This window comes from Rosa rugosa, chromosome 6, assembly GCF_958449725.1.
Source record: "Rosa rugosa chromosome 6, drRosRugo1.1, whole genome shotgun sequence".
NCBI classification, from domain to species: domain Eukaryota; kingdom Viridiplantae; phylum Streptophyta; class Magnoliopsida; order Rosales; family Rosaceae; genus Rosa; species Rosa rugosa.
Genome location: NC_084825.1, coordinates 47,264,051 through 47,321,650, shown reverse-complemented (window position 1 = coordinate 47,321,650; position 57,600 = coordinate 47,264,051). Strand labels below are relative to the sequence as shown.

Below are 57,600 nucleotides of genomic sequence, written 5' to 3'. Positions count from 1 at the left end.
TGAAAGTCAAATACCGAAAATGACCCTAGCCAACCAGACATGGAAAAATCCAAAATAAATCCCAAATTTTGAGGTTTGGGAGATTCGAACCCACACCACCATGCATGCATAGCAAAGCCCCAACCACCATGCCACTTGTACAACATTGATATATGTCAAACAACATAATATATATATCTGTATACCCAACAAAATCTGGGAAAATCCAAAATAAACCCCAAATTAAGGGGTTAGGGAGATTCGAACCCAGACCACTATGCATGCAAAGCAAAGCCCCAACCACCATGCCACTTACACAACACTAATATATGTCGAACAATATAATATATATATATCTGTATATGTCAACAAAATCTGGGATTTATTTTATATATTATGTCAACATATATATATATATATATATATATATATATATATATATATATATATATATATATATAATATTATATTATAAAACCGAGCGGATTACCGCCTAGGTGAGGTATTTGAGTTGATATCATTTATTCTACTTTTATGCTAAGTGATTATCTGTCTGGTTCCAATTCTTAAGTTTGTGAATCCCTATTTTATCTTTTCTTTTCCACCTTTAGCCTATACCTTTCTCCAACCAAACAGTAAGTCCAGGTCCAAACAATGAGTCCCGGGTGAGGCATGAGCGGATGCGGCATGAGCGGAGAAGAGAGATGCCTAGTTTAAGGTAGAATTTTAAGGTATTTTAGTCTTCCAAACTTAACTTTTTGTCCCAGCCTTTCTAATCAATTCTCCTAATGAGTAGACTATTTAGATCCAACTCAGTTACCTCCAGTTCGTCCAGATCCTCCCTAAATAGGATCCCTGACATAGTTAATGAAGAACAAATTGAATATCAGTCAAATGATAATATAGACATGAATGATTGGAATATACCCAGAGTCCCTAGTAACGAAATTTATAAGAAAAAATGGTCTCTTTCTTCATTCAAAAGTGAACATCATATTAAAACGGTAGAACAAGTCTATGCCCTTAGTAAACAACATGAAACTTGTCAATTATTTAGCCTTGAGTCAATTAAAAAACACAAAAAAGATGGTCACAATTTCTTACATATAGGTTTAGTCCAAATCGGTGTTAAGCCATTAACCCGAAAGGGTCTAAATGCCTCTATACTCCTATGCCTCAGAGATGCAAGATTCACCGACTTTAATGATAGTACCTTAGGTATAATTGAGTCCAGCCTATTTAACGGTCCAATCCATTTCGATTGTTACCCAGATTTTACAATTAGTCTTAGTGATCCTCACATCTTAAAATCCTTAACCTTAAATATTAAAACTTCAGGTTACAATGTCCTAGAAGGAACCCAACCATTAGCCTTAATTTATAGAATCCACTATAAAGTCACTGGTACAAACATGAATTTTCAAGCCATCAGTAAAAGCCCAAAAGATCAAACTCGTTTAATTCAAAGTAGTCAAGAAAATGCTAATATTAGAGTTCCACACACAATCAGATGGTCAGATGTTCATCTACCTTCTGAATGGTCTCTTACTAGTGAAAATCAACCCATCAACATACAACATAATTTATCTGACTTAAACTGTATCCAACAATATAATGATGGTACAGTACGAATCAACTTCCATAACCCTAGAATAAGTCAAAATCTTAGGATTCAAGAATTAGGTCAATCTTCAAGACATTCAGAATTAGGTCAATCGTCAAGACATTCTTTCACAGCTCCAAGGCATTCTTTTGCAGGATCCACATCTGCTGAAACTATGTCTAGACAAGACTGTGAATTAGATAAAGAAATAAAAAATATTAGAATAAAAGAATTAGAGGAAGAATTACAAAAACTAAAAATTAAAAACATTCGGACTGCCTCACAAGTCAATTACCCCAGTTATGCAGAAACTCAACCTGCCTTAGATGAGGAACAAACATCTCCCACAGCTACTGATTTTGAAGTCGTCCCTCCCATAAATCCTCAATTAAGTACACTCAGTAGACCTTTTAAAATTGATTATCCCAAATTAGATAAAGATCTTGAATCTGAAGAAAATATTCATAGAAGAAACCTTTATAGAAAACAATACCCCTTAGTCGAACAACGAAAACAATTATTTAAAAATTGGCAAGCTTTTATGCTTGAGACCCAATCTGAAATATTTTTCCTTGATTTCATTGATCAACAAAGCCAAAAAAATATTAAAACCCTCACAAAAGCAAAATGGAAAACACCCACTAACTCAGTTATTTCTTCCAGTCATCCCCCTGTTGAAACTATAGTCATTGATCACCTACAAACACTCATAACTGCATCACCTTTTAAAGTTTCTGGAGATAATCCAGAAAGTAAAAAAACAATTGAACAAAATAATTACACAAATCAAAGCCTAGTCACTATAGGAAGCCAATTAGACAAAATAGAAACAAAAGTAGATAACATCTTTTCAAAAGTAAGCGTTATACCCCAACCACGATCAGAAACACCTTTAATCCACTTTAGTGAAATAAATAAACCTAATCTCAAGCCCATCTCCACTGCACAAAAAATTGAACAAATGCTCAAAGAACTCAAAGCTGAACCCAGTAGAATTGCAGTCATCCACACCCACGAATCCTCCTCAGACTCCTCCTCTGATAATGATTCTGATACCATTTCTCAGATAAATCAAACATTTCAAGAACTCCAATTACATAGGATAGTTCACCCAAAGAAACGGCATTTTAAAAATTGGACAGAACGCCCTTTACCATTAGACATTCAACCCACTAATTATCCCAGTAATCAGTTTTCAGTCTCTTCCGATAAAACGTACGAATGGAATATTGATAATTTATCAGAACAAGAAATATTAAACAAATTACATCACATGTCCATGGCAGCCAATAGTTATGTCACCAATCATAATTTCAGCCAGCCTGAAATTATTGATATCCTCTCCACAGGATTCACAGGAATGCTTCATTCCTGGTGGGAGAAACATCTCACTCCTGATTCCAGAGCAGCCATTAAACAAGCAGTTAAACATGACGAAGATGGAATTCCAATCTTTGATGAACACATAGGAATGGGAGTCTCTGATGCTGTTAATACTCTATTTTATACAATTATTCAACATTTCATAGGCACACCTAGTCACATTACCTCTAGAATCCATGATCAACTTAGTAATCTTAGATGCCCCACCTTAAGCGATTTTAAATGGTATAAAGATGTTTTTATTTCTAGAGTTATGCTTAGAGATGATAGTAACCAACCCTTTTGGAAAGAAAAATTCATAAATGGTTTACCTAAACTTTTTGCCCACAAAATTAGACAAGTCTTAAGTAATGAAACAGGACACATTAATTATGATACTCTTACATACGGAAACATTATTACCGTTATCCAAAAAGAAGGGTTAAAAATGTGTATAGATATGAAACTAAACTCTCAAGTCAAATCCGATAAGAAAACAGCCAAATATGAATTAGGCAATTTTTGTGAACAATATGGTCTCCCATCTTTACCTCCTTCCCGACGACATAAAAAGAAAAATAATGAATTTGACTACCATCATACAACAAGAAAATTTAACCGCAATAAATTTTACTCAAGAAACAAAAATGATTTTGAACCAAATAAATTTTACTCTAAAAACAAATTTCGAAAACCTTGGCCCAGAAAAACAAATCATCATTCAAAAAAGCCTTTTGACAAAAGTAAAACCAAATGCTATAAATGCAACAAACCTGGTCACTTTGCAAATGCCTGCCCAGTAAAAAATACTATTAAACAATTAAAAATCAGTAAAGAAGAACAGGAAAATCTTATTCGCCTTTTAGAATTAAGAAACACTGACTCAGAAAATGAACATAGTGAAAATGATTTTATGCCAATAGAGTCTTCCACCTCAACTGATTCTGATGAACACTCTTCACCAGATATCTGTTTCGGGTGCAACGATACTTGTTGCAAAACTATAAATGTTCTTTCCAAACAAGAAGAACAGGAGGAATTATTAATTGATCTAATAGGAAAAATCGATAACCAAGAATTAAAATCAGAATATCTTAAGAAATTGAAAAAATTAATCACACAAGAAAACGTTGTTAATATCCCTCAGGAAAAAATTTGTCTTACCTCAACCTTTGACAAATTTAAAACTAGTAAAAAAGAAATAACAATCCAAGACCTACAACAAGAAATAAAGACAATTAAAACACAAATACAGTCTTTACAAAAAACAAATTTAGAAATCAGTCATGACAACAAAGAAATCAAACATGACTTAACTATTCTCAAAATAGAACATGAATTCCTTAAACTACAGCATTCTAATGACAACCCTCTTAATAACGATCCACCTGGGCAAAATGATGTGGAAACATCAGAACAAAACACTATCAGCATCATTCGTCAAATCAAACTCAAAAAATGGTATACCACAGTACAAATTAAAATTAATGATTTCCAGTTAGTAACAACAGCGCTTATTGATTCTGGTGCAGATCTCAACTGTATCCAAGAAGGCTTAATACCTTCTAAATACTTTGAAAAAACAAAAGAGTCATTAAGATCAGCTAACGGAACCAAGATGGATATAAAATATGAAATCCCTAAAGCTCATGTTTGTCAAAATAATGTATGCTTCAAAACACCATTTGTTTTAGTCAAAAACTTAACCGACAAAGTAATTTTAGGACTTCCTTTCATTACTATAATTTATCCTTTTACCACAGAATATGATGGGGTTACCACCTATCCATTTGGTGAACCAGTAAAATTTACCTTTCTATCCAATCCCGAAATACACACCCTAAAGGCTTTCCAAGAAAATTCTATCTCAAAAACACTAAATTGTATTCAGGCAAAATATAAGCAGATCACATTTCTTAAAGAAGAAATCAATTTTAAACGAATCGATACTCAACTCCAAGAACCTTTTCTCCAACAAAAAGTCAAAACATTCGAAGAAAAAATTATTAACGAATTATGTTCGGATATTCCTACTGCCTTTTGGCATAGAAAAAAACATATTGTCACTCTCCCTTACATTAAAGGATTCCATGAGAAAAATATTCCTACCAAAGCCCGTCCAATTCAAATGAATCAAGAAGTCATGGAATTCTGCAAAAAGGAAATTAAAGATTTACTTCACAAAAGAATCATCAGACAAAGTAAATCCCCGTGGTCATGTCCTGCCTTCTATGTGCAGAAAAGTGCCGAATTAGAAAGAGGAACTCCACGCTTAGTCATCAATTATAAACCTCTCAATACAGTTCTAGAGTGGATTCGATATCCTATCCCCAATAAACGAGATCTCATTAACAGATTAAATAATGCTGTCATTTTCTCCAAATTTGATATGAAATCTGGTTTCTGGCAAATACAAATTAGTGAGGAAGACAAATACAAAACTGCTTTTGTCACCCCTTTCGGTCATTATGAATGGAATGTCATGCCATTCGGTCTTAAAAATGCCCCCAGTGAATTCCAAAATATTATGAATGACATTTTCAACCCATATAGTCATTTTTCCATAGTCTATATTGATGATGTCCTTATCTTCTCACAATCAATCGATCAACATTGGAAACATTTGCACCAATTCTTCACCATCATAAAAAACAATGGTCTCGTAGTCTCTGCTTCAAAAATTAAACTCTTTCAAACTAATATTAGATTCTTAGGATTCAATATCCATCATCTCCAAATTAGTCCAATAGATCGAGTAATCCAGTTTGCTGACAAATTCCCTGATGTCATCCTAGACAAAAATCAATTGCAAAGGTTCTTAGGATCATTAAATTATGTGGCAGACTTCTACCAAAATCTAAGGAAGAAATGCAAACCTTTATTTGATAGATTACAAGCTAATCCCCCTCCTTGGTCACCAGTTCATACTTCTTTAGTTAAAGAAATCAAGAGTTATGTCAAAACCCTTCCATGTCTTGGCATTCCCCTCGCCAATTCCTTCAAAATTGTCGAAACTGATGCTTCTGAAGTTGGTTATGGAGGTGTCTTAAAACAACAGATCTCTCCTACTCATCCTGAGCAAATCGTTAGATATTATTCCGGAGTCTGGAATCAATCACAAAGCAATTACAGTACTATTAAAAAAGAAATTTTATCTATTGTTTTATGTATTAGTAAATTTCAAGATGATTTATTAAATCAAAAATTTTTAGTTCGAGTCGATTGCAAAAGTGCAAAGGATGTCCTAGAAAAAGATGTTCAAAATATTGCTAGTAAACAGATCTTTGCCAGATGGCAGGCAATTTTAAGTATTTTTGATTTTGAAATTGCATTCATTAAAGGCAGTGACAATCACATTCCAGACTTTCTAACCCGAGAATTTCTACAGGGTTCCAAAACATGAAGACCCGATCATCCTCTGGGAGAAATCCCTCAAATCCAGTAAATGAAGACCCTTTTTGCCCAACTGCTCCCAAAAACACAGTCAAACCAGAATCATCAACACCAGTCAAACAAGAGTCATCTTCCAGTTTAGTTCCTTATGCTGGACATCCACCCCTACCATTACCACCCAGTAATAGATTCAATACCATTGGTAGCACCCTTGGTACTAATCGTCCCAATTACCAGTCAGCTCTAGTCAACCAATATGACCCATTCAAATCTGACTCACAAACAAATTACAAAAAAACCTCTCCTTACATTCAGCGAACTGTTCACCATCTTTTTTATGTTGAACCAACCATGAGTCATCTAAAAAATCCAATGTCTTTAGTCAAATCTTATTACCCTCCTGGTTTTCATTTTTTACCTAGTCACCCTAGCAAGTCATTAAAGTTTTATAGAGATATTCTTTTTGAAACTAAGTCAATCACCATTAAACCTATTCCTGACAAAAAAGACCCAACCAAAATCCTGTACCATTCTCTCTACATAGTTCGCATCATTTCTCTTTCTCAATGGGGTGATCCTCCTTTCACCTACCACAAATGCGGAGATCTCTCATTCAATTATTATGATTATGAAGAAGCATGGAATACCATCTTCCTTCATCAAACTGATGATTCCAGTCATTCATGGTTCTTAAATTTCGATTTCAAATTCAACAGACAATTTCCAATGTGGTTCCTTGGATGGTGGAGGGCTCATGGTTGCCCCTTCGATATCCTCCCACAAGAAATCAAGAATGCAGTCACCTGTTTCTCAACAGTCATGAATTTCACAAATTATGACCTGAATTTTCCAGTCGCATTACATTTTATGGCCAAATACAAGCTCCCCTGGATCTTTAAATGGCATTACGAAGTCAAAGATCATGTAGTCTCCAGACACTTCCTAGTCAAATGGTGGGATAATTTCAAAATTGAAAGAATTATCTCCCAATTCAATGAAGAATTTCCAGTCACTCCAGCACAACCTTCTCAGTCAAGATCTCCAGTCACTCCAATGCCAACCCAACTGGCATCCACTTCTCAGTCAAAGCCACAATCCCACAAGTTACCTTCCTCTTCAAAATCCAAGGGGAAAGCAAAATCCGATTCATCATCCAAGTCAGAAGAATTGAAAGAGTTAGCCAAGAAACTCCTAGAACAAGCTGCTAACCTCAGTAACGATGAAGATGAAGAAGAAGAAGAAGAAGAAGCCTCTTCCCGCTCCTCATCCTCTTCTCACAGTCATCCAGACACTCCTGGTAAAACAGCCAGATGGGCTGATTACCAAGATAGTCAAGATCCATATGAAGATTTCGAGTAAAGCCAATACCAGACAAGTCACTATTCATGAACAGTAACTTTTTACTATTCACTCACTCACGAGACAGACAATTCACTATTCATAAACAGTAACTTTTTACTATTCACTCACGAGGCAAAAACACAGCTAATCGTGCTGCTTCCTGTTTTTGGCCTTTTCCGAGTAAAAGCAGATGGTCTGACCCAATTGTCGGAGCGTCAAGTCCTATATAAGGAGCATCCCTCCTTCAGTTATCACAGGCTTCATTTTTCACAAGTTCATTTCTTTCTTTCGTTTTCTCCCTAGTCTTAGCGGAGCAACTCATGTGTTGAGTAGCCTCCGCTTTAGTCATTCCCTTTCCCTTCTGTACTCACTGTAAACCCTTCATGCATTCAAACTAGTAAGTTTATGTTTTGTAATTTAATTTTCAATCTCAGTCAATTCAATAACCAGTTTTAATATCAGTAATTTTATTATATTTATGTATTAATTTTATGCTCTGTTTTATTTTCCACTTCCGCTCGGTTTCTGGTATCAAAGCCAGAAAAGTCCTGTCTAATATAATATATATATATATATATATATGTTTCCATAATATATAATATATTAATTATATAATATATTATATATATATATATATTAATTATATATATATATATTATGTCAATATATATATATATATAATATATTATATATAAAAAATATATGTATTATATTCTATATATATATGTTGACATAATATATAAAATAAATCCCTGATTTTGTTGACATATACAGATATATATATATTATATTGTTCGACATATATTAGTGTCTTGGAAGTGGCATGGTGGTTGGGGCTTGGCTTTGCATGCATAGTGGTCTGGGTTCAAATCTCCCTAACCCCTTAATTTGGGGTTTATTTTGGATTTTCCCAGATTTTGTTGGGTATACAGATATATATATTATGTTGTTTGACATATATAAATGTCGTACAAGTGGCATGGTGGTTGGGGTTTTGCTATGCATGCATGGTGGTGTGGGTTCGAATCTCCCAAACCTCAAAATTTGAGATTTATTTTGGATTTTTCCATATCTGGTTGGCTAAGGTCATTTTCGGTATTTGACTTTCATGTGGGTCCCACTTTTGCTGCGTTGGACTGCCACGTCAGCAATTAACGGTTGAAATTGACGGAATCCCGACGGAGGGACCTATTGGACGAGAAAATGATATTGCAGGGGTGTTTTTGATGAAATTGAAAGTCGAGAGACTGAATTGATGTTGGACTAAAACGACAGGGTACTAAACAGTAATTAGCCCTAAATAATTAGAGCTGTTACCTTCCCTTGTTGATGCTTGAGGAACAAGGTATGGTCTGAGTTGCTCTGTCTGTAACCAACCTTCCGCATGAACTGTGAAAATCTTCCAAACCAAGCACGAGGTGACTGTTTGAGACCATACAGAGACTTTCTCAATTTGCATACAAAATCACCAGGAGAAGCAACTACATACCCAGGTGGAAGGCTCATGTACACTTCCTCGGCTAACTCTCCATGAAGAAATGCATTCTTGACATCAAACTGTTGGAGTGGCCAGTTTAAACTAGCAGCAAATGAGAGCAGGACCTGAATAGTGTTCATCTTGGCAACAGGAGCAAAAGTCTCATCGTAGTCTATCCCATACGTCTAAGTAAACCCTTTCGCTACAAGGCGTGCTTTATATCGATTCACTGATCCATCTGCATTATGTTTGACGATGAACAACCAACGACAACCTACAGCCTTCTTGCCTTGTGGTGAAGGCACAAGCTGCCAAGTATCGTTCTTCTGTAACGCCTCCATCTCTTCTTCCATTGCCTTCCTCCACTTCGGATCTCCCAACGCATCCTGTACTTTGTTAGGTACTGATACAGCAGATATTTGATTCACATGCAAATGATGCATATGACTTAGACAATCTCCTAGTGGACATGTAATCAGCTACTGGGTACTTTGATTTTGCATGAACAGTGGGTTCATATCTTTTGGGTGGTTGACCTCGAGTAGACCTATTTGGCAACACATACTGTTCAACATTAGACTCACTACTATTAGTACCAGTAGGTGAACATACCTCAGATGAGTGATTTTCAATACCAGGAAGTTGTGGGTCAGGGGTAGAAGTGATGGTAGGAGCTTCTGCTTCTGGAGCTTCTGCTTCTGGAGGTGGTGATGAACTGTTGCTTTCAATTGGATTCGTCAAAATACCTCCTGCCTGAGCGACTTCTTCTCCGCTTCCTGATTCCTCCCCCTCTCCATGATACAGCTCTTCAAAATATGAATTCTCCCCCTGAAGAGCTGTATCCGAGGAGGAAAAATAACTCATGTCCTCAAAGAAAGTAACATCCATAGTGACATAGTATTTTCTGGTTGGTGGATGATAGCACTTATACCCTTTTTGATAACCTCCGTAGCCCACAAACACACACTTAAGCGCTCGGGCATCCAACTTAGACCGCTGGTTTTTAGGAATATGGACAAACGCAACACAACCGAAGACACGAGCTGGAAGGTTATGAAATGAAGGTAAGGAGACATGAGATGCAAGAGCCTCAAATGGAATTTGTCCCTGAAGGACACTAGATGGGAGACGATTGATAAGATGGGAGGAAGCATGTATAGCATCGCCCCAAAGATACTTAGGCATATGAGCACTAAAGAGAAGGGCACGAGCCATATCAAGTAAATGACGATTTTTCCTTTCAGACACTCCATTTTGTTCTGGTGTTTGTGGACATGTGGTTTGGTGAACAATCCCATGGGTTTTAAAAAACTCTTGGAAAACATGATTAACATATTCCCCCCCATTGTCAGAACGAACGACTTTAATGGTGTTATGGTATTGTGTTTGAACAAGAGTACGAAAAGTTTGAAAAGCTGGAAAGACTTCATCTTTGGTTTTAAGAAGAGCAACCCAGGACAATCTCGTACAATCATCAATAAATAACACAAAATATCTCATGCCGAACACAGTGGGTTCTCGAGAAGGTCCCCAAACATCAGAGTGAATCAACTCAAAAGGAATAACACTTTTATTAGAAACACTAGGAGAATAAGTTGCACGATGACTCTTGGCCAAAACGCATGTTTCACAATGTAAAACAGACTCATCCACACCAATAAACAGAGTAGGCATGGTTTTTCTCATAAGACTAAAAGATGGATGCCCTAAACGGCGATGCCACAACCAAATTTCACTTAGCTTATCAGAATTCGAAGTCAAAGCGGCGCGGGACTATGCTCCTGGTTTCTCCCCTGCGTATGTCTGATCCAGATGGAACAACCTGCCCCTCAGATACCCCCGACCGATTAACTCCCTGGTGAGAAGATCCTGAAAAATCACATACATAGGATAAAAGGTTACGGAACATTTAGACTCAGTATTCAACTGTGGAACAGATATCAAGTGATGAGACAAGTCAGGCACGTATAACACATTATGAAGTTCTAAAGTGGGAGTAATACGCACTCTCCCTGACCCTAACACAGGAAAAGCCTCACCATTGGCATTGGTGACATAGGACACTGAAGGGGAAGACAATTCAGTAAAATATGATTTATCATAAGTCATATGATCGGAGGCACCAGAATCAATAATCCATGTATCAGAACCAACAAAGTTAGAAACCTTTAAAGCCATACCAATCTTACCCCGACCAGCTATAGAAGCTGTAGGAGTAGCCCCACCTGCTGCATGATGATCCTGTCCAGCCACTCCATAGAAATCTGGTTCTTGGACCAACTGAACAGCAGCTGCTTTTGCCTTAGGATGATAACCTTGCTTTTTAGGTTTGAGGTGCGGGTTCAGTTTCCAGCAAGTCTCTCGAACATGCCCAACATCATTGCAATAAGTGCATTGTGGACGAGGGCGATTAGGAAAGCCTGGTGGAGGTCCTTGCTGATAAAGTGGGACTGATCTCTGTTGTTGGAGAAATGGTGCTGGTGGTTTTGCTTGAATGGCTAGGCTAGACACTTCAACCCGTGCATGTTTGATACTGTCCTGTTGAGACTCATCCTTGCGGATGTATGTAAAAGCTGTGTTTAGACTAGGAGGGTCTGTCATTCTGAGCAATTCTCCTTTGGCATTGCTATGCTTATCATCAAGCCCTCTCAAGAATACATGAACTCTTTCAAGTTCTTTCTCCTTCTGGTACCACACAAGATCTTCCTGATTCTTGATCTTGCAAGGACGCTTTTGATCAATTTCAACCCATACATTCTTCAGCTTGGTGAAATACACAGCTATTGATTGCCTATTCTGTTGCATACTGCCAGCTTTGCACATTAATTCATGAACCTGTATAAAATCAGGCTCATTTGTATATAGATCCTCCAATGTCTTCCATATTGCTTCAGCAGTCTCACACCCTTCCACCAATTGTAGCACATCATCAGTCATGGCTTTGAATAAGATTGCCATCACAGATCCATCATCATCCTCCCACTTATTATAGCTATCCAAATCCTCCTCACTAGGAGCTTTGGTTATTCCAGTCACATGCCCCATCTTGTGTATGCCACGAAGCTGGACAGACATAATATTCTTCCACGTTCAAAAGTTGGTACCATTGAGTTTCGGACCCCCAAAAGAACCACTGTCTGAACTTCGGACAGAAACTTCAACTTTCTGGACCTCATTGATCTTAGAACTCTGACCTTCTCTTTCATCACCACCCATTGCAATAATGAATATCACACAATCACAGAGTATGCAGCGGAACAGATCGTGCAATAATAATAATTTAATATATATATATATATATATATTTTTTTTTTTCTTATTTGCACGGGTTGATAAAGGCAGAGAGAGTTGAGCAGACAAAGTGATTGCAATGCCTCTCCTAAGTAAAGCTGGGAGTATACTCAGGCAGACGAGTTGACTCACTAATCAAGTGAACCGAGATGACCAACTGAACTGAAGAGATCGGAGATCGATCTCTGATGTAAGAGGCAAACGAAGGCGGTCCGGACACGAGACGAGACCGGTCTGGTCTAGGGAACTGACGGCGGAGCGAGGAGTGATGATCGCCTGTTCTGGGCAACTTAGTCACGCTGAGATCGTCGGTGATCTGGAGAGTAGCTGTCGGACTGAGCTTGCCGGACTGACGCCTATGGAGTGGGTCGAGTCTGGGCACAGGTTGAGACAGACCGAACTGGGGAGAGAGAGACCGACGGGGCTGGTGACGGGGAAGTGAGCGACCGGTCGGGAGACGGCGATCTGGTCTGTGCCCACGACGGATCTGGGCGGGCGGAGCGCACGCGACGTTGCCTTGAGTCTGGGGCTGAGGGATTCGACGACGGCGAAGAAGTGTTTGACGACGGCAAATGAGTCGATCTGGTCTGGGCTGCGCGGTGATGCAGCCGGGAACTGTGATCTGGGTGACGCCGGAGCTGAGGAACCCGACGAACAGGAAGTCGCGGGTCTGATGTGAACCCAATCAGATGATGACGACGCCGGACTGATGGATGGAGAGGAAACCCGAGCTGAGGATCTGATCTGATGCCGGATTTGATCTGTAAGTCGACTGGAGCGAGGATTTCGCAGCTGACGTCGACTGGAGCTGGGCTGACGTCGACTGAAAGTGACAGGTTGAACTGTGATATGAAAGGCGCAACTGGAATCGATCTTGATGTCGATTTAATGTGGAATGTGAGTTGATGGGCTGAATTTCAAACCAAATGCTGATTGATAATTGTCGAAGTCCAAGAAGAAGATGGTCAGATCGTTCTTGAACGGACAAGAGACAAAGTCCTCTCGGATCTTTGCTCTGATACCAAGTCAAAGATAACAAGATTGAGAGAATAATTTGTATTGATGTTTAACAGAAGATGATTGAATTCCTATATTTCTCTTACAAGCTCTTACTCAGAAGAGGTAAATATATACAAGGTGTATACTATTCTAATAGTGGAGGTAATAGACACAGATCCGGAAATTAGGCAGGTAAGTCACTTTTTTCAGCTTCTTTTGGGAAGTTACAAAAGCTGCAATTATTATCTTTAAGTTCCAATAGATTATCAGGCTGGATCCCATCTTCCTTAGGAAATCTCACCCAATTGTTTAAACTCTACTTATCAGAAAATGAATTAGAAGGAAGCATTCCTCCAAATATTGGTAACTGCAAAAATCTGCAGCTGATGGATATATCAGACAATAAGCTTGGTGGAGATATACCATCACAGGTCATCGGTCTGTCCTCCTTCTCTCTCTTGCTCAACTTATCGCAAAACTCGCTAACTGGCATTCTGCCTGTGGAAGTGGGTAAGCTGAAGAATATCAATACACTGGACATCTCTGATAATAATTTGACCGGAGGAATTCCAGAAATTATTGGAGGCTGTTTGAGCCTTGAATTTCTTTACCTACAAGGGAACCACTTTCAAGGAATCATGCCTTCTTCTTTGGCTGCTTTGAGAGGTCTTCAGTATCTAGATCTTTCACGAAACAACTTGTCAGGACATATTCCAAAAGACCTATAGAGGCTTCCATTCTTGAATTATTTGAATCTTTCGTCCAACAATCTGGAGGGTGAGGCACCGAAAGGAGGAGTTTTTCTAAACACAAGTGCAATATCATTGAATGGAAATACCAAACTTTGTGGTGGTGTTTCGGAATTGCAACTACCAGCATGCCCCGTAAAAGTCGTAAAGCAGAGAAAGTTGCACGGCTTCAAACTAAAGTTCACAATTTCTTTAGTCGCTGGATGCTCTCTTCTGTTTGCAGTGATCATAGCTCTTTATTGGAGGAGAAAAACTCAAAAGAATAAACCGCTATCTGCAGTGTCATCAATCAAATTCCTTCCAAAGGTTTCATACCAGACACTTCATCAAGCTACTGGCGGATTCTCTCTGAGCAATCAAATTGGATCAGGCGGTTTTGGCTCTGTATACAAAGGGATTATTGATCAAGAAGAAAACAATGTTGTTGCCATAAAGGTCCTCAACCTTCAAGAGAAAGGAGCTTCCAAGAGTTTTGTGGCAGAATGCAATATATGCACTGAGAAATATCCGGCACAGGAACCTTGTGAAGATCTTAACATGTTGCTCCAGCACAGATTACAATGGTAATGACTTCAAAGCTTTGGTTTTTGAGAATATGTCAAATGGAAGTTTAGAGGAGTGGCTACACAGAGAAAACCAATCAAGGAGTTTGAACCTTCTTCAAAGACTGAATATTGCTGTTGATGTGGCTTCTGCGTTGTGTTATCTTCATGACTATTGTGAACCACAAGTCATTCACTGTGATATGAAGCCGAGCAACGTTCTTCTTGATGATGACATGGTTGCTCGTGTTGGTGATTTTGGGTTAGCAAGACTCATCTCAACGACCACAGACTCCTCTCAAAATCAATGTAGCACTGTTGGAATAAAGGGAACCATTGGCTATGCTGCTCCTGGTAATAATCTTCCACTACGTTATAATTTCTTAAATTTTTGTCTACATGTTTTTTGAAGATAAATAGAAATATGGACAAAAGAATAGAGAAATAGGAGCATGGTAGCTTATGCTCAATGTGGCACAGTGGCAATGACAACCAACCTAAATTTTAAGCCCTAACAAATGAATAAGTATATGTTGGCAAGTAAGATAAGATACGTTATCTCAAATATTGTAATATTAATACATGACATAAATGATATTTTTTGTAAAGAGAGAAAAGATACCGATTATATAGTTTATCTTATTTTCTGTCTCAACCCAAAAATGGAATCCATTTGTATAATACATTCATACATCAATAATCATTGATGATGAAAAAGTTTTCATACGAGTCTGATCAATAGAGAGACTATTCATACTATAGAAGTTAGGTTTCAAATTGTACAACCAAATTATACAAAGAGAACTAATATATGTACTTGATTATTTTGTGAGTCACAGAGTATGCGAGTGGTGTTGAGCCATCAAGACGAGGGGATGTATATAGTTATGGGGTGCTTGTTTTGCAAATGTTCACAGGAAGAAGACCTATCGCTGAAATGTTTAAAGAGGGTTTGAACCTGCATAACTTTGTCAAGATGGCCATACCAGAAAGAGTGATGCAGATTGTAGATCCTAGTCTTCTGGCCACTTTAGAAGAGACAGCACCTGCAACATCTCAAAATATAGTGAACTACATTAGTAGTTACAATAATGAAATCGAAGCCGTATATTGAAGAAAACATTGACAATGAGAATTTAAGCAAGATGAACACTTATGTGTGGAAGTGCATACTTCCAACCCTTAAGATTGGACTTGCATGCTCGGAAGAATCACCAAGGAATAGAATGTCTATGGATGAGGTCCACAGGAAGCTACACCATATAAAATATGCTTACACTGGTGTTGATATCTGTCAAGAAAGGCCAAGAAGAAGCTGAACAATAGGTGGATTAGGTGTTGTTATTTTCTTCTTTATGTTGTGTGCAACAAAACTGTATATTTTTTTTTCACTCTTTTTCATTTCTTATTTATTTATTTATTTATTCTTCCTTACTTCTTTGTAATTGTATAATCATGTTTTGGTGCAAAAATACTTACACAGTATGGCATGGAAAGCGAGGTGTCAATATTATGTGAATTATACTATTGACGAAGACGTCTAAAGGCCGAATGATAGTCTTAAAGTGTGGAAGAAATAAGTTGTAGCTATTAATAAGTGAGTACTTGATTTTGATCTTTAGGTTATGAGTTTCTTATTTTATATGTAGACTTCCCCTAAGATCCAATGGAGACTAGCAATGTTGTATCTTAATTATGTGTAATAAGTGATGTAATCGAATTGAGTTTGTGAGAATTATCAGAAAAGACAAAGGGGTCCAATTCCTAGCTATAATTTTGTTTTGTTTTGTGTAAATGGAAACTAACAAGTCCAGGAGTACCTTTCATTGGGGTTAGTGGAAAATCATCACTTCCGACTCAACCCGGCACCTTTTCTTGTAAAGAACATTTCTTCAAACACCTTACCTTCATCTAATTGAGTCAGCCACCCACATTTTCTGCAAAATTGAATAATGTAGCATTAAATAAAGAGTCATTGTGAGAAAGAAGAAAAAAAAAGATTAGTATAATCACTGAAATGTCAAGTTCTAGTTTACAACAGTACTAGAATATGGTGGGATCGACTGTATTCACCTTCTACTCTATTATGGTGCTCGAGCTAAACTTAACAGGTCATAAATAAAGAACTTGCTTAGAGAACCCATTGTATAATCACCAAGTTGTGAGAGCCCAGCCCAACAATGAAGCTTCATGTACCCTGCTTATGTCCATACTCCTTCTTTCCTACTAGTGTTGCAAACTCGCAAATGATACGGATCGTGTGGCTTAACTCAGATTCAAAGAACCCATAACCACTGATCTACATGGCTTCTTGAAACCATTAGATTAATCTTTTCAATTGGCATGGAATTACTTGCGGCAAAAAGCATCAAATAGTAGTAGCCTTGAATCTACAATTCAAGGCCATGATTTGCATGGCACTATATCACCTTTCATGAAGCCTCTCCTTTCTTAGGTACATCAACCTTCAAATCACCAGCCTCTCTCGCAACATTCCACACCAAGTTTATCACTTGTCCTGACTGCAATATATCAGTGTCAGTGAGAACAAATTGGAGGGGGAGATTCCGGTTAACTTGACCTATTGCTCTGAAGTGAGCATCCTCAACTTCCAAATCATCGATCTAAAGGGAAAATTCTGAATGAGCTTGGCTCATTGTTGAAGCTAATGATCAGGCTTGATCTGACAAGAAGCATCCCAAGCTTCCTGGGAAACTTGCAGGAGACCAAGAAGAGCTTAAGAATTGGTGGTCCATTTACTACTTAATTCCTGTTATTAACAAGGACCTTTTTTTTTTTTTTTAAACAAGTGAGGTGTGAATCTCCCCAAGGCGGATTCAAGTGAGGTGAAATCTCCTTAAGGAGGATCCAAGTGAGGTAAAATCTCCTCAAGACAGATCCAAGTGAGTTGAAATTCTCTCAAGGCGAATCTTAGTGAGTGATATTAATCTCTTAAAAGAGGTGAAATCCTCTCAAGGCAGATCAAAGTGAGGTGAAATCTCCTCAAGACATATCGAAGTGAGGTGAAATCCTCTCAAAGCAGATCAAAGTGAGGTGGAATCTCCTCAAAGCAGATCGAAATGAAGTGAAATCCCCTCAACGTGGATCTAGATGAGATAAAATCATAAAATCATAGGCTCTAATTAAGACTTAAGAGACAAGCTAAAAGAGAGATGGCCCAATCTATTTGGGGAGTTATGAGAAAATCAGATCTTTTAAAGGTGAAATCTTCTCGAGATGGATCTGGATAAGGCATAACCAGGCAACAGAATTAGTCAACTAGGCTGAATCAGTAGCAAGTGGGAAGCACACCCCACGTTGTCCTGAGAATGGTGTAGTGGATCCACTTACCCAGTTACAAATGACTTGCGAACTTTGCACACCCCTATGCGCATTAGTCGAGATATCTGCTCAAACTCGCCTAGTCGCCTACAAATACTTGGTAAAGTAAACATTTGAAGTAAGCAATCAATCTTATCTACACTTATTACAACTCAAATTATCACCAACTTAGGCATCGGAATATTTTTTGAAGGTGTCTCTTTTTTCATACTTTATTTGTCAAACACCAACCCAAGTTCATATGTATAGTCAATTTCTTAACCGTAAAACTTTCGCTCTCACTCCAGCCAAAACAAATAGGTAAAGAGACTTCCTATTAAATTTTGAGAAAATTAGAAAAAAACCCAAAAAATGAAGCTCCTTTTAAGAGAAACCCAATCCTATGTTTTCTTTTAATCTACACCCATTCATATAATTAAACCTACCGTATAGGTTTTAAGTCTATAATTAAGTTTTTTTCTCGTTTTTTTAGTTTGACTATTTTACCCTTCTCGTCGAAGAAGGAAAATATTCCTCAAATATAGGTGTTTTTTTTTTTTTTTTTGAATTTGAATTGAATTTGAATATGGTATCAGTTATAAACACAAATTAGAATTTAATACCATCAATTTATTTTTCCTGATTTAAAAACGATTAATTGCCTTAATTATTGTATATCTCTTCCTTTCTGATTTGACCTATATATTTGCCATTTTTTAGTAGATATGTTTGTGTAGATAATCCTATTATTAAATATGTCAACGTGATTAATACCTTAATTATTGTATGTAACTGATGCCATATTTTAGGAGATATGTTTGTGGAGATATTCCTTATTTAAAAAGATTAATTGCCTTAATTATTGTATATCTCTTCCTTTCAGATTTAATCTTTATATTTGCTATTTTAAAGTAGATGTGGTTGTGTAGATATTCCTATTAGATTGCGTAGATTTCTCAATCTGATTAAACATCCTTTTGTGGAGGTATTCCTATCATGTAGTGATTAAACATCCTTTTGTCTTTTGTCTCGTATGAAATTTCAGCTATTAATATGGAAGTTATGTGTTTTAGTTGTGTTGTTGTATTCCATTAGTTAAGTTTTATGAAATACGTACTCTCACACGTCACCACTCAATACACAGTTCGTTCACTTGCTACTTTGGGTATCTCTAGATGAACCATAGGTAGAATTGTGTACTTTTTCCTATCGTGCAGGTGTCAAATATCGTATGAGTTTTCACATTCGCAAGTGATTTAGATACCTATCATTTATGAGTTTACATTTTGTGTCTATCAATCAGGGAATAACTTAGGTACAGTAAACCGTAGGTAAAATTGCATAATTTTGTCTACTATTCAGGTGCTACATATATTGACTAACTTTGGTAGCATAAACCCTAGGAAATATTGAATAAATTTGCCTACCATTCAGGTGTTTAACATCTAGTGGGTTTTAATATACGCAACTAATTTAGGTACCTATTATCCAGAAAGTTCACAATTTGTACGTAAATCGTCCAGCGAATGCCTTATGCACATATAACTCCGGTTTCAGGAAATGCATTTTGCTACCTATACTATATGAAACTACTTCACGACCCTCCCCCCTTATGCCCAGGGGAAATCACAAACTACCAGACTTTCCCATAATATTGCCTCCAACGTAAAGACAACCCTATTCACCCCATTAACCCTGTTTAATTGTGCATAAAAAAAAATTTATTCAGAAATAAAATGATTTCCACACGATCCATCGTGTTTTAAGAAACACACTTTAATCATACAAATTCTCAAACATTGCAAAAAAATACATATAAGATCACTTTAAGCATCCACAATCATTAACATTCCAGAAAAGACATAAAAACTGATGAAAGGCCTTCCAAATGGCATTCTTGTCCCTCCCAAACTCCTTTCACAAAGATGAGCCTAACCGTCATTGTTGTCACTTAAGAACCTTCCCAAAACATGTGCTCTCTGCTGAGTCATGGCACCTTTTTTAAAGGTAGACTCTAATTCAAGACCTTCCGATAATCGCTTGATAATGTACGTCACAGCAATCCCGCTGTCCACACTGTACATTAGAAAACAAATGAATAAGCTCATACACACACATATTAGGAGTGCTGATAGTAAGGAACAAGATAATTACCTGGAAGGATCTTGTTTAGGACATTCCTTGCTTGAAATAATAGGGAAATGATGAACATTATTCCTTCCCAACCAGGTAAGAAAGTCCCTGTCTTTGTTTGATACATTGAACGTAAATAGACTCACTTGCCCTTCTCTTTTCACATGTTTCCATATCATCTTGCTCTTAATAATTGATTTACCCTTATCTTTCAAAAATGCCAAGCGTAATAGTGTTAGATACATCTTTGATTAGTTGCTCCAGGATCACCTTGGACAACCTTTTCACTCCAGGGAATCGTCTTTTAATGAAGTAAGAATCCCCTTTTCTCTTCTTCTGGTTAAGGTTGATCTCACGACCTTCAATATTCAAACCAAATAGTTCTGGAATGTCACCTACAGATATGGTACCAGAAATTTCCCCAAACTGAAACGAGTTTTTTTCCTTGTCAAAGCATTTTAAAAGAGAAACGATGTCACTATTAGACTTCCTACAAGCAGAGTCTATTATTTGCCACTCATAAAAAGCTCTAAACAAATCCCTGAACGGTGTGGACTCTATCAGATCAAGCTTCACTTCAGTAATATCTGCCCTTACCTCGTCGGTCATAACACGTCCAAACTTGAGAAGGTCGCACCTAAATTCCAGGTGGGTGTACTCTTTAGCCATCAAAATTAACTTGTAGTATCTATTGAGAAACAAGAAGATGAAACAAAAACCTGCAATAAAGAACTTGTATAGTCTATCATACCTACTCAATAGCAAAAACCTAGAACCATCACAAAACAAATACCTCTTCGTCAGGAACACACACACCTTTTGAATAGGTAGCAACCACAATACTCATCAACCGTACCAATCGGATATGCTGTCGAACACAAGCAACCCACCAACCTCTAATTGCGCAATCCATTTATATCACAAGCTTGTAGAGATATTGACACCGGCTTTGAATGTACAGATTAGACTCTTCAATATGGAGATTACGTAACCTCCAACCCAGAGGAGAATTTTCAATTGCTGAAATCAAGGGTTGAATAATTTTGGGCGACGTCTATGGGCAGCTGTTTCATGATCGACTTCCATCGACAACAAATCTAGATTTTATTATCAATCCTATTTAATAGTGGCAGCTTTAGTAATTCTTAACAACATTGAGTTTTATTATTTATTCTATTTAATAGGTTTTTTTATTTTGCATAAAAAAAATTAATTGATTTGGGTGTATATTAAAACACTCTTATGATTGGGTTTATTCTAAAAGAGGTGTGTCAATTTGGGTATAGAATCAAATTCCCCTTAAATTTTTCGATATCAATAGAGGCATGATACAATAAGGGGGTATGATTAATCATGGAAATTAGAGATATTATCACTAAATAATATGAAATTTCAATTTATTAAGAGAGTGATGTGAATATGTCTAACGACATTGTACAAAAAGTTTGTTAAAGATTTCGTTATCTCATAAACTGGAATACATTTTATAGATAGTTAGCCCCTTAATATGTGCTTTGTACATGTTCATTGATTTTTGTCTTTATAAAATAAAAACTAAAATTCATGTTTATAATTGAGGGAAGTTGTCTATATTTTATGGAAGACGTTGTAATTTTTATTATCTTTTAATTAATTTATTATTGGATTGAGATAACTTATAATTTTGTGGAAGATAAAGAATGGGAAACCTTTTTTTCCAAAAAAAAAAAAAAAGAATGGGAAAACTTAGTGCTCTGTTAGGGCTAGGGAGCAACGCCTCTCTCAGGGCCGGCATTTCCTGTATTTTCTCCTTGTTCAGCGAGATTTTGTTAGGCTTCGGCCTACTGTTCCTTAGTGGAGGTGTTCTGCCTTAGATTTACAGCAAGGGAGTTCCACAGATTTTAGGAGATTAGGTTTGTTTCAGCGGCGCAGGTTTGAGGTTTGTCCCTCATGGGGTACCCTGCGTCTCGCTTGCAGTTGAGAGGAGCAGTAGTTAGGTCATTTGGGTTGTGGGTTGGGAGATCCAAATCCAGTTGTGATACGAGGTCGGAGATTGGACTTTGGCCCTTGATATTGGGTGGTATAGTGTGTGAATCGGGGACGACGCCGATGCTAGGACGATGGCGAATTATCAGAGGCAAGGATTCGACTGTTGGCAGGGACGGAACCAGGACTGTAAAAGAAGGTGGACTAAATCAAACTAAGTTCTGTGTTTGAAGGAAAAAACAAATTCACTAATCTGTTTTATGACATTTCCTTGATGAAATCTAAATTAGATCCTATATTAGAATTCAATGTTAACCTCTTAATTGAAAAAATGATAAAATTAATTGGAGAATTCATTTATTTTGTTTTGGTCAGATAGAGAAGTCTATCTTAGATGAACCTGAAAGGACTAAATTGATAGGAGCATTTTAATGTGATATTTTAATAGTTAATTCCTCATATTTTGCTTAGTTAATTCCTTAACGAATCGATTTTTAATTCAATTTTTATTTTTAGGTACATTGGAGTAGATGATGATGAAATAAGTGTTAGGTCCATAAAATGATGGAGAAAAATAGAAATGCACTAAAAAGGTCAACTTTACACATTTTCCTACTCCGGCTAGGAGAAACCAAGCCAAGCAAGGAAGAAGGAGCGACCACCTGACCAAATGAACTTCAAATGAGCTGAAACCTTCCAGATCCATTCTAGACATCCTAAGAAACATTTTTTATGAAGAGTGCAAGATCCAAAAAGAAGTGGAAGGCCTTCAAACATTCAGCACAAATTTCTGCAGAAGCAAAACTGGAAAACTGGACCTGTAAGGAGTCCAGCAGAAATTCCGGCCCAATGGCATGGACATAAATTCTGAAAATTTTACAGTATGATCTACACTAATGGTGGATCATTTCATATGAAGAAGTCACGGGCAAAATCTGAAGTCTTGGTGGAGAATTAATTGAAGGAAAAATGAGCAAAAAGTGACTCAAACCTAACAAATTCCATTAGTGTTTAAATATTCAAACCTACAAATTCCATTAGTGTTTAAATATTCAAACCTAATAAATTCCATTAATGTTTAAATGCTCAAACCTAACCCATCATCATTTGTTTAAAGCCAAATAGTTTTGCTTGGTAGCCTATAAATAGAGGCTACAACAAAGAAGAAAAACACATTCCTTCATCCATTTCATCTTCTTTGTCTCTCCATTTCCTCTCCATTTTTCTCTAGTTCTTAGTTTCATTTCTTTTCATTCTCTAGCCTTCTAGTTCTGCATTTTCAAGTAAGGAGGAGAAGAAGAAGGAGCCGTGAAGATCATATCCTCCATCGTCCACCTTGAAGGCTTGCTTCCAAGATTCAAGATTCCAACATTTCAAGCTCTCCATCTCCATCTCCAACTCACGGTGTAATTCTATCTTTTTCCTTGTAACTTCTTTTGGTTTTCTTTGTTTGGATTTGTAGAACTATGAATTTTAGTTAACAAATAATGTTAAAGGCAAAGTTTAAAGCCCGTCTCTATGTTTGGATAAAAGTTGTGATTTCTTTGTGTTGATTTTTATGTTGCTTATGTGAGATTGCTTAATTGATTTTGGATTATAGAAAACTTTTATATGTATGTGTTCTTTGGCGGCCAACTTAGGATATATGCATGTAATTGAAGCTAGATTTAAGTAGTAAAGGCTTTGGACAAAAGTCGAAATCAATTAAGGAGGATTGCAAATAGGTGAACTTATTCATAACTAGGTTGTGCACTTTGGTTGACATCCTTTCTTTGTTCTTCATGCATTGAATGTGTTCTTGATTAGCTAGCTTTCTAGACTATGATTGCATGTTCAATAGGATTAATTTAGGTGCTTTCACTTAGATTAATTATTCAAGGAAAGTAAAATATGGGAAATCGTTTGCTTACTAACGTTTCACATGGTCAACTTATTTCTCATGACTTAGATAATCAACTATAGGAATTATAATTGGATTTCATTCATATGATTGTGGTTTTGATCTTTGTTCCTTGCATTCCACCATTGTATATGTGTTTTTACATTTTCTTTATTTCATTTAATTTTAATTCCAATTCTATAATCCCAAAACCCCCTTATTTAGTTATTTGTGTTCAATTGTATATATTTCTATTCTTTATATTATTTTTGTAAATAATACTTTATTATTTTTGTAAATAATACTTTATTATTTTAATTCTTTATTTGTTTACACAATTACAGGTGTACCCTTAATACCCGGTTTGAACGATCCCTACTTATTCTATACTAACAACTACATTTTGCAGGGTTAAATTGTGCGCTTGCTTTTAGCGTAACATAAATACACAAAGAAAGAAAAAATTAAGAAAAGAATTACAGAAGAGAAGAATAGGAGAAAATGAATTAGAGATGAGAGAGAGGGAAAGACCTTTAGGGGATATTAAGACTATTCTATAATGTATACCCTGCATATATTTCTTTCAAAAATGGGGTGGGCTGCAGCACACCTCAGCCACCCCTTGGTTCTGTGCCTGACTGTTGGGTTCGAGGTGGTTTATGGGGAGCTTTCTCTTCTATTCTTAACCTTGGCCTAGTTATGTTTATGAGGATGGTGGTGGGTCGCTGGCCTCGAGAGGGTGTTGGTGCCAGGTCTGTGGCAATAGTGTCCAGTCTCTTGGGTGTCTTTAGTAATTTCAGATTGGTCTAGGCCTCTAATTGGGCATGGGTTTCAAACCTTCTTAGGATTTGGGATTTATGGTTGGGTCTTCGTCTGTTAGAGACTAATCTTGATTTTGCATTTTTCTTTTTTATTTTAGTTTCTTTTAATTGGTATTGGATGACTGACATACTGGTGATTTCTTTCTTTTTGGGGAAGAAGTCAGCAGTTTCTCAGTTTTGAGATATGTCATCAAGAGTAGTCTGCTAGTGCTTTTGAGTTTTAGTGTTGATTAGATTTTTGATGAGCTTCATAAGACTATAAAAAAAGTTAAATTGCTTATGTAATGACTTTTCTGACAGATCTTGGAGTAGGTCATTATGTAATTCCACTAAATCAATAAAAAGAGTTGACATAGTTCTTTAAAAAAAAAAAAAATTGTGGAAGATGTTAAATTGCATTTAGCTAATAATTTTTAAATTTTCATAAAATTCTAGTGAAATATGGCTATTGGGTCATGTCCATCAGCATTGGACTTAATCTGCCAGAATAGCGCCACAATAATCGCGGGAAGATGGAGATGGTCCTAAAAAAAAAGCCCAATTACTCTCCACCTGACATTTATTTCATTTTCACCTCTTACGCATTTCTTACGTGTGAGCCACACACCATGTCATCCTCCTCCTTCAGTCTTCCCGATGACGACTCCGTCCCCACCGCCGGGTCAACCCGCCCCTTCGACGACGATGACTACCTCCGCTACGAGCACGACTCCGTCGTAGTAGATGACGTGTTCGCGACTGAGACAGAGGCTCCATCTCCGCCGTCGATCTTCGCTGCCGGATTGGACGATCCGATTCTTCCGCCTCCGTCCGAGATGCTGCCGGAGGAGGGCTCCGCTCTCAGAGAATGGAGGAGGTACGGCTTCGGATTCCGCTTAGTTTTGTAATTGAACGATTGAATCTGTAGAGCAATATCTTGAATTTGGATTTTGCGCAATTCAGTTGAAAGTATTGGCTTTTGAATTGGTTTGATCTTTTTTTTTTGGTGAGAGAGTGAGGGGAAGATGTATTAGTTTCAGTAGTTTCGAAGAATTGCATGCCTAGTGATTAGTCATTAGGTTTTTTATGAGAATGTATTGCTTTTGAATTGGTTTGATCTGTGCTTTCGGTGCGGAAGTGACCGAAATTTGTTTTAGTTTCACAATTTTCCGAAGAATTTCATGCCTAGTGAGTAGTGATTATGTTCACTATTGAAAATTTTGGTTTCATATTAAAGTTGTGGAGCTCAATTGGGATTGCTAGCTATTGGTTGATACTATCAGAAAGTGGTTGATGTACTTTTGTTAAAAGATTTTGTTCGAAATTAAACTGTGTCACAGTTTTGTATTGATTACATTTTTATGGAAGATGGTGGAGAGGGAATGGTGAAATCTTGTGAGATTGTGAGGTAGATCTCATACACCAAGTTTTGTGATATTCAGGCAGAATGCAATTCAGCTTGCGGAGAAGGAGAAGAGAGAAAAGGAGTTATTGAGCCAAATCATCGAGGAAGCTGAAGATTTCAAGGTTGAATTCTACCTGAAGAGGAAGATCACTTCTGAGAATAACAAAGCTGCTAACAGGGAAAAAGAGAAGGTTAGATCAAGTTAACTTTCAGAATATTATGGTTTCTTCTGTTCTTTGTTTGAATGAACTCTTGTGTGAGATAATGTCAAATTTTTACTTTGCTGCCTCTGTTTTGAGTGTGGTCGGTATGCATTTTAAGATCATCTGAGCTGATACTGATATTTAATTACTTGCATAGTATTTATGCTTGATTTGCTGATCCATTTGCTTGGTTGAAATAGGTTTCTAGGAAGAGACACATCTGGTTGACCTATCATGTCAACAAATCTTGGATTTCTCTTCTGAAATAAAGAAAAAAAATTGGGTTTTCATAAAGTTATTTTATCCCTATTAGAATTTGAACTTATTCTTAACTCAACGAAGTAGTAATCAGAACTATATAGGGTTCACTGCATGAATCTCTGCCACAACATTTTCCTGTTAGCCGTCATTGAAAAAGATATAGTATTAGTGCTGTATATAGGATCTAAAGTACGTCCTTTTTCACTTAGCTTGGCAACCCTACCTCATTGGGTTTGGTTACAAGTTATCATGTATTCAGCATTAGCATATAATTAAGTTTGTATGTTGGTTAAGCCACTACTGAATACTGTAGTATGAGAATGTTCCAAATTTTCAAATGTCTGTTGCTATTTTAGTTAGGGATCTAGTTTGGATTCCCTTGGCCTGTATCTTTGAGGATGAATCTCATGGGAATCTCTTAAAATTGTTCTTGCAAGTTTCTAGTCATTTACTAGAAAGCTCCTTCTTGCAATTATTGAATAGGTTGGATATTCATTTCTAAATTTTAACAAGGCACAACCAAGATTAGAAGTGCAACAGCTTGATTATGGGAGAGTAAAACGGTCATTTCTGCTTTGCAGAATTCTGAGTAACATGGATAAACCATAATTCTCTATCTTCTGTGCTAGTATTCAATATCCTAACTAGGAGTTAGGATATTTGGTGGGTTTAATGGGTTTTGGAGCTCAAGTCGCTTTAACTAAACATTCTGGAATTTCATTTTCCATAACTGTAAATTTCTTGTCTTAGAATCTCTGGTATCTAGATTGTAAGATACGGTAAGCTAGAATTAAGGAGCGATTTATGTTCCTGGCATTATTGTTTTGAATATCTTTGTCTCTTCTCAGATGTTTGTTGCCAGTCAAGAGAAGTTTCATGCTGAGGTAGACAAGAACTACTGGAAGGCAGTTGCAGATCTCATTCCCAATGAGGTGCCAGCAATAGAGAAGAGAGGGAAGAAGGATCAAGAAAAGAAGCCTTCCATTGTTGTTGTGCAAGGTCCAAAACCTGGTAAGCCAACTGAGCTCTCGAGGATGAGGCAGATACTTCTAAAATTGAAGCATAATACGCCTCCTCACCTAAAGCCTTCGCCACCAGCACTAGCCATTGCCCCTGAGGCTATAGCTGCTGCCTGATAATTGTGATTGGTGTTCTCTGTCAACTTTCAAGTCAATATATCTTCGCAGTAACGAAGCACTTTGATCAATATTGTGAAGTTTTTCTTGTTTTAGTTAAACTGGAACATCATCTAACGGGCACATTCAGGAAACCTGTTAGTTTTGTGTTTCACATGTACAGTGGGTTTGAAAGAATGGGGTGCACTTGGTTTGATCAGTTCGGTTTATAGGTACTAATTGCTATCCAAAATGATGATTTAGGTTTTTCAGTATATAAAACCGAAACCGCACCGTTTGGTTTGGTCAGTTTGGTTTCGGTTAATTTCAATGAGAACGGTTTTAACGGTCCGGGTGCATCCATATATCAAATTTTAGTTTGTCTTGCACATTGTACCTCTAATTTAAATTTCAATAAAATAATTATGAATATACAGGTAAATGGTTAAACAAGATATAATATAATGGTGAGGTCAAATAGTGATTAGTGAATACTGATCGATGAGCCAACGCCTATATATGCACTGACATGATGGTGAGGTCAATCTCACAATTACGTGAGATCAATCTAAGTTTTAGTCTCTAATTTTCTCTAAAACTAAGACTGAGAAGAACCATTTATACAACGTTCTCAAGCTCGTGGTTCTCGTCCATATGGGTTGTCAACCATAATTGAACCAAAACCAGAAACTGAACAGAAGCAAATAAGTCCAGCAAGTGAGGAGCCAAGATACTATTTGTGGGCCAGTAGGAGAGGAATAGAGCAAACTATGTCCATATATGCCAACGAACATAGACCATAATATGCAAACTGCAGAACCACTAACGCCAACGAACACTGACAATAAATGATGGTGTAACCCTCCCTGCGTCAACGAACACTGATAATAATTGATGGGCCACAGTCGAAGACACTGCGTACATGTAAACGATGTCAAACACCACACCTTGAAGGTTCAACTTTGCACCACCTAGCTTCCTGCTGGTTAAGTAAACTAAATGGAGCTTCATATGCTCAACTTCTGTGCATTTCGGTCTACCTACCTTCATGTCATGATCTCCCTTTTCCTTCTCACCAACCTTTTCCAACCTACTATCTTTGCAAATGCATTGAGCAATGAAACTGATCGATTCGCTTTGCTGAAATTCAAAGAATCCATAGCCACCGATCCAGACGGGCTGTTGAACTCATCGAATGACTCCGTTCACTTCTGCAAATGGCAAGGAATTACTTGTGGCAGACGGCATCAAAGAGTAACAGCCTTGAACCTACCAGACGCTGTTTTGCACGGAACCATATCACCATACATTGGCAACCTCTCCTTTCTCAAGGACTTCAACCTTTACAACAACAGCTTCTCTGGCAAGATTCCACAACAAGTTGAACATTTATTCCGACTACGAGATCTCACTCTCAAATTCAACATGTTGGAGGGGGGAATTCCAGTCAACCTGACCTTCTGTGCGGAACTGAGAATCTTAGATATCGGAGAAAACCGCCTTACCGGCAAAATTCCTTCAGATATCGGGTCATTGAGGAAGCTTTTGTATCTCAATCTAGAGGAAAACAATCTGACGGGACCCATCCCACCTTCCTTGGGGAATCTTTCATCACTCACTGGACTTTACTTGGCAAAGAACAGTTTGGGGGGCACCGTTCCAGAGGTGCTAGGCCGACTGAGAAGCTTATCAGTCTTTGCAATTGGTCCCAATAATCTCTCTGGTTTGATCCCTTCCTCGCTTTTTAACATATCATCTATGAACGTCATCTCACTTACAGAAAATAAGTTTAAGGGCAGTATTCCGCCTGGTATAGGCCTAAACATGCCTAATCTCCAACTATTGTACCTCGGCGGAAATGAATTCTCTGGGAAAATCCCGGCCTCAATTTCCAATGCTTCTAAGCTTCAGAGGCTTGCTTTTGCGGAAAATAATTTTGTTGGGCAAGTTCCCGCAACTTTTGGAAATTTTCCTGATCTTTGGTTTTTCCAGTTAGGCAAAAATAATCTAGGAAGTAATTCATCAAATGATTTGGGATTTATAACTGCCTTGACAAATTGCAGCAATCTGGAAATGGTTGAAATAGGTAATAACAATTTTGGAGGTGTTTTACCAAACTCTGTAGCCAATTTCTCAACCCAACTAACTCAACTCTACCTTGGGGGCAATCAAATAGCGGGAACGATTCCTGAAACATTAGGAAATCTCAACAATTTAATACACTTGAGCCTGGATGGAAACTTGTTCACAGGTATCATTCCAGCTTCTTTTGGGAAGTTACAGAAGCTGCAAAGATTATTTTTAAATTCCAATAGATTATCAGGACGGATCCCATCTTCCATAGGAAACCTCACCCAATTGTCAGTCCTCGTATCATATGATAATGAATTAGAAGGAAGCATTCCTCCAAATATTGGTAACTGCCAAAATATGCAGCAGATGGATATATCAGACAATAAGCTTAGTGGAGATATACCATCACAGGTCATTGGTCTGTCCTCCTTCTCTCTCTTGCTCAACTTATCGCACAACTTGCTAACTGGCAGCCTGCCTGTGGAAGTGGGTAAGCTGAAGAACATCAACAAGCTGGACATCTCTTATAATAATTTGAACGGAGGAATTCCAGAAAGTATTGGAGGCTGTCAGAGCGTTGAAATTCTTTTACTACAAGGGAATCTCTTTCAAGGAATCATACCTTCTTCTTTGGTTTCTTTGAGAGGTCTTCAGTATCTAGATCTTTCACGGAACAACTTGTCAGGACATATTCCAAAAGACCTACAGAGACTTCCGTTCTTGATATATCTAAACCTTTCATCCAATAATCTGGAGGGTGAGGTACCGAAAGAAGGAGTTTTTCGAAACACAAGTGCAATATTATCATTGAATGGAAATACCAAACTTTGTGGTGGGGTTTTGGAATTGCAGCTACCAGCATGCCCCGTCGAAGTCCCAAAGCAGAGAAAGTTGCATGGTTTCAAACTAAAGTTCACATTTTCTTTAGTCGCTGGATGCTGTCTTTTGTTTGCAGTCATCTTTGCAATTTATTGGAGGAGAAAAACTCAAAAGAAGATACCATTATCTACAGTGCCATTTATCAACTTCCTTTCAAAGGTTTCATACCAGACACTTCATCAAGCTACTGGCGGATTCTCTCCGAGCAATCAAATTGGATCAGGCGGTTTTGGCTCTGTATACAAAGGGATTCTTGATCAAGAAGAAAACAGTGTTGTTGCCATAAAGGTCCTCAACCTTCAACAGAAAGGAGCTTCCAAGAGTTTTGTGGCTGAATGCAATGCACTGAGAAATATCCGGCACAAGAATCTTGTGAAGATCTTAACATGTTGCTCCAGCACGGATTACAATGGTAATGACTTCAAAGCTCTAGTTTTTGAGTATATGTCAAATGGAAGTTTAGAGGAGTGGCTGCACAGAGAAAACCAATCAGGGAGTCTGAACCTTCTCCAGAGATTGAATATTGCTTTTGATGTGGCTTCTGCATTGTGTTATCTTCATGACCATTGTGAACCACAAATTATTCACCGTGACATGAAGCCAAGCAACGTTCTTCTTGACGATGACATGGTTGCTCGTGTCGCTGATTTTGGATTAGCAAGACTCATCCCACCGACCACGGACTCCTCTGAAAATCAAAGTAGTACAGTTGGGATAAAGGGAACCATTGGCTATGCTGCTCCAGGTAACAATCTTCCGCCATACAATTCCTAAATTTCGATCTACTAGTTTATTTAAGATAGAATATGAATATGGACAAAAGTAGGAGCATGGTAGCTTATAATTAATGTGACACAGTAGCACTAAAACCAATTGAAATTTTAAGCCCTACTAGTTATCAATAAGACTAGACATCTCAAAGATCGTAAGAAGACAAGACATATGATCTCTTTCTCAAAGATAGAAATAGACTGTTTCTATCACAACCCAACAATGCAATTTATTTGTTTAATACATTCATACATCACTAACCATTGATTAATGAAATTATTTTCATACTAATCTGATCAACAAAGAAACTTTGCGTACTATAGTAGGTATGTTCCAAGTTGTACACAGATCGAGAACTGATATACATATATACTGTTGTAAATCATTATGGCTATATCATGTAAATAGATATAGGGTAAATCATTATGTTGTTATAGGCTTACCCTTTCCATGTTTTATGGATGACTTTAGGAATCCTTGTTTTATGGAGGACTTTAGGGGTCCTTGTTTTATGGAGGACTTTAGGCTACATGTTCCCTATCTTCCACTATATGTAGTCCATTTCTCATCCATGTTATGAGGAGAAAAACAGAAAATACTACACTTATTATCTGCATCTAAACTCTCTCTCTCTCAAGTTCTTAGAAGCAAAGCTCTCTCCATTTTCTGAAACACTTTCTATGTTAGTTTTACAACACGTTATCAGCACGACTAGCTCTAGGATTCGGATTGCCGATCGACAAGAGAAGAGGTGAATAACTCTTGGGTTGCAGAAAAGAAGAGGTTCATCATTCAATCAACATCAATCTACCAGCTCTACAACCAAGTAGGTTTTTCCAAACAAAAACCGATTTTGCTGTTTCATTTTACCTTCTGTTCTCTGTGTTCCAGTATTTATTTGAAATAGTAAATCAACTCCAAAACTCACCAAATTTTGTATGCTGGAACCCCTGTGTGTTTACTGCATCTCTGTAAATTTTCATATTTTTCTGGGTAGTTTTGCTTAGTGTTTCAGTTCGTCTTTCGACTGTTGTTCAGTAAGAACTGCAGTCATGATTTATGACTTTTGTTGAAGCATCTAGTTTAACCTAATCCTCTATGAGAGACACTTATTTCTCTTGCACTATAATTGGCATAATTGAATGAGAAAAAAGGAAAATCAGTAGCTTTTAATTTAGCTATCAACTTCTTCAGTTCATGTATATTGTGGCAAATATTTATATATACTTGTTTGGACTTTGTGATAATGATACATCTTTCCTTCATTATTTATTATGATAATGTTTTGTGGTGTTACCTGCTCATATTAAATTTAAATATTTTACCCGCTTAAATTCTTTGCATTAGAATATATATGTGCGGAATGCAGGTACTTAACGAACCGGAAGTTCACACACATAAACATTGAACCAAAATTTCATACATAAATATTGAACCAGAAGTTCAACTATAGTATCGAACCTGTAGTTTTGACAACACTGAAATATTATGAATCTTTCCAAGTAGGCTCACCCAATTCGATGTGATGTCTAGGCAAGATACAATGAGGCTGTGTACTTAAGAGAGCCTCGCTCCACCCAAACCTCATACTCTTACCTGGTCGTATTTAATTGGAGTTACCAAAAGGGTTGAGTAATAACTTTTCATTCCTTGGCAGACCAGCTTGAGCCCAGCAGGCCCACTCTCCCTCTGCGGGACCTAGCAGCCCAGCAGGCCTCACACACCATTTGAATTACGCATGAAAGGCCGGGTCACAAGCTCGCAGACTAAGCCCGATAGGCTTCACTATCAAGCCCACTCCTTTGGTCCAGCAGAATCAAATAAAAGGAAAAATGATTTGATATTGTAAATAGATTCACCATATTTAATATGTGTAATTAATTGCCAGAAGCATTTATTCACATAATTGTGTGATAATTAATATGTTATTTTACTAGCATGCAATTAATATCTCAATTGATTTGTGATTTCCATTTATTCAATTTGTGAGATATTATTTCAATTTGCTCTATTCAATATTATTGTGTTACTTGTCTAAATTTTCGCACTAGAATATATGTGTAGAAAATGCAGGTACCTAATGAACTAGAAGTTCTAAATGAACCAGTAGTTCATACACATATCGAACTTGTAGTTTCGATAATGTCATTTAAGAAACTTGAAGTTTCCTTCATAAATTCACCACACATGATAAAACCAGTAGATTTTACATGTTTAATCCGATTTTCCATACCATGTTATAGAACCTGAAATTCCTATTAGTTGCTTATGGACGATACTACCCAAAGCACTAAGATTATTTGTTCCTTTCCTGTAAGAAATGCCAAATCTCAACAAACTTGACTTTGTTGCTTTGGAGGTTTCCAGAAGAAACTATCTAAAGTGAACTCAAGATGTGAAAATTCATCTAACTGCAAAGAAGATGAGATCAACAATCAATGCTAACAATGTCGTCATTGAGGCTTTTAATATGAGTGCCATAATTTTCAAAGGAAACATATGGAGAAAACACTCCAAGTTGAGTATCCGATGAAGAGGATACACAGATTCTTTGGGTCGCTCTAGAAGAGCACTTTCACCATCAAATGACCATTTTCTTGCTTGAAGCAAGACATGATTGGCAGAACGAAATTAGCCCATATGACCGTCTGCCACTTGGCCAAAGCCCAAGAGGTCATGTAATCAGGCTCCACGTGGCCAAGGCCCACGTGGTAGGAACCATGATGCCATAACTCAGCAAGCCCAAGTTGAAAGGAACACTGGTCCGGCCCACTGCCACCAGAATCGATCAGCATGATCTTTGTTATCAATGTGGAGGAATTGACTGCTGGTCCCGCACCTGTTGTGCGATAGCCTAAGCAGTAGATGAGTATTACGCCAGTCGCAGAACTCGAAATACCAACTTTATTAAAGGGTCATTTTCTATCGATTCCACACTAGAGATCATGGATTTTCAGGCAGTTACTGAACATACCGAGGATTAGAACTCGAAGACATGGGTATAATTGGCCCCTTGTGCCATATCTATTTCATCTTAATGAATGAAACATCTTCGGATTTTGGTGATTTATGTTTTCAATTATTTTGGATTATAGAAATGTGGTTATGTTCGAATATATTTAATTCAATAAACTTATTCATACATGTGATCCATTGAATTAAATAAATGAATAGGCATATTCTGTGGGGAAGTTTGTTGTCCGGTTAAAAGTGCTATTACGCACACCATACTCCGAGATCGGAGATATGTTTCAAACTTATTGCCCATGCATACCTCTGTGACAACCATATCAGGCCAATCCAACCTGATAGAGGGCTATGGCAAAGCCCACTTTATGTTGTCCAATGGTACTGAATTTACCATTAATGAGGCCTTATATTCTCCACGTTCCAGAAGAACGTTATTGAGTATTAAGGATATTCGAACCAACATTTATCACGTTGAAACCCCTAAGAAAAATGAGTGTAATATCTTTGCATAACCTCTGAATGTGCGGCCAGAAGCGTATATTGGAGAAATTGAAATTTGTTAGCCAGAAGCTAACCAATTCGAGCAACTACTTGCTATGGCATGACCATTTGGGACACCCAGGTCAAAGTATGATGCACCGTATCCTCAACTTATCACACGAGCATCCCCTTCTGAATAAGGGTCCTGTGTTTAGTAACACATTACGCCAAACTTGCTCGTTAGGAATGTTAAACTCTAGACCATCATGTGCAAAGACTAGTATATACACACACCATTTTTCTGCACAGAATGCAAGGAAAATTTGTGGACCTTTCCAACCACCATGCGGACAATTTAAATATTTCATGGTTGTGGTTGATGTATCGACAAAGTGATCACATGTTACACTATTGTCCACAAGAAAATGCTGCTTTTGCTAAACTCTCGCCCAGATCATGAAATTGTGGATCACCACTCGGATTATCCCATAAAGTCCATAAGACCTGATAATGCAGGAGAGTTTACAGATTGTCACTTTGATGAGACAGTCTTCCCGCCGTTAGGGGGAGATAAGAACGTTACCGTTCCTGATGAACGACGTGAATTGACGTGGAATGTCCCCACTATGTCTCATCTCGATCCCCGAACCGCACAATGCGATAGTGAAGTGCGGAGAATTCTAGATCTACAAAGTGTAGCCCAAAATATGCCAGACGCTTTCTCTGATCTAGCTAAAGTGACGAGATCACATATACCTGCTGCAAATGTGCCTGCAAGAATAGATGTCCCTGTAGGACGCGTCGTCCCAGATGGACGAGGTACGACCATGGCGGCTAACCAGTCACATATCCCTGCCCAGAAGCTAGGTAGACCACTAGGTTCGAAGGATTCTTATCCCCGGAAGAGGGTAAAACCGGCACAAACGAATCCACTAGACATCGCGATCTCAGCTGATCCATCTCACGAGATAATTCCAGATTATGGGTCCGTCCTAGAAGAGACAATGTTGGGGGACGCTCCAACGTCTGAACCCACTCCCGAGAATAGAGAAATCTCGGTAAATTATGCATGCTTAAGTGAGATCTGGAATCGGAATGAGATTATCATCGATGATATATTTGTATTCGCAGTAGCTACCGAAATTATAAATAACGATGACATCGAACCTCGCTCCGTTGATAATGTCAACGTAGAGACGACTGGCCAAAATGGAAAGAAGCAATCCAGGTCAAATTAGATTCCTTGACAAAGAGAAAGGTGTTTTGGACCTGTTGTTCCTACACCTCCCCATGTTAAACCTGTAGAATTTAAATGGGTATTTATAAGGAAGCGTAATGAGAAAAATGAGATTGTGATACACAAAGCTCGTCTAGTGGCGCAAGAATTTTCTCAACGCCCTGTGATTGATTACGAGGACGCGTATTCTCCCGTAATGAACGTCATAACGTTCCACTACCTTATCAATTTGGTAGTTTCCGAAAAACTGAATATGCAGCTTATGAATGTGGTCATAACTTATCTCTAGGGGGATCATAATACAGAAATATACCTGAAAGTTCCTGAAGAACTTAATATACCCGATGCAAATAGTTCTAGACCACGGAACACGCTCTCCATTAGTTTTGAGGCGTTCACTTTATGGATTGAAACAATCCAGACGGAGGTGGTATAACCGTCTAAGTGAATATTTAATCAGGATGGGATATGTGAATAATAAACTATGCCCATGCGTGTTTATTAAGGAAACAAGTTCCTAGTTTAGAATTGTGGCGGTCTATGTCAATGACATGAATTTGATCGATACTCCTGAAGAGATCAAGGAAACCGCAAAGCACCTGAAGTTGGAATTTGAGATGAAAGGCCTTGGGAGAACAAATTATTGTCTCGACCTGGAGCCCGAGCACAGTGCAGATGAAATTTTGGTCCATCAACCAAATTACATCCAGAAGATGTTAAGATGCTTTAATGAGGATAAAAGCAAGCACACCCATGGTCGTCTGAAGTCTAGAGAGAACCGTATCGTCCTGCAGATGATAACGAAGAGATATTGGTACCAGAAGTCTCATATCTAAGTGCAATAGGCGCATTATTGTACTTGGCTCAATGCCCTAGATAGGACATCTCATTCGATGTGAACTTGTTAGCTAGATATAGCTCTGCGCCAACACGCCGCCACTGGAATGGCATGAAAGACATTTTTCTGCTACCTTAGAGGTACAACGGATATGGGCTTATTCTATCCCTACGCATCAAGGAATGGATCAAACCCCCTTGATCCTCAGAATGATGCTCGCCTTGTTGGATATGCTGATATAGACTATCTATCAGACCCGCACAAGGCACGTTCCCAAACTGGTTATGTCTTTACCATTGGGAATACTGCAATTTCTTGGAGGTCTACGAAATAGACACTTGTTGCTTCCTCTTCGAATCATGCTGAGATACTAGCTCTTCAAGAAGCAGTATGTGAATGTACATGGCTAAGAGCCGTTACAAAGCATGTTCGAAGCACATGTGGACTGCATTCCACCACTGATGAACCAACCATTATCTACGAGGATAATGTTGCTTACATAGAGCAGATGAAGACGGGTTTCATCAAAGGAGACAACACCAAACATATTGCACCGAAGTTCTTCTTCAATCAGCAACAACAGGAGCATCAGAAGATTGAAGTCAAGCAGATTCGATCTGAAGATAATCGTGCAGACCTCTTTACCAAGTCACTACCAAAGTCTACATTCCAGAAGCATGTTCAAGGTATTGGTCTACGTAAACTATCTGAATTACCTAACATGTAATTTTTAGGGGGAGTCGAAATCAGGGGGAGTATCCCGAAGCATATACACTTGACCATCGTGTACTCTTTTCGTCCTTCGTCCAGGGTTATTTTGTCCCACTGGGTTTTGTTACCTGGCAAGGTTTTAACGAGGCACATCTTTAGAATGGTCACCCCACTTATACTACATCCTGAAGATGCTTTGATTTGACATATATGCATTTGCTCATCTTTTCCCTTCGACCACGGGTTTCTCCCACTGGGTTTACCGGGCAAGGTTTTGGTGTAGCAAATCTAAATACATCCCTCTCGTAGACATACTACCTACTTATGATGCTAATAAGAAGACTCCACTTATCTCCGAAGCTGTGATATTACTACTCCACACTCATACGCGTTGTGCTCTTTTTCTCCTTCGACCAAGGTTGTTTTTTTCCCACAGGGTTTTTATTACTTGGCAAGGTTTTTGATGAGACAACTTAGAAGCGCACAACCCATGCAACACTATTGACATGAAATATCCAAGGGGGAGTGTTGTAAATCATTATGGCTATATCATGTAAATAGATATAGGGTAAATCATTATGTTGTTATAGGCTTACCCTTTCCATGTTTTATGGATGACTTTAGGAATCCTTGTTTTATGGAGGACTTTAGGGGTCCTTGTTTTATGGAGGACTTTAGGCTACATGTTCCCTATCTTCCACTATATGTAGTCCATTTCTCATCCATGTTATGAGGAGAAAAACAGAAAATACTACACTTATTATCTGCATCTAAACTCTCTCTCTCTCAAGTTCTTAGAAGCAAAGCTCTCTCCATTTTCTGAAACACTTTCTATGTTAGTTTTACAACATATACTTGATTGTTTTATGAATTGTAGAGTATGCAGCTGGTGTTGAGCCATCAAAGCAGGGGGATGGTATAGAAAACTAATGTACTTGATTATTTTATGAATTGCAGAGTATGCAATTGGTGTTGAGCCATCAATACAAGGGGATGTATACAGTTACGGGATCCTTGTGTTGCAATTATTCACGGGAAGAAGACCCACTGATGAAATGTTTGTAGACGGTTGCAATATCCATACTTTTGTTAAGACGGCCATACAAGGAAGACTTATGCAAATTGTGGATCCTACTCTTATTGCCACTCTACAAGAGACTGCAACTTCAACAACAAACAATGAAGTGACCAACATCCGTGGTTACAACAATGAAATCGAAGTTGATGAAGGCAACATTGAAAATGAGAATTTAAGCACGATGAACACGTATGTGTGGAAGTGCATACTTCCAACCCTCAAGATTGGACTTGCATGCTCGGAAGAATCACCAAGGAATAGGATGTCTATGGAGGAGGTCCACAGGGAACTACACCATATAAAAAATGCTTACACTGCTGTTGACATCCGTCGAGAGAGGCCAAGAAGAAGCTAAACAAGAGGTGGTGTTATTTTCTTCTTTATGCTATGTGCTGGTATTTTTTTTTTTTGGTGTGGCTATTGCCACCCTACCATTTTCTTAGTTCACCCTACAAACATTTGAATTATTGAAAGACTATATTACCCAAGTGCAAAATGACTGATAAGTACACTAATTTTTTAAAATCCAAATATGTAAGAAAAATAAATATATAAGTAATTAATTAAAAGGGAAATGATGGAAAAGGTCACATTAGAGTATGAAATGATAAAAATGTCACCTAGTTTTCCACTTGATAAAAAGGTCCATTATGAATTGTTAATAATATTAATTTGGTCCTTATTAATAATGAGATGATGTTAAAACAGGTCAGTTTTTAATTTTTTTATTCCGATTCTGCCCTTAAAGCCAAATATACGTTTATAGCTTTATAGTCAAAAATATCAGAGCGCAAATCTTCTCTCCATTTTGATCAGAAATCGCAGAGCTTCGATTAGAAATCCAAAAGGTAGAAGACGAATCTCAAACTTCACCTGGCGTCATTGCCCAAACCCGATCGGTCACCTACATGCCCCGACCCAACGACGGAGCTCTGAGTGCCAAAACATAACCCCCGGCGACGGAATCGGACCGCTCGTAATGAACGCCGTCGAGCAGGTGATGGAGGTGATGCATGCGTCGGTCTATTTCGAGAAGTATCTCTATTCCTCTGATTCTTTTCTAATCGTGAAATCTCAATTTTGATTTTGATTTTAGTTTTCTGGTTTTGAAGTCTCTCGTCGCGAACGAGAGTTGCAGCACATTTTGCGTGTTCTGAACACCAATGTGGATGGAAATCAGAAGATCATGTTCGCTCTGACCTCCATCAAGGGTATCGGTCGCCGTTTAGCCAACATCGTCTGCAAGAAGGCCGATGTCGACATGAACAGAAGGTTCGTATTTTTTTTTTTTTTTTAGGTCATTTGGTTTACAATAGCCATAGATCTGTTTGGTTCTAATGCGATTTATCAATAGCTAGTTCTTCGTTATCTCAGTAGGTCTACTGGTACAATTTGATTTTGCTCAATTCTATTTGTGATAGAAGTATCAAAATGATCGCTGGAGTTGTGTATGCTTTGTATTGATCAAGCTTTTAGTTTTTGTAGTATTGGTTTTTAATTTCTTACTATTTCTAGGGTTCGGTTGAGGTTGAACTCTTTGATTTTCAATCACTGTTTGTATTTGAGCTGAGATTGATCTGGTGCTCCGTTATTGTGCTCTCTCTATTTGTGGAAACTTGTAGGCTGTAGTGGTGCTAAATGTTAGACTACTAAAAGAATGTTTTTGTGGTCTCTCTATTTAGGCGTTGATGTTGCTATTGAACGTCTTGGAACAACAATAACAGACGCTTCGCGTTATATATACAGATACAGATGCAGCTAGCGTGGGTTTTGTAAACCAAACCGCCCTGCGAAGTTGGAGAAAGAACCCTCCGTGTCGAGAAATTTAGCTCTTTCCGTTCCTTCTCTGCAAACTCGATTATCAACATGTAATTCACATCCCTGATTTTTTGTGTAGATAGATTTGGGATTTCTCTGAATTGCAGATATTTTTCTCAAGAGTTGCAACTTGGTTACAGCTAAAATTTATGGGAAGCTAAAATTTGGTAGGTGATAGGAAGTGATTAGGGGAAATTGGTTATGCATAAAAAGTGAGGCTGAAAGAGTTTGTTGTCTAAGTTTCAGATGTTCAATTTCTTTTCTTTTTTTGTTTTTAAGTTGTATATATGCTGAGGTTTTTAAGCTTTGGCGTTAATTTTTCCCTTGTGCTATTGACCTAATGTAATGAGCTAAGAACCAGGGGTACTTATATATAGTTGCTTCTTGGCTACCATGGTTAACTTGGTTGTGAAGAAGAAGACTTTGGTTACTTTCTGCTGAGTTTGGGAATCCCTTTGCAAGTTTATAATGAATAGGCTCAGGTTGGCACTGAGGCCAAAGTTAGGGCTACTGATGTTAATTTGCAAAGTTTGCATTTTTTTTTTTTTAATCGGTGGCCTGTGGTAGTGGAATTGAGAAGCAACTGAAACTTGCTTTTCCACATCCATGTTTTCTTATTGCAAATAGGGAACCGGCTACAGTTTAATAAATTGAAAACACCCTTATTGAAATTTTCAGTTTACACCTTGTGTCTATTCTGTCTACAACGCTTTCTTCTCGTCTCTCTTCCTCCTCCTCCTCCTCCTCCTCTTCGAGTATAGGCATTTAAAGTCTCTTCAATTCTTCTTTCATTGAGTAGTTAGTTCAGGGATTGTGGTATGTTAAACTACAGTTTGTTTGCTTACCATTCCTTTCTGCTCCTTTCTCCAAAGTCCTAGGGTTTATTTCCAATCTTTCTCTCTAATTTGCAATATAATTCTCATTTTGTTTAGTTCAGTCTGCACAAACTCAAAGAATTGGCAACCTTTCTGTAACATGTTTGTCTTTCATTTCATTTGGGTCGGGTTGCTATGCAATTCTTGATTTTTTAATTTATTTCTGATTTGTCTTGTATTGTTGGGTATATGTAACTCTTTTTATAGAAGGATTAGAAGAGGGTTAGATCGATGGTGATTTTGTGGATAAATTTCTTAGATAAGGTTGTGTTTCTTTGCTTTCATTTACTGCTATTTATGGTTCTTTCTTTAGTTTTCTGCTACTTTTCTTGTGATTGTCTTGGGTCAGAGTGCTATGCATTCTCTCTGAAATTCTTGATTTTTCCCCTTTTTATTTTCCTGATTTGTCTTGTATTTGATGGGTGTATGGAAATCTTTGTCAAATAATAGGAGGATAGAAGTGGGTTAGATCGATTGTGATTTCGTGAATAATTTCTCAAATGTAGTTGAGTTTCTTTGTCATTACTGCTTTTTATGGTTATTTGTTTAGTGTTCTGGTACTTTTCTTTGATTTTATGCTGGTTATTATCAGTATTTGTCTAATGATAAAGAAAGATGAATATCCGGAGTTGGTTAAAAATTTGACCAAGTTATGAACAACAATAACAGGCGCTTCGCTTTATATATACAGATACAGATGCAGCTAGCGTGGGTTTTGTAAACCAAACTGCCCTGCGAAGTTGGAGAAAGAACCCTCCGTGTCGAGAAATTTAGCTCTTTCCGTTCCTTCTCTGCAAACTCGATTATCAACAGGTAATTCACATCCCTGATTTTTTGTGTAGATAGATTTGGGATTTCTCTGAATTGCAGATATTTTTCTCAAGAGTTGCAACTTGGTTACAGCTAAAATTTATGGGAAGCTAAATTTGGTAGGTGATAGGAAGTGATTAGGTGAAATTGGTTATGCATAAAAAGTGAGGCTGAAAGAGTTTGTTGTCTAAGTTTCAGATGTTCAATTTCTTTTCTTTTTTTGTTTTTAAGTTGTATGCTGAGGTTTTTAAGCTTTGGCTTTAATTTTTCCCTTGTGCTATTGACCTAATGTAATGAGCTAAGAACCAGGGGTACTTATATATAGTTGCTTCTTGGCTACCATCTGCGGAGTGAGTATCCTGAGAAGAATAAAAGGAAACTTTGTGAATCTTCATTGCTGAAAAGGAAAAGGATTATGGGACATGGAAACCAGATCTAGGGGAAGATGCTGGTACAATTCATCTCCCGAATCCAATTAATGGGTTTGGGACTCCAGCTGATCTCTATCAAATCCACAGAAGTCTTCCTGAGGCAGCCACAAGACCTCCTTATTTTTACTATGAGAATGTGGCATTGACTCCTGAAGGAGTTTGAGGCACAATATCCCGCTTTTTGTATGACGTGAAGCCTGTGCAGACTGAGCTATGCATTTAGTGAGAACAAAGAGTGAGAACAAATCATGCTATGGTCTCATAAGAAAAAGCCCTCGGTGCCTTTTTCGTTTGGTCTCTTTTAAGCTATTTTTGGTTAAAATGACATTTTTTTTTTCCCGGAGTTCTTAGCAACTTGATATCTGATGAGTAGATGAGCTTTCATTTTAACATCTGTAAAATTTAGTTACTGATCATTTTATGGAATTCATGCTTTTGCAGTGGCTAATTATATGATGAGTCACAAGTTAATAGCCAAGTCACTGTTAATCACATGTCACTAACTAAGTAACTGACCATGTCACTAACAAAGTAACTGTCAGTAGCGAAGTCACAAGTTGATAGCCAAGTCACTGTTAATCACATGTCACTAACTAAGTAACTGACTATGTCACTGACCAAGTAACTGTCAGTAGCCAAGTCACAAGATAATAGCCAAGTCATTGTTAATCACATGTCACTAACTAAGTAACTGACCATGTCACATTATATGTCACTAACCAAGTAACTGTCAGTAGCCAAGTCACAAGTTAATAGCCAAATCACTGTTAATCACATGTCACTAACTAAGTAACTGACCATGTCACTGACCAAGTAACTGTCAGTAGCCAAGTCACAAGTTGATAGCCAAGTCACTGTTAATCACATATCACTAACTAAGTAACTGACCATGTCACATTACATGTCACTGACAATGTCACTAGCCAAGTCACAAGTTGATAGCCAAGTCACTGTTAATCACATGTCACTAACTAAGTAACTGACCATGTCACATTACATGTCACTGACAGTCACAAGTTAATAGCCAAGTCACTGTTAATCACATGTCACTAACTAAGTAACTGACCATGTCACTGACCAAGTAACTGTCAGTAGCCAAGTCACTGTTAATCACATGTCACTAACTAAGTAACTGACCATGTCACTGACCAAGTAACTGTCAGTAGCCAAGTCACTGTTAATCACATGTCACTAACTAAGTAACTGACCATGTCACTAACCAAGTAACTGTCAGTAGCCAAGTCACAAGTTAATAGTCAAGCCACTGTTAATCACATGTCACTAAGTAACTGACCATGTCACTAACCAAGTAACTATCAGTAGCCAAGTCACTGACAGTGACTTGAGGTTAACAATGATTTGGCAAGAAATCCTCTGTATGGGGACCAAGAATAAGAAATCATTGCCTTCAAACGAATGGTTCATAAACCTTAATGAGAATGACTATAGTGCATAGAGCACATGTAGCATAGACCATTATAAAACTTACATCATTGTACAAATCTTTCAACAAAGCTTCAAGCATAAAAAAAAGTGAGATTGCACGGGACGAATATAATCTAGATGCCCGAGAAGAGTAAAAAGACATCTATGCATCTTGTAGTTCCAAACTTTAATCTTGTAATCGTCCCCTGCAAAAACCCAACACAGAACCCAAAACTGTTGGTTCTTTCACTATCTCCTTCAAGAAGTCCACTACTTGATCTTTCCAAATCATGGCATCATATTCAACCAGTGCTCTTTCACTCCAACCGAAGCCCAGCAAGTCTATAGCATAAACCTTGTATTTTTTAGCCAACTCTGGTATGTTATACATGTTATATGGGAGATCGGACAAAATATCAGCATGAAAGATACTAGACATACAGCCACCATTAGAATAATCATATAAATAGTAATAAGGTTAAGAAAAGAAAAAACCCAACTTCTTGCAAATCAATGCTTATTGACAACAATTGGTTTTCAATTGCAGAAGCAAGAAAAACCAAACGGTGGACGAAGCTAAAGGACTATGCAAGCAACTATAAACACATAAACTGAAGCTAAAGGAATATACAAGCAATCATGCCAATGCACTTGCAATAAACCATGAAGACTAAAAGGAAAGACTAGAGCAGATGGGTTTAAAGAAGCAAACAAACCTCCAGTGAAATGAAGAAGCACCAAAACCATGAATAAGAAGAACAGCATGCCCTTCTCCTTGCACGACATAATGAATTTTATGACCTCTCCAAGTCCAAAAATTGTACCCCTCTGGTTTGAAAGTCAGTCTTTCAATACCTATAGCCCCACTTTAGGTTCAAACACAGTGAATCATAAAAACTAAAACTAAAACAAAACAACAAATAATCTTTGACAAGACGATAGTTGATTATAGAGTCTACTAACAGTGGATGCATGCTTCATATTAGGCATGTATATATAACTATGATCTACTTTACAGAATTACAAAGCTAAAAAGCATATAAAATCGAACACGACCACAATGCATTTTCATATGCTAGGCTAACAACATAACAATAATTTTAGGCAGCAGAACGCTGTGAGACGACTATGATTATAATGTGATGATGCCGTACACACCACCATGAGCTATTCATTCATTAACAATCAAAATCTGTATTACCAAAAAGCATCAAGGAAAAGAAGATTAAAGCAGCTGAAACATTAATCATCATCTTTATTATCATAGGCATAAGAACACTAATATACATCATCATCACCACCATCCAGTCCACACCTCTACCAATACCCATCACCAGCTTCTGATTGCATCAAAGTTGATATTTATATGCATCCATAAACATAAAATCTAAAGGCTATAAACTAATAAGGAATCCAACTCAGAAGAGTAATGATAATATCAAGAATAAAGTCAAAATAGAGCTCTCAAAATCAAACTACCTGTAAAGGAGAATCCCCAGATGCAGGCTTACCGCCTGTTACAGAACACCTTCAAGATAATATTTAATGGACATGAATGACAAAAATCAATTTTCCACATGTTCAGAGGAATTCTGATAATAACCACAAGGTGCAATGATACCAAGCTGAAAAAAGCTTACCTTCACTAGGCAGTGTGCACTGACCTCCCCACAAAGAAATGTCTTTGATGTGTCTCCATGATATCCCTGTTACATAAAGACTGTTAGAGTATGAAGAAGAGTTGAGCTTACACCTTGACAAGGAAGATAAAAACAATACCAAACATCGTAAATTCATTATCAAATAACAGACAATGATAAAAGCAGCCAATGCACTGAAATACCCCACCGATTGAATCATGCTATTCATTATCCAATTATGAAGTGAGGTTTTCTATTAATCACCTTTCAGGTCTTAAATTCCACTCATTGAAATGACTTCACACAATAAACTACCGATAACTAATATATACTTGGTTCTCTATAAATCAATAACACCTATATGATTCTTTATGTAAAATCAGTAATTTTACAAACTAGAACAGATTACTGATAAAATCATTTTGTTAGATCAAATTCAGTAGGTTAAGCATGGGATGAGCTAAGATGAAAATCATGAAAATCATAAAATCAGAAACATACATTTAGGTATACATGCATATATATTTCTATCTTAAATTGTTGTTAATCATATATGCGCAACAAGAACGATCAATACTATGAATGATTTTCATATGTGCAAATGGCTCCTCTAATTCAAGTATCTGAACTGTCAATACTCCATTAATACCTACCAGAGCTCAAATACATACTTGAATTGAATCAGTTAATCAAATACTAAATTCCAGAAAGTGATGAAATTTACTTTGAGATAGTCAAAGACGACGTTGAAGCCAACTTGAGAGAGAGCTCAATTGTTTCCAATTGTGGGGAGGAGGAAGCCTCTGATACTCACTTCCACCAAAACTCTCATCAAATCCGTACTGACTTCACCGCCCGGGAGGACTCAATTCCGACTACAATCACCCACACTCCGCCGCCGCGACCGATGGCGCGTCCACTAGTTTGCAATTGCTGCCGTCGAGAATTATCCGATTCTCCATCGGTCGGAAACCGAAATTGGCTTCTCTCGACGACTCTGCTCTATTTGGGCTCCACGCTTCTCTCCTCAAACGCCTCTGCATCACCTCCGGCTCGCCATCGGTGTTGTTCCAGCGAGATCGAAGCTTAGGTCCGAAGACAAGGCCGTACCGCAGATGTCGAGACGGTCCAAACGAGCTTCGATTTAGGGTTTGAGAGGTCGGAGCCCTGAGCTAAGATTTTAAGAGGTAAAGGCGACGATGTGAGGGGGAAGAGCACAGTGGCAGTTTTTGTAATTAAGTTCAACTCTAGTAGTAGGTCGTAAAGAGGTGACCTTAATTATCATAGAGACATTTGTGTTACCTGGATTATAATAAGACACTTCAAAATGACCTCTTTTATCATTGGCCCTTAATTAAATACAAAGACTACTTAATTTCTCATTGGATAACATTAATCTTTATCTTCTCCATCCAAATTTGAATTTATTACTGTCTTTTTGTTGCTTCTTCATTGTTAATTCGTTATTCAATTCACAAACCCATTATTTTTAACTTCATCAAAATCTTTGCAATATTCTTTGTGAACACCAAAAGTAAAAATTTAAAATACAAAGAAAAAAAAATCAATCTCTTCTTCATTGATCATAGTTGTAAATTTACTAATCTTTTTACATGGATTGAAATAGAGAACGTTGAAATTGAAAGAAAAAATGAAAAAGATGAGAGTAAATCAGATTATGATTTTATTAGGAAATTTTAATCTTTTTATGAGTATAAATTAAATGAGATATTTTCGTTAAAAACATTTATTTTTTAATTGGATATGTCATATAAGGATATTGTTTGAAAGAAAAATGGGTTAAATAAGTAAATTTAATAATTGAAATTAAAATGTAGGGTGTAATGAGCAAGTATGGTGAACAAAGAAAATGATAGGGTGGCAATAGCCGCACCTTTTTTTTTTTTTACTTTTTTTCATTTCTTTTTTATTTATGGGTGCGGCTATTGCCACCCTACCATTTTCTTAGTTCACCCTACAAACATTTGAATTATTGAAAGAATATATTACCCAAGTGCAAAATGACTAATAAGTACATTAATTTTCTAAAATCTAAATATGTAAGGACAACTAAATACATAACCAATTAATTAAATATAAAGACTACTTAATTTCTCATTGGATAACATTGATATTCATCTTCTCCATCCAAATGTGAATTTTTTAAGTCTTTTTATTATTGACTCCTCATCGTTAATGTGTTATTCAATTCGCAAACCATTAGTGTTAACTTCATCAAAATCTTTGCAACACCCTTTGTGAACACAAAAAAATCAATCTCTTCTTCATTGCTTATAGTTGTTAACTTACTAATCTTTTGACATAGATTGAAATAGATGAACATTGAAACTAAATGGAAAAATAAAAAAAAAATGGAAGTAAATCAGATTATGATTTTATTATGAAACTTTAATATATTTTTGTTCTTTTATTTGTATAAATTAAATGAGAGATTTTCATTAAAAAAAATTCTTTTTCAATTGGATATAAGGATATTATTGGAAGGAGAAATGGGTTAGATAAATATATTTAATAATTAAAATTAAAATGTAGGGTGTAATGAGTAAGTAGGGTGAACAAAGAAAATGATAGGGTGGCAATAGCTGCACCCTTTATTTATTCATTATTTCATTTCCTCTTTATGACTACATCAATCCTCATGTTGTTGTGCAAATAACTTACAGTATGGCATAGGAAGCGAGAAGTCAATATTCTCTGAGTTGTACTACTGAAGACATCTAAAGGCAAGATAATTGCCTGGAAGTGTGGAAGGAAATAAGTTGTAGCTACTAATAATCTATTGCTTGATTTCGAATTCTAGGTTTTGTGTTGTTTGTTATTTAGATTTTCCCCGAGATCTGATGAAGACTAGCAATGTTGTAGTATAATTATGTGTAATAAGTGATGTAATCCAATTGAATTTGTGGAATTATCAGTAAAGGCAAACCAGTCCAATTCATAGCTATATTTTTATTATGTTTTGTGTAAATGGAAACCAACAGGTCGAGGAGTACCTTTCTTTGCATTGGCTGCAGGCAAATCATCACTTCCAATTCAACCCGGCACCTCATCCGATCGTGCCAAGTTATAACGATATAATGGTCCAAATGCTATCAAATAATTGAACTACAACTACAGAAGACTGAACCTAAAAGAACAAAACCAAGCAGTCAACGGATCCAATTCTAAATATGCAAACTTCATAGGGCACAATTCTAATTACCAGACTCTCACAATTTTTTCCGGGAAAAATTTAATATAAAAAATAAAATAAAGTCTACTGTGTGAGCATATTTTGATCTCTTCTACCTTCGTTTTCTCACAGATTCAATTCGACTCTCTCCACCAAAATCTCCGATGGCGAGTCTATGGCGGGCCGCGACGGGCCTGACGGAGAAGGCCGACGACCACGACGGCGTGGAGTTCTGGTCAAACCCGGAGCGGACGGGGTGGTTGACCAAGCAAGGCGAGTACATAAAGACGTGGCGTCGCCGGTGGTTCGTTCTGAAGCAAGGGAAGCTGTTCTGGTTCAAGGACTCCGCCGTCACGCGCGCGTCGAGGACACGCGGCGTGATCCCGGTGGCCACGTGCCTGACGGTGAAGGGCGCGGAGGACGTGCTGAACAAGCAGTACGCGTTCGAGCTCTCCACGCGCTCCGAGACCATGTACTTCATCGCCGACTCCGAGAAGGAGAAGGAGGACTGGATCAACTCGATCGGACGGTCCATCGTGCAGCACTCGAGGTCCGTCACCGACTCCGAGGTCGTCGATTACGATAGCAACAACAAGAACTAAGAAGCAAAGAAAGGCTAGGTTAGTTTCAGAGCTCCAATTCATCCCCCTTTGTAATTTTGGCACGTGCATAAAAATCTGTGGGGGCTCTCTGTTTGTTTATATCAAATCTCAATGTTCTTCCTTTTTCTGGGTTTGCTTTTGTTTGTTGAATTCAGCTGCTTTGTTATTATAGGGTTTAATGTCAAATTGGGATTCTTGATTAACTTTGATTTGATTAGTATGGAAAGTGTGGAGTTTTAAGGGAAAAGGTTACTGCTTTGATATGTACAATTCAATTGATTGAGATAGTTCAATGAATCTGGTATCATTCAGTTTTTGGTGATCAAAATTGGATATGAATCTGGTGTTTCAGTAGGATTTTGTGCATTTTTGGGCTCATGGAATCTGTAATTGTTGAGTGGATGTTCTCATTTTCCCCAGAATTTGATTTCCAGGGTATTTCATAAATTGATTTCTCTAAATTAAACCCTTTTCTTAAATTGAAATTTATTTTTACCACAAGGTGATTCATCCTTGGGGAGAAGCTTTATCAAACCCTTGCCTTAAACTGAAAGTCCTAGTTTACACTAGGTGATTTACCCTTTTGCACATTGAAGCTTTTCTCTGCGCATATCAGTCTGGCTCCAGAGAAATTGAACCTACATCATACTTCTCGACACTAGGACGTAATTCAAAGATGTGGTCTCTGGGTACTAAACATAGACACTAGCTAGGAAAGCACTGATTATTCAACATTCATGAACAAATGCGGCCTCAGCCAAGTCGATGGCACGAGCAAGACCAGCAGCTTTGTTCTGGCACTCTTGGTTTTCATCATCAGGATCACTGTCAGCAACTATACCAGCACCAGCTTGAAGATATGCAACCCACTCCCGGCGGGTGTTGCCATTGTTGTAAGAGTACATTGTGTCAAAACGGGCTGCTGTTGGAATCACCATGGTCCTCAGAGCTAGTGCAATGTCCATGTCACCGGAAAAGGATACTGCTCCAAATCCGCCGCTGTATGGGCCACGCCTGTTTACCTCCAACTGATCGATTAACTCCATGGCCTTCACCTATCATGAAATCCATGATACAGATTGATGAACTTCCAAATATCTAAAAAATTAGTAAGGTAAAAAGAAGGGCGATAAAAAGGAAAGAAAGTAAAAGTCAGAGTGATAACCTTTGGTGCACCACTGACAGTTCCAACAGGCAATGCAGCTCGCAGAGCGTCCCAGCAAGTGAGACCGTCTTGCAGCTCGCCGGTGACCTACATGATGTCTCTTCACCTTAGCATCTTATTGCACTGGGTTTGGGTTTTATGTTAATAAACACATTGTGATCACAGAAAGAACAGAGGTCATAGACCCAAACTCAATCAACTCAGAGAAATGGGCTATAGGTATATGTATGGATCTATAGGTATAGTCATCAAATATCTTTAGGTATATGTATGGATCTATAGGTATCAGAACGTTAATGGCAAAATGGGCGTCGCATAAAGTATATTAATTTCATTTACCTAATCTGAGCAGCTACAAATAAATAATAAATAAATTAAGAATTATAGCAGCAAGTCATATCTTTACTATCACATAATAAGGCGTCACTAAAGGCATAGGTGCTCACCGTAGAGCTTATGTGCATGACATGGGAATATCGTTCAACGTTCATTAGTCTTTCGACCTTTACAGAACCAAATTTGGAGACCTACATCAAACCACATCACCAAGACCAGTTTATCAACTTACATTATTTAAAAAGAAAAAGAATATTATGAACAGAAAAATACAGAAGCACTCATAATGAAATATCTAATACAACTTTCATGGCTTCAACCTCAGTGGCAAATTATCCTTTTGACTATGAAAGAGGAAAGGAAGAAACGCATACTTGATACTTCTATATATATTTGGTGACTAATGAAAAACAAAACAGATGCATGTGCACACACGCATATGTCATTGTTACTATGACACAAATATCAGAATAAAAACAACTTTATTAGCACAGACAGCTGTTCTAACTTCTAACCAGTACAGCAGAAAAGATATTTGATGACTATACCCATAGATCCATACATATACCTAAACACTAATGTTCTGAAACCAAGAAAAAAGACACAAATGATCAGATTTACAAGTTCAAACTTCTGGAGTATGCAAAACATGAAATGAATACTTACAATTTGCACTCGAGTTATAATGTCCTACAGTGACAAAAAGTATTTCCACACTATTAGGTAATGGTTTAAAGACAAACCTTTCCAACATCATTCCGACCCAAATCAACCAGCATGATGTGTTCTGCACATTGCTTTTCATCATGAAGTAGCTGCACTTCTAACATTTTATCCTCTTCAATTGTCTTCCCTCTTCTAGAAGTTCCAGCTAATGGCCGATTCACAATCTTTTTCTGTTTATAACATCATATCAAAGAACATTCTCATTTGTAAGTACTTACAGATTTCACCCCCAAAAAAAAACATGGCATTTATAGAATCCCAGGTGATGATAATAGCTTAGATGATCCCCAGTATTGAGCATCTACAGTAATTTGTTAATCAAAACTTACATACTCATCTAAAGAGATCAAAATAAAAGAAGAAAAAATTACATATGTGTAGAAGAATGACTCGTCATATTTACCTTCTTTGCACTCATAAGAATTTCTGGACTTGAAGCAACCAGTATACACCGTCTAGCCTATTTGACAGAAATAGAACATAGAAACTGCCCATTTTAGTTTACATTATTGGCCAAACCAAAAAAAGAAGTAAATCACAAGGACATACACCCTAACCTGCAAGTAAGTCAAATATGGACTCGGATTTACAGTCCTCAGGGCTCTATAGACTTCAAATGGGTCAGCAAATGTTCGACGTTCAAATCGCTGACTTAATACGATTTGGAAAATATCCCCTGAGAGTATATGCTCCTTTGCCTTCTTAACTATGTCCTTGTATGCCTCACTGGTCATGTTTGAATTCTTTAAAGGAGGACCAAAATGGTGAGTATGCAGGCTCACAGCACCGGAAGACAGCCTTGGTCTGAAAATTGACATTTAAATCAATTAGCTCTGAATCAAAGTACAAATCATGATATGATTATAAATAAAGAAGCACAATAGTCACTCACAAGTCAATGTTATGTACTCGAGCCACTAATTCATCCAACCGTTTTGCTCCATCTGTATAGGCTTTCTCAACTGAGGAGTACCGGTCTAACCTCACCCAGTGAATCGCATAAATTTTCTGAAATGAAGGCAGCAACAATATCTCATAAATACCTTGGGAATCCATAACGAGGACTGTATCTAAGTAATTACTAATTACTAATCTAATTGTGAGAAAAACAACTCATTAGTTGGCAGCTAAAAGTTTAACATAAAATCCGGTTTTCAGGTGGTTCTAAATGAGCAAAAAGAGTGTAAATGCTTCCAAGTAGGCGACAATAATTTTAGTTCCTTTCCTTTTCTGTTAGACAGAGAGTATGTTTGAACGTATATGTAACGGTTATATATGGAGAGAATGCATATACTGCAATAGGCTAAAACAATTATACACAGTTTCAACCTTTTACATTAAAGATGATTCAAAATTCACAAAGACTGAAAATTTGAATATGTACCTTCTCCACATGGTCGAACACTATAACATCATCATAGAGTCCTAAATGCATGTCTGGAAGATTTCTGTCATCCTTGGGTGCCTTTGAGAATGGCAGTCTTCTCTTTTCCACATAACGAACTGTATCATATGAAAAGAAGCCTACCCAACCACCTGCTCATAAATACTTTATCAGAGGTGGTCTTGGACTACTCTTATTAGAATTACAAAGGATATAACAGCTCGTCCAGCACTCTAAGACATGAACTGAAAATGAATCCTAGTTATATACTAGTTAATTATGAGAAACAATTTAAGTAGAATAGTATCAGTCCAGCATCTAATCATGTCATTGGGATAATTTAACGATTCCATCCATACTAAATAGTGGGATTATAGTAAAACTAAAGCATGATAGAAAATCATAACACATTTGCAATAAAGGTGAATAAAAAACCAATTTGTAAATTCCAGCTGCATACAATCCAGCAAAAGTATCATAAATTCAGATCTGTGATACTATTACATAGCAGGCAATTATCATGAATAGCAGCACATTGTAACCTGTCCCTTACCACAAAATGCATCTGGAAGTTCATGAATAAGTTGGGGACTCCAACCCTGTGAGATTCTTTTCGGAATATCCATTGGATCCTCAACAAACTCCTCTACTGAACACCCTCCTTCATGATCCATTATCGTCACCTTATTTTCTTTTGCCACAATCTCCATTGCTGGTTGAGCTCCAACAACACTATATCGCCCCTAACATAATCAATGCAACACCGAGTTATAATGCATCACTCAAAACAGCCACAATCTCAAAAGCCATACATATCAAAGCATGTCTATCACAGTCAAAAACCTGGGTGCTCTGATCAACCGACTCAAACAGAAAACTCGGAGCCTCTCTATCATCTTCCTTCACCAAGCATCGATACGCAAGAACCGGCGTGAGCTGGTCCGAAAAAATGCACTTGTAAAGGGGAACCAAATTTCCATACTTTGACACTTCCTCAAACTTCTTTGCATCAGTAGCTGAAAAATGAAACAAAATAAAATTAAAATTAAAAAACCATTTCCCCAAAAACGGAACAAAAAAAAAATGAAATCATGCTACAACCAAATTCATTGAACTTTCTTTCATTATTATTCATATATATAGCTAGTGGAGAAAAAAAGTTAATACCCACATTAAAGTTCGTATATTTCCTATATTTTCTGCCAAAAACTCAGGAGTAAAAGAAAAAAAAGGCAAGAACGTTGAATCCAAGACTGAATCTTTCACAATGAGTGAGCTCAATTCAACTCCTTTTGCTTATATAAGAACACAAAAACAAGAACCAAGAACAAATTTCAAGCCTTTTTGGTTACCCTCAACAAATTCTAAGCAACCAAACAATGAAAAACAAAGCAGGGAAAGCTGAATTAACCTAAAGACTGGTTCTTCAGAGAGCAGCATTTGACTTTTGGGAAGCATTTGATTTTTGGGGTACATGCAAGTGATGAGCTTGAGGTTCTAAAGGAAATGCTGATGACCGGAACCAAGCTGTGAGAGGTGCAGAGAGCTTGCATGCCGGCCAAGTGCAACGGAAAATGGCCGGTAACGGAAACTGAAGAGGTGCTGGGAAATGTGAGTTTTGTTGGTTGGTTTCTGTGAGGAATAGAGTTTTGGACAGTGGGGTCAGAAATGTGTGCATGTTGAGACTACAGACTACAGAGTGTCTATTTATATTCGTCGTATTTAATGAGGTATGATTTTGTTTCCATTTTTTTTATTTTGAAATATTTTTGACAAGAAAGTTGGGGGAATAGTGAGACTTTCCTCCTGTCACCTGCTACTAGTTACCATTTGGTTCTTCTTTCCTTTATCTGCAGAATTGCTTATGTACGTGATTTCTCCAATAATATGGCATTCCCATAAAAGAGTAATTTTAAATGAAACCCCGAGTAATCGTGTTCTTTCAAAACAGTTTCGCTTTTCTTACGTGTTAGTTTAAATCGCACGCTACGTAACGCATTTTGTAATATCTAATGATTGGCTCACATACGATGTAAACAACAACATTTGGTGTTAAATCTTCCAAAGATAACATGTAAAAGGCAATCATTGAATACTAACAAAAAAAATTTGTAATTATCGGTGCGTCCACAAAAAATCTGACAACAAATAACAAAATATATGGATTCTAGATTTGATGTATTATGTAAATTTTGGAGTATTTAAAGTGTGACATGCCAAAATAATGTTTTGTCAATCAAATGTTCATATCTTTTGAGGTATGCACACCAAACTACAACATATTGGGTGATATTGCAAAAGAGAAATTTCTATCATGGAGACTTTATAGTAAATACTAGGGTCATCATTCGGCGAGTGACATGTATTACCAACTTCAAAACCAAACCTTTTGGTTGCAAAATTGAATTACCAGCAAGCAACCAAAATTTTCAATTTTAATAATTCCTACCTATTTCAATTTTTCAATCTTCAGTATTATCAACTTTACAACAAATATTTATGTAGAACATAAATTAAAATGAATAATATTAGTTTGTTTTCTCTATTTTATAAATTATCGTACTTTTGTGTTCATCTACTTATTTTTCAATTTTCTTTGCACCTACGACATAGAGTTTTAACCATTTTCACCTACTTATCTAACGATCTTTTACCAGATTATCCAATAATATATAACATATTTTTCTAAGCTCATTAAAATATATGTACTATTAATCTAGTAGTAGCCTAGTAGTAATAATTTTTTTTTAATAGACTTTGATATCATTAGAATCAAAACCAAAACGCTAGACTCTAAAATATTTAATTAATATAAGGTAGCCGGCATGAAAATTCGGAATTCTATTATAAATATAGGGGAAATATCATCAATGATCACTGAGTTATGACTTATTCGACACTTAACTCACTGTATTTTCAACAATATCATTTAACTCACTCAGTTTTACATCCGTCTTTCACTTAACTCACTGCCGTTAATTCTACCGTTAGAAGCCGTTAAAATTGAGGGTATATTTGTCAAAACACTTAAAAATCATTTTTAACTTAAAAAAACTACATTTATTAGACTTTTTTTCAATTTTTTTAAATTTCTGAAATTTCTAATAAAAAATGATTTTTTTTAACTTAAATATAATTTGAAAAGAATTGTCTTTTTAAAAAAAAAAAAAAAAGACAATAGTGATGCATTTTTTTAGTGTTTAGATAAATATACCCTCAATTTACATTTATTAGACTTTTTTCAATTTTTTAAATATATGAGATTTCTAATAAAAAATGATTTTTTTAACTTAAATATAATTTGAAAAAAAAATTGTCTTTTAAAAAAAAACAGAAGAAGTTAGAAATGCATTTTTTAGTGTTTAGACAAATATACCCTCAATTTTAATAGCTTTTAACAACAAAATTAACGACAGTGAGTTAAGTGAAAGACGGATGTAAAACTGAGTGAGTTAAGTGATATTGTTGAAAATACAGTGAGTTAAGTGTCGAATAAGTCATAACTCAGTGACCATTGGTGATGTTTTCCCTATAAATATAACTCATTACAAGTCAATTTTGAGCTCGCTATATAACGAATTTACTAACAAATAAACAACTCTGTGTCTTTTAGGGAGAAAATAATTAACTAGCTTTCTATTAGCTTACGGTACCAACAGAACGCCACTTCATAACAAAAAAAATACAAGCTGCTCCTTATCTATAAGTTGTTTGAAAGACGCCAATCATATTCAAGATAGTTACCAACTCCCAGTGAAGTCATGATCTTAATAGCTTGACACTTAAAGACCACATATCGACCCTCTGCAGCCAAGCACCGATCAGCAGTACAACCACAATGACGGCACTAGGTCGAAAGAAACCAACAGACCTAGCAAGAAAATTCGCACAAGACCAAATCTATCGTATACTAGCCACATCTCTACTCTTATTCTTCAGCCGAAGAACGCCAAGCAAACGACACACCCAGCACGAGATCCGTACGCTACACTACCATAGCCTCTCCTCATATCTAATAGAGATCCAAGTCAACCACCTCCGCTACCCAGAAGCCGCAGATCCAGCTCAACCACGACCAGCCGCTCGATGCACATCCCCACCACTACAGCTGTACATGACGCCACGACGTTGACTCGATCACAGAAAATAATACTATTATAAAAATATTTATGCTTATATTTTTTAATATACATGTATGTGTATTGAAAACTAGAAGATATATAGATAATATATAATCAGTAAATTTGGTATTTACTAAAACTAAACCAACTTTTTTTGATAATTTTCAATTTAAGATTTATCATTTTTAAATTTCTAAATTCTAAAACATTGGTTGATAT

At 37.1% G+C, this 57,600-nt stretch overlaps 5 protein-coding genes and 1 pseudogene across 5 annotated transcripts; 4 read left to right on the top strand and 2 right to left on the bottom strand.

Moving 5' to 3' along the window:
• Nucleotides 1-13,193: 13,193 nt before the first annotated feature.
• LOC133716892 (probable LRR receptor-like serine/threonine-protein kinase At3g47570) lies at nucleotides 13,194-16,093 on the top strand (annotated as a pseudogene).
• Nucleotides 16,094-19,561: 3,468 nt separating this feature from the next.
• LOC133718091 (uncharacterized) lies at nucleotides 19,562-20,589 on the bottom strand. The gene is made up of 2 exons (XM_062144897.1): nucleotides 20,212-20,589; nucleotides 19,562-20,133 (listed from the first exon to the last, which is right to left on the bottom strand). Exons 1-2 carry the CDS (start codon nucleotides 20,433-20,435, stop codon nucleotides 19,989-19,991), a joined length of 369 nt encoding a protein of 122 aa, XP_062000881.1. The 5' UTR covers nucleotides 20,436-20,589; the 3' UTR covers nucleotides 19,562-19,988.
• Nucleotides 20,590-25,421: 4,832 nt separating this feature from the next.
• On the top strand, nucleotides 25,422-28,038 carry LOC133718089 (clathrin light chain 2-like). The gene is made up of 3 exons (XM_062144895.1): nucleotides 25,422-25,711; nucleotides 26,277-26,430; nucleotides 27,552-28,038. The coding sequence occupies exons 1-3, from the start codon at nucleotides 25,464-25,466 to the stop codon at nucleotides 27,837-27,839; spliced, it is 690 nt and encodes a 229-aa protein (XP_062000879.1). The 5' UTR covers nucleotides 25,422-25,463; the 3' UTR covers nucleotides 27,840-28,038.
• A 507-nt stretch (nucleotides 28,039-28,545) lies between these two features.
• On the top strand, nucleotides 28,546-48,830 carry LOC133718087 (putative receptor-like protein kinase At3g47110). Its single transcript, XM_062144892.1, has 3 exons — nucleotides 28,546-31,515; nucleotides 38,735-39,217; nucleotides 48,539-48,830. The coding sequence occupies exons 1-2, from the start codon at nucleotides 28,818-28,820 to the stop codon at nucleotides 39,208-39,210; spliced, it is 3,174 nt and encodes a 1,057-aa protein (XP_062000876.1). The 5' UTR covers nucleotides 28,546-28,817; the 3' UTR covers nucleotides 39,211-39,217; nucleotides 48,539-48,830.
• A 303-nt stretch (nucleotides 48,831-49,133) lies between these two features.
• On the top strand, nucleotides 49,134-49,977 carry LOC133718090 (pleckstrin homology domain-containing protein 1). Its single transcript, XM_062144896.1, has one exon. The coding sequence runs from the start codon at nucleotides 49,212-49,214 to the stop codon at nucleotides 49,647-49,649; it is 438 nt and encodes a 145-aa protein (XP_062000880.1). The 5' UTR covers nucleotides 49,134-49,211; the 3' UTR covers nucleotides 49,650-49,977.
• A 138-nt stretch (nucleotides 49,978-50,115) lies between these two features.
• LOC133718088 (anthranilate synthase alpha subunit 1, chloroplastic) lies at nucleotides 50,116-54,916 on the bottom strand. Its single transcript, XM_062144893.1, has 11 exons — nucleotides 54,672-54,916; nucleotides 54,104-54,276; nucleotides 53,814-54,003; nucleotides 53,261-53,412; nucleotides 52,769-52,884; nucleotides 52,434-52,680; nucleotides 52,280-52,336; nucleotides 51,894-52,046; nucleotides 51,261-51,341; nucleotides 50,815-50,901; nucleotides 50,116-50,704 (listed from the first exon to the last, which is right to left on the bottom strand). The coding sequence occupies exons 1-11, from the start codon at nucleotides 54,811-54,813 to the stop codon at nucleotides 50,378-50,380; spliced, it is 1,725 nt and encodes a 574-aa protein (XP_062000877.1). The 5' UTR covers nucleotides 54,814-54,916; the 3' UTR covers nucleotides 50,116-50,377.
• Nucleotides 54,917-57,600: the final 2,684 nt, after the last annotated feature.

What these genes read in the sequence shown, in the direction of transcription:
- LOC133718091 (XM_062144897.1), bottom strand. Translation starts at nt 20,435, where the DNA reads ATGTATCTAACACTATTACGCTTGGCATTTTTGAAAGATAAGGGTAAA. An exon ending in CCTAAACAAGATCCTTCCAG is followed by an intron (nt 20,134 to 20,211) that starts GTAATTATCTTG and finishes TCTAATGTACAG; the next exon opens with TGTGGACAGCGGGATTGCTG.
- LOC133718089 (XM_062144895.1), top strand. Translation starts at nt 25,464, where the DNA reads ATGTCATCCTCCTCCTTCAGTCTTCCCGATGACGACTCCGTCCCCACC. An exon ending in GCTCTCAGAGAATGGAGGAG is followed by an intron (nt 25,712 to 26,276) that starts GTACGGCTTCGG and finishes TGTGATATTCAG; the next exon opens with GCAGAATGCAATTCAGCTTG. An exon ending in CTAACAGGGAAAAAGAGAAG is followed by an intron (nt 26,431 to 27,551) that starts GTTAGATCAAGT and finishes GTCTCTTCTCAG; the next exon opens with ATGTTTGTTGCCAGTCAAGA.
- LOC133718087 (XM_062144892.1), top strand. Translation starts at nt 28,818, where the DNA reads ATGGAGCTTCATATGCTCAACTTCTGTGCATTTCGGTCTACCTACCTT. An exon ending in CATTGGCTATGCTGCTCCAG is followed by an intron (nt 31,516 to 38,734) that starts GTAACAATCTTC and finishes TATGAATTGCAG; the next exon opens with AGTATGCAATTGGTGTTGAG.
- LOC133718090 (XM_062144896.1), top strand. Translation starts at nt 49,212, where the DNA reads ATGGCGAGTCTATGGCGGGCCGCGACGGGCCTGACGGAGAAGGCCGAC.
- LOC133718088 (XM_062144893.1), bottom strand. Translation starts at nt 54,813, where the DNA reads ATGCAAGCTCTCTGCACCTCTCACAGCTTGGTTCCGGTCATCAGCATT. An exon ending in TGTTCGACCATGTGGAGAAG is followed by an intron (nt 52,885 to 53,260) that starts GTACATATTCAA and finishes CCTTCATTTCAG; the next exon opens with AAAATTTATGCGATTCACTG. An exon ending in CTGTCAGTGGTGCACCAAAG is followed by an intron (nt 50,705 to 50,814) that starts GTTATCACTCTG and finishes ATTTCATGATAG; the next exon opens with GTGAAGGCCATGGAGTTAAT.